This window comes from Xenopus tropicalis, chromosome 7, assembly GCF_000004195.4.
Source record: "Xenopus tropicalis strain Nigerian chromosome 7, UCB_Xtro_10.0, whole genome shotgun sequence".
NCBI classification, from domain to species: Eukaryota; Metazoa; Chordata; class Amphibia; order Anura; family Pipidae; genus Xenopus; species Xenopus tropicalis.
This window is the reverse complement of record NC_030683.2, coordinates 230,728-288,409: the sequence shown is the minus strand read 5'-3', so window position 1 is coordinate 288,409 and position 57,682 is coordinate 230,728. Positions and strand designations below refer to the sequence as shown.

The following is a 57,682-nucleotide window of genomic DNA, read 5'->3' as shown; positions in this document are numbered from 1 at the left end:
ACAGCAGCCCCCGATTGCCCCCAAGAACTGCCCTCCCCAGCCTGGCACCCCCAGCAGCCCCCGATTGCCCCCAAGAACTGCCCTCCCCCAGCCTGGCACCCACAGCAGCCCCCGATTGCCCCCAAGAACTGCCCTCCCCCAGCCTTGAACCCACAGCAGCCCCCGATTGCCCCCAAGAACTGCCCTCCCCCAGCCTGGCACCCCCAGCAGCCCCCGATTGCCCCCAAGAACTGCCCTCCCCCAGCCTGGCACCCACAGCAGCCCCCGATTGCCCCCAAGAACTGACACATTGTGTGGAACCATTCAGCCATAGTGCCAACTGCCAATCCAACCAGCCTCACTGCCAGCTGGGCATCATACTGTATCTGCCATACCCTACCCACGGGCGCCCGTGCCCCCACCAGGAGTAAATCTGCCCCTGATCCATATTTCCTTTAATCCAACCAATCATCTGCTCTGCATTATCCCATACACGGGGGAATGATGATCTGATGCTTTCTGGGGCGCCCCCTCCAGAGAGAGATCCCCCGACTTTCCTGCTCCCACTGTAATGCCCCCTACTGTATCTGCCCTAATGCCCCCCTAGGAGAGATGCTGTGCAATAGTATCCCTGGGCTGTACCTACATACCCTATACTCTCCTCTACAGGTACCTACAGCCATAGATACTCCCCTGTGCAATAGAATCCCTGGGCTGTACCTACATACCCTATACTCTCTCCTACAGGTACCTACAGTCATAGATACTCCCCTGTGCAATAGAATCCCTGGGCTGTACCTACATACCCTATACTCTCTCCTACAGGTACCTACAGCCATAGATACTCCCCTGTGCAATAGTATCCCTGGGCTGTACCTACATACCCTATACTCTCTCCTACAGGTACCTACAGCCATAGATACTCCCCTGTGCAATAGTATCCCTGGGCTGTACCTACATACCCTATACTCTCTCCTACAGGTACCTACAGCCATAGATACTCCCCTGTGCAATAGAATCCCTGGGCTGTACCTACATGCCCTATACTCTCTCCTACAGGTACCTACAGCCATAGATACTCCCCTGTGCAATAGTATCCCTGGGCTGTACCTACATACCCTATACTCTCTCCTACAGGTACCTACAGTCATAGATACTCCCCTGTGCAATAGAATCCCTGGGCTGTACCTACATACCCTATACTCTCCTCTACAGGTACCTACAGCCATAGATACTCCCCTGTGCAATAGAATCCCTGGGCTGTACCTACATACCCTATACTCTCCTCTACAGGTACCTACAGCCATAGATACTCCCCTGTGCAATAGAATCCCTGGGCTGTACCTACATACCCTATACTCTCTCCTACAGGTACCTACAGTCATAGATACTCCCCTGTGCAATAGAATCCCTGGGCTGTACCTACATACCCTATACTCTCTCCTACAGGTACCTACAGCCATAGATACTCCCCTGTGCAATAGTATCCCTGGGCTGTACCTACATACCCTATACTCTCTCCTACAGGTACCTACAGCCATAGATACTCCCCTGTGCAATAGTATCCCTGGGCTGTACCTACATACCCTATACTCTCTCCTACAGGTACCTACAGCCATAGATACTCCCCTGTGCAATAGTATCCCTGGGCTGTACCTACATTACCCTATACTCTCTCCTACAGGTACCTACAGTCATAGATACTCCCCTGTGCAATAGTATCCCTGGGCTGTACCTACATACCCTATACTCTCCTCTACAGGTACCTACAGCCATAGATACTCCCCTGTGCAATAGTATCCCTGAGCTGTACCTACATACCCTATACTCTCTCCTACAGGTACCTACAGTCATAGATACTCCCCTGTGCAATAGTATCCCTGGGCTGTACCTACATACCCTATACTCTCCTCTACAGGTACCTACAGCCATAGATACTCCCCTGTGCAATAGTATCCCTGGGCTGTACCTACATACCCTATACTCTCTCCTACAGGTACCTACAGCCATAGATACTCCCCTGTGCAATAGTATCCCTGGGCTGTACCTACATACCCTATACTCTCTCCTACAGGTACCTACAGCCATAGATACTCCCCTGTGCAATAGAAACCCACAGTACTGAGGGACCCAATCAGTATCAAATTAAGTTGCTGTGCCATATAATCCAGGGAGGAAAGACATGAGATCTGTGGGAGGAGGTTCAGTGATTTAATGGTAGTCACATCTCTAGTAGTGATGCAGGTATTTCCAGGAGAAACTGGTGGTGACCAGGAGTCAGGAGACTACAGGAGAAGTCTGTGGTGACGAGGAGTCCAGGAGACTACAGGAGTACCCATTGGAGACCAGGAGACTACAGGAGTACCCAGTGGAGACCAGGAGGAGACTACAAGAGACGTTGTGGTGACCAGGAGTCCAGAAGATTACAGGAGAATCCAGTTGTGACCAGGAGACTACAGGAGAAGCTGGTGGAGACCAGGAGTGCAAGGGACTACAGGAGAAGCTGGTGGAGACTAGGAATGCAGGAGACTACAGGAGAAGCTGGTGGAGATTGGGAGTGCAGGAGACTACAGGAGAAGTCAGTGGTGACCAGGAGTCAAGGAGACTACAGGAGAAGCCAGTGGTGACGAGGAGTCCAGGAGACTACAGGAGTACCCAGTGGAGACCAGGAGGAGACTACAAGAGACGTTGTGGTGACCAGGAGTACAGAAGATTACAGGAGAATCCAGTTGTGACCAGGAGACTACAGGAGAAGCTGGTGGAGACCAGGAGTGCAAGGGACTACAGGAGAAGCTGGTGGAGACTAGGAATGCAGGAGACTACAGGAGGAGCTGGTGGAGATTGGGAGTGCAGGAGACTACAAGAGAAGTCAGTGGTGACCAGGAGTCAAGGAGACTACAGGAGAAGCCAGTGGTGACGAGGAGTCCAGGAGACTACAGGAGTACCCATTGGAGACCAGGAGACTACAGGAGTACCCATTGGAGACCAGGAGACTACAGGAGTACCCAGTGGAGACCAGGAGGAGACTACAAGAGACGTTGTGGTGACCAGGAGTCCAGAAGATTACAAGAGAATCCAGTTGTGACCAGGAGACTACAGGAGAAGCTGGTGGAGACCAGGAGTGCAAGGGACTACAGGAGAAGCTGGTGGAGACTAGGAATGCAGGAGACTACAGGAGAAGCTGGTGGAGATTGGGAGTGCAGGAGACTACAGGAGAAGCTGGTGGAGACTGGGAGTGCAGGAGACTACAGGAGAAGTTGGTGGAGACTGGGAGTGCAGGAGACTACAGGAGAAGCTGGTGGAGACCAGGAATGCAGGAGACTACAGGAGAAGCTGGTGGAGACCAGGAGTCAGGAGACTACAGGGGAAACTGGTGGAGCCCGTGAGACAGGAGACTACAGGAGAAGCTGGTGGAGTCTGGGAGACAGGAGACTACAGGGGAAGCTGGTGGAGCCCGTGAGACAGGAGACTACAGGAGAAGCTGGTGGAGCCTGGGAGACAGGAGACTACAGGGGAAGCTGGTGGAGCCTGGGAGACAGGAGACTACAGGGGAAGCTGGTGGAGCCTGGGAGACAGGAGACTACAGGGGAAGCTGGTGGAGCCCATGAGACAGGAGACTACAGGGGAAGCTGGTGGAGCCCGTGAGACAGGAGACTACAGGAGAAGCTGGTGGAGCCCGGGAGACAGGAGACTACAGGGGAATCTGGTGGAGCCTGGGAGACAGGAGACTACAGGGGAAGCTGGTGGAGCCTGGGAGACAGGAGACTACAGGGGAAGTTGGTGGAGCCTGGGAGACAGGAGACTACAGGGGAAGCTGGTGGAGCCCAGGAGACAGGAGACTACAGGGGAAGCTGGTGGAGCCCAGGAGACAGGAGACTACAGGGGAAGCTGGTGGAGCCCAGGAGACAGGAGACTACAGGGGAAGTTGGTGGAGACAGGAGACTACAGGGGAAGCTGGTGGAGCCAGGAGACAGGAGACTACAGGGGAAGCTGGTGGAGCCCGGGAGACAGGAGACTACAGGGGAAGCTGGTGGAGCCCGGGAGACAGGAGACTACAGGGGAAGCTGGTGGAGCCCGGGAGACAGGAGAGTACAGGGGAAGCTGGTGGAGCCCATGAGACAGGAGACTACAGGGGAAGCTGGTGGAGCCCGGGAGACAGGAGACTACAGGGGAAGCTGGTGGAGCCCGGGAGACAGGAGACTACAGGGGAATCTGGTGGAGCCCGGGAGACTACAGGGGAAGCTGGTGGAGCCCATGAGACAGGAGACTACAGGGGAAGCTGGTGGAGCCCATGAGACAGGAGACTACAGGAGAAGCTGGTGGAGCCAGGAGACTACAGGGGAAGCTGGTGGAGCCCATGAGACAGGAGACTACAGGGGAAGCTGGTGGAGCCAGGAGACAGGAGACTACAGGGGAAGCTGGTGGAGCCCATGAGACAGGAGACTACAGGGGAAGCTGGTGGAGCCTGGGAGACAGGAGACTACAGGGGAAGATGGTGGAGCCCGGGAGACAGGAGACTACAGGGGAAGATGGTGGAGCCTGGGAGACAGGAGACTACAGGGGAAGCTGGTGGAGCCTGGGAGACAGGAGACTACAGGGGAATCTGGTGGAGCCTGGGAGACAGGAGACCACAGGAGAAGCTGGTGGAGCCCAGAAGACAGGAGACCTTGAGAAGCTGGTGGAGCCCAGGAGACAGGAGAGCTTGAGAAGATGGTGGATTCTCACTGAGAAGGGCACAGTCCTAGGGTGCTGCAGGATTGGCACAGGTGTGTTGGGTGGGAGGGGCGATTGGAGGGAGGAGGCTAGTCTCATTCACACGATTCCCCTACAGGACAAACGCATAATGACATGCAAGTCAATAGATTTCTCGTATAAACGAAGGCCCCAGTGAGTGCTCAGAAAAATACAAAACCAAAAGTGAAGGCACAAAAGGACCAATAGGAAAAGACACTCACCAAGTAGAGGTGCACCGGCCCAGACCCTCAGCTTGGGGCACATAGGGCAAAGGCAGCAGCCACTATGGGCAAACAGTAATGAAGGGTCTCCACGGGGGTCACAAAGTTTAAAAAGTAAAACATACTTGGCTCAAAGCGACAATAAATGGCCCATGATTAATTGCCCTTAGGGCATGAAACGCGTAGGGGTCACGGAGATGCTTCATGGTTTAAGCTTTGAATAAAGTCATTTTTTACTTTTCAACTGACCCCTGTGGAGACCCTTCCGTGCCTATTTGCCCATAGTGGCTGCTGCCACTCACTCTCCTTAGGCATTTAGCTGGTGCCCCCTGTTGGCCGTAGGATATTCCCATGTAGCCATGAGTACAACGAGTACAACCTTCTCCACCCCAAGGCGATTGTTGGGAATGAAGTCTCACCCTGCGGTTCTGGATAACGACTGTGTGATTGGACTCCATGATGGCTCTCTGGGCCTTTGCTCTGGTCTCATCGTCCCAGTCTACTGTATCCATGGAGAAAATGGCGTCCATCACACTGGGGGGAGAGCGGAGGGCAAGTTGTGACCAATTGCTGGGACCCACAGATTATTAGGGGGCTTTCGCCAATATACCAATAACTACCAATATCCTCACCTCACCCCCCCGCAGTCATTTATTTCCTATGGTCCCATTTTGCCCCTGCCCCCTATCTGCCCCTGCCCTAGTATTTCTTGGCAGGCTTCCCTACATGGGGGATCTTTCTCCCAGTGTTTGCAGCTCTTATTTAACCCCCCTTGGAACAAACCTCCTAGTGGAAAGGAAAGTGGTTCTGTTGGTTCTGTTGGACTCACCTCTCCTCTGGTTCCAACCCCAAAGCATCAGTCACATGGTTCAGGTCATAGAAGCTCCAGCAGGTGGCGATAGGAATATTGGGGTAATAAAAGAGAAAGCCCAGGCACATCTCATTCAGGGAGCTGGGACCCCCCTGTAACAAGGAAACCCCAAGTTCATACTGACCCGGAATTGTAGAATTGCCCCTCTACATTAAACAGAGACATTTGGGGGCCACTCACGTAGGTCACAGAGTCTCGGTCCATCGTGCTCCCTGTGCATTCGACCACAATCTGGTCCCCCTGGAGATGGGGCAAAATTCAGTCATTACTCCAAAGAATAATGCGGCGGGGGGTAATTACTCAACACTTTTGCAATTTTCATTCATTTTCTATTTTTAGTGGTTTCTGAGATTTCTGCATCTTTAGACTGCTAATATCAGGCTTTTAGTGCAACTGAAAGTCAGCAATCCAAGGGTTAACAAAATCCAGTCGCTAATTACAATACAGACCATTGTGATACATTCACACCCCACACTCCGCCCCCCTGCAATGGGAGGGGCTTAAACCCTTCGTATTTAATTAAAGCAGCTTTTCAGGGGGTGGGCCCTTCGTCAGGCGTCACTTTGATATCAATAACAATTAGTGTGTTTCTACCTTATGAGGTAACACATTCGTTATTAGTCGATTATCTCCCGCCCCCTATACCTGTCAGGTGATCATGGAGCCCCACCTAATGCCCCGCCCCTGACTATAAATATCAGCATCTGTATAAGGAATAGTTGCTTTGTATCTGCCCCATTATATTTCATGGCTCGTTAGATGTCACATGATCCATCAACTATGGGTAAGCCCCGCCCCCAGCACATACCATTTTTATATCAATAGGTTTAGGGAAATAGCGGATTTGTTGGAAGCCAAAATCGTAGGACTTGTCCTCGCCCAGACTGCCAATGTGGGTGCCATTCCTGCAAGAGAAAGGATCACATTCAGCGCACCCCATGCACTGTCTGTTCCGACTCATGAAACTCTGTGAGAAGATCTAGAACCTGATTCAGGCAGACTGAACCTACCCTATGGCTGGACCCACCCTACGGCTGAACATACACCAGGGCTGGACCTACCCTATGGCTGAACGTACCCTACTGCTGGACCTACCCTATGGCTGAACATACCCTACGGCTGGACCTACCCTACGGCTGGACCTACCCTATGGCTGAACATACCCTACGGCTGGACCTACCCTATGGCTGAACATACCCCAGGGCTGGACCTACCCTATGGCTGAACATACACTACTGATAGACCTACCCTATGGCTGAACATACCCTACTGCTGGACCTACCCTACGGCTGAACCTACCCTACCGCTGAACCTACACTTTGGCTGGACCTACCTTATGGCTGGACCTACTTTACAGCTGGACCTACACTTTGCCCTGGACTTACCCTACGGCTGGACCTACCCTACGGCTGGACCTACCCTACGGCTGAACATACCCTACGGCTGGACCTACCCTACGGCTGGACCTACCCTACGGCTGAACATACCCTACGGCTGGACCTACCCTACGGCTGGACCTACCCTATGGCTGAACATACCCTACGGCTGGACCTACCCTATGGCTGAACATACCCTACGGCTGGACCTACCCTATGGCTGAACCTACCCTACCGCTGGACCTACCCTTCAGCTGGACCTACCTTATGGCTGGACCTACCCTACGGCTGGACCTACCCTACGGCTGGACCTACCCTACGGCTGGACCTACCTTATGGCTGGACCTACCTTATGGATGGACCTACGCTACGGCTGGACCTACCCTACGGCTGGACCTACCCTACGGCTGTATCTACCCTACGGCTGGACCAACCCTACGGCTGGACCTACCCTACGGCTGGACCTACCCTACGGCTGGACCTACCCTAATGGCTGGACCTACCCTATCTGTGGGACCATTGCCATGGGGCAACACCAGAGAGGAGAGAGGCTATTTCAGTCCCACTGTGTCCCTTAGTTGCTCATTTGTTTCCTTTATTCGTTGCTGGAGAATAAATCAGCTGAATGACCAATGTGCCCAGAGCTTCAGGGACACACGTAGCGGCGGCCGGGGGGGGCACCCCTATATTGTCCCTCCCTAGGCCAGGACCTTTGGGCCCTTCCAAGACAAACCTAAAAGCACAATTTGCCTTTTCACTTTACAACTTTGTTTGGAGGGGCAGAGAGGGGTTCAGCTGCCCAAGCCTTACTGTAGATCTGCCCCTGTGGGGTTCATACCCCGGGGGGGCACTTACCTGTAATGCAGTAACCGGATCCCATGTGCCGTCAGGTGCGCGTGTAACAGGAAAGCGTAAGCCGTGAGATCCCCCGTGGGCTCATCCAATGACTGCAGGGGAATTGGCATTAGATACTTTGTACTTTGTATGGGGACCCCCAGCACCCCCCAGTACCCCCTATTGTATAATATAAGGATATTACAAGTCACTGAGGAGTTCCATGTCCATGTAAAGGTTATTTGTGGCTCTTGTATATTATACAGTGAATAAAGTACCCCCTATTGCATAATATAAGGATATTACAAGTCACTGAGGAGTTCCATGTCCATGTAAAGGGATGAGGCAAGTGTTTTTATTCAGGTCATGGATAAAAAAAATCCTTATATTTTGAATCAGATGAAGGTTCTAAACAATAAAACCTGCTGCCGTCACTGGCAGTAAATATATAATAAAGTAGAGAATAAAGTGCCCCCTTTTGTAAAATATAAGGATTTTATAAGAAAACAAATGCTCTGTGAGGCTATAAATTTATTGTTATTGCTACTTTTTATTACTAATCTTTCTATTCAGCCCCTCCCCTATTTGTATTCCAGCCTTTCATTCAAATCAATGCATGGTTGCTAGGTTAATTTGGGTCCCGGCAACCAGATTGCAGAGATCACAAGCTGGAAAGCTGCTAAATAAGAATCTAAATAACTCAAAAACCACAAATAATAAAAAATGAAGACCAACTGCAAACTTAAACCTTTAAATACTATTACTTAATACCCTCCATTCCTTGTACTAGGGCAATACTTTGATACATTTGACCAATGCCCTATACTGCCCCCCAGTTCCCCGGGGGTTTGAGATGTAGAATGTAAAGTAACATTGTTGGGTTGAAATCAATGAACATCAGAACAATACTCCGACTTATATACTTGCCCCAGCCCCCTCGTTGCCCCCTCGTTGCCCCCCAGCCCCCTCGTTGCCCCAGCCCCCTCGCTACCCCAGCCCCCTCGTTGACCCCCAGCCCCCTCGTTGCCCCAGTCCCCTCGTTGCCCCAGCCCCCTCATTGCCCCAGCCCCTTGTTGACCCCAGCCCCCTCGTTGCCCCAGCCCCCTCGTTGACCCCAGCCCCCTCGTTGCCCCAGCCCCCTCGTTGACCCCAGCCCCCTCGTTGCCCCAGCCCCCTCGTTGCCCAGCCCCCTCGTTGCTCCCAGCCCCTCGTTGCCCCAGCCCCCTCGTTGCCCCCCAGCCCCCTCGTTGACCCCAGCCCCCTCATTGCCCCCAGCCCCCTCGTTGCCCCCCAGCCCCTAGTTCCTACCTGCGGGATCATTCCAGTGTCGCAGAGACCGTAGCTCCTGAAGGCCTCGGCTCCGGGGGGGATGAACTGAATGGGGAAGGTTAGGACCCCCGCCATTAGGATGCCTGCATCAAGTTGCCGAAGTTCTGGGGTGTAAGAAACCCTAATTCCCGAGTTATCCCTGATACCTGGAAACACACAAACTGTGTCATTCCCAACCCTTTGTCCAAACTCCCAACTGCGAGGACCCCATGATTGCTCCCTATGTACCCCCAATGTACCCCAAGTTCGGCAATGCAGGCACCAGGTACCTGAGATTCCATCAAAGTTGCTGTAATGGATTTCAAGCCGAACGTACTGAGGGTCATACTTGGTACCAATGGACACACCAGCAATTTCTGGGTAAAAAAAGTCCTGGAGAGAAAAAAAAAAGAGAGAAAGAAGGTTTCGGGCAGATAAAGGCCCCTTTGCTGTCAGTTGGGAGTTATTGCCCCTGGACAAACTCCTCCTCCAAAAGACAAATGCCCTCATTGCTCTCCATTTCCCATTTATAACAGAAGGCTGAGACTGAGGCTATAGGGGCTCCCCTACCAGGGGTACAGGGGCAAATGCTGGCACACTAGGGCAAAGCAAAATTGCACCCCTTAGGCCTGGTCAAGTACCAAGTACCATAACCATGGGTAAGTGATGAGCTCGGAACCTTGAGTCGGATTAAAAACATAATACAAGGGGAGGAACCCAACTGTGCAGGTTCTGAATGAGGTTCCATCAGACACCCACGTGTCCATCCATCCTATTGCCCCTCCTTTATAAGGTGCCACATACAGAGTGACGTGCAACTCATAGTATGTAGAATTTATAGAGATAAAGACCAATGGGAGTCCATCAGCTTTCAGTCTCACATGGGCAGATAATGGCACCAACCTGAGAAACATCTTATCATTGGTCCAACTGACCTCAATTCTGATTGGAACCTCCTCATGGCAAAAAATGGGCTCCTGGGCATACGTAGGGCCATATTATATGTTTGAAATAAATGGTTTTTAACTGGCCTTGTGATCTTTACTGACCAATCAGAGCCTCTAGGACCCTCACTCAAGCTTATCATGGGTTTATTAGATCCCCAAGAGGGGCTTCACTCACCTACTGAATCACTCAGGGTCTCTAATGGCCCAAATATCTGCTGTGTGGTCACAGTGAAGTTTGTATTATTTATTTACCCACCCTTCAATCCTGAAAAGGACCCCTCAATACCCCCCAATACCCAAAATGTTCTTCACTTGCCTAAGGCCACATCTCACCTCTCCCCCCACAGCCCAGCCAAACATGACATTCAGGCACTGGGAATAGCGGATGTCACTCCCGTAGCAGTCGCCAACCTCAGGCACAATCTCTGCGTTGGCGTCGCAGGCGTAAATCAGAATGTGGTGGACGATGCCGTCGCTTTGGGGGTCAATATTCACCTCATACTGTGGGACAATAATGAATATCATTGAAATGAAGTGACCTTGGCTTAGTGAAGAGGAAGGGATGATCCAAACCCACTAAGGGTACCACTGGCACTGGTTCCTTGTCCAAAGGGAAGTCTTATGAAGACAACTGCTCATTGGCTTCCAGAAAAGCCCTGGGATGATCAGACCAAGGGGGTAAAACAAACAGCACCCACATAAAACCCACGGAAACACAAGGAGAAGGTACAAACTCCTCGCAAACCAGTTGTCACTCAAATGGCCATACTGGTACCAAAGTGTGGGCCCAGAGCATGGGTTGGGTGGAGCATTGAAGACCACATTTAGATAATATCCTAGAAACTAAAGAGAGGGATTGAGAGGGTGATAATGTTCACTGGAAGAGTCAGGACTAGGGGGGGCTACTTACCTTTACAATGTGGTGTTTTGTTGCAACTTGAGGCAATGGAATGAAGGAACATGCGTAGGTGGTGTCTTCTTCTGGTATCAGAAACTGGCGGATCAAGCACAGAATTACTACAGCCCGGTGTTCACTATGGATTAAGGGACCTGATGGTGCAGTCACTGATAGACATTAGGGTAGGTGGGGTCAGGGGCAAATTTAAAGCTATACATTAGCACTTGGCGTGTTCCAAGGGGATCCATTTGCCCACCCTTCCCCACAGCAGCCAATACTTACATCATCCCTCTTTATATCATAGTAAAGGAGCTCGCTGGGCAGTTGCACCTCAGACTTAATCTCCATGAAATATATGGACTTGGAGAAAGCGTTTTCTGCCCCATCCCGCAGATCCGGACTTTCTCCAAAATACGCAGTCACGTAGGTGGTACAATCCTGGTGAGAAGCACAAGGGAGGTCTCTGGTACCCCGACGGGGCTCTGCAACTCAACATTTCTGTGTACAAAGCTGCTTCAGATCTGCACATAGGAGGGTGGCACATAGGCAGCATATGGGTGGCACAGGATTATGCCAAGCGGTATGTAGGGGATACACTTAGATGGCCAACCAGAAGGCCTACAGACTAGATGAATCACAGTATTTAGGGTAACAGTCTCTAAAGCAGCTCTGGGTGGGCAAGTTAAAGTTCAATCTTTGACACCAAGTCCCTTCCCAAGGGCCACAATGTCTGCATGGAGCAAGTCAACTAAACACACAGTGAAAGTGAAGTCCTTTCCCACAGGGGCCTCATACTGCCAATACCCTTCCAATGGTCAACTCATAGAAGATGCCAAGCAAATCTTTGGTACTGGTGCCCCCACAGCAGCACTGATCATCTCCTGGGCTTCTTACCCCTTGGCATTTAGCAGCCTGTCCCTCCTGCTTCCCTGGGTGAAGCTTCTGGTGGTGCCTACCTCCTGCTGGCAGCCATTTCCAGGCTTCTCCTGGGTTTGACGCCCATTGGGAGTCTGGCTGAGCAATCACTAGAGGGTTATGTGAATGGGGGTGGGGGTATGAAGGAAAGTGATCGCCAAGAGGCCCAAATGTTCTATTGATTGCTGCTGCCACATCACCCATGGTTTTCAAGTTTACCATAAGTGGGAGGGTCATGGTATCAGCATATTACATATTCATTGGATAAAAACCTTATCCTGGAATCTAACTGCCCATTTTAGTAACTCCCATAGACTCAGAGAGACTGCCCTGTCTGGAGCTCAGATGAAGAAGAACATTCAGTTTGGGCAAGAGAGGCCTCATCTGGGGTTTTTTTCCTTCCTCTGGATCAACTAGTAGTTAGGCAGGTTATATTTAGGCATTATGGTTGAACGTGATGGACGTATGTCTTTTTTCAACCCAACTTACTATGTTACTATGTTACTATATCCGAAGCAATTTAGCAAAATGATCAAATAGATACTAAATGTGAGAGCAAACAGGTTCTTGGTACCAACCTCAAAGTCATAGTCCTGTGGGTCACAGGTAAACCACTTGCGCCACACCCTGAGGGTACTGTGGGTCTCGTTCCTCCTCAGCTCCAGTAACTCATAGTCCTGGGAGTTGTCCCTTACTGGGGGCCATTGGGAGTCAATATGAGCATCCTGAATAGCAACAAAACATTCATTAAACTCTTCATTTCCCCTAAAGGCTAAGAGGGAGGAGAAAGTGGCCCCTAAAGGAGAAGGTGTTCCTTAACGGGTGAAAGGAGGACTTTATAGTTGTTGGACTTGGGCTTCTGGGAATCCCTCAGACATTTACAAGAAGAGACTCCCATGAACCCTCGTACATAAAGTAAAGAATAAAAAATGAAGCGACTCTCACACTCACATAGAATATCTCTGTGTCTCCATTCCAGCCGCCAATAACAACATCGGAGCCGGTCAGGTTCCTCTCAAGATTCAGAGCCAGAGCCACCCATGAAGCCCTTGGGACCTGAACCTCCAAGGCAATCTGCTCCCTGTGTCTATCGACCCCCCAACGTAAAAGGGCAGAATCTTTCCGACCTCGAACTTTCATCACCCGTGAAAACTGTAAGTGGACCCCCCAGCAGCCTCCCATGGAGATGGAGCCAAAGAGTAACAGCCCAAGGCGCCACATTGTCCGTCCAACTGGTGGCAGCTCACAGCATTGGGGCCAAGGGATCCGGCAGAGTTGGTGATGACAAATTGGCCCAAATCCCTCTGATAACATTTATGCAGAGAGTTATATAAGCCCAGCCGACACCTGAGAGCAATAATCTGGGAAGAGGAAATCCATGGAATGATAAGGCCATGAAACCCTTCTCTTGTTTGATGAAACCGATTCCCCGGCTTGGGGCTCACCAGCTGGGACTTAGTCGGACCTGGGTGGGGCAGTAAGTACTTTATATCAACATCCCATAGAGATAGAGCCCTACCCCGAGGCAGCACTGGGTCCAACTGAGTGTCTCCTAATGTCTGTCCAATCCCTTAGGGTTAGACATTCACTCCCCTAAGTACTACTAGGCACAGGTGATCAGTACATTCTACCTGCTGATTGGTTGCTATGAGTTTCAGCTCCTTCAGCAAACATGGATGTGGATAAATCCCCCTTCTCGGTCCTCCATCTTCCAGACGGTGAGGCCAACGGTGCCCCATGCGCTACACACATAGCGGCCAAACCTGTTTCTTTTCACCCAACACCAAGCACCCACAACCATTGTAACATGGAGCCAGCACAGAATTTCATGCAACTGTCTATGGCTGGATTTGAACTCCTGACCAGTTGGTTTGGGTTTCTATTTCTGTAAGACTGGGTTAGGTTTTACTGTGTTTTTGGGACACTCTCTCTGTTATTGGGTCTATTGTCTCCCCATACTCTGTCTTGTAGGTTTTTCTGTCTTGTTGGCCCATGTCCTGGCTCATCTCATTGGTCCCTACACACATATGACCTGGGCTTGGGCACCGGCCGCTTTCTTGTCCACCCTTGTTTCTAATATCTGGGCTGGTCCGGTTGAGATTCCCCTGGTAGATCTAGTCCAGTTCTTACTTTGTAGGCACCTTGGAACCCAATTCTGTTGGGTCGCACAGCAGAAACACATTGCCCAATGGCCCTTTCTAAGGGGAAAGTTGGGGTTTTGGAAGGTGGATCAGATCAATGTAGGATTGGGGGTCAGTCAGATATTGATCGAGTCATGTGGGCATTGCGTGTAGCCAATGCCGTTAGTTTATTGGGGCCCAATGAGCAAATCAGCCCATTCTGCTTACGGTAAGAAGCAATTGGTGTATTTCAGGGGTGTCCCGCCCCTCTGCTCCCCACAAAACAAGGCACTGAATGGAACATATAGGGGCACATTTACTATAGTGTGTAAGCCGACATCACCGGTAATGTTGCCCATAGCAACCAATCAGCAATTAGATTTCACAACCAATAGATTTTTTGTAAAACGACATCACTACATATATTGGGGTACACGGTGCCCCCAGTTCGGCTGCACCCCGCTTCATATATATCAACAGACAGAAGAAGCCCAAATCTTGATGTATTTGATGGGAGTTTAATTCCCTCCATGGGGCATTAGTGTCAGTATCCCAGGATTCCATGCAACACCATGGCCGTTGCTAGGCAGCAAATGCAGAGGAGGGGGCGCAGACTGTGCCGCCGAGTCACATGACCAGATATCTGGGGGACAATCATATCCAGGGGCTCCGTATCGTCACTGCTGCTTCCAACAAAAAAGATTTCCCTCATTCTCTGCACCCCTGAAATGAGACGCACAAAGGGCTATTAGACATGGTGCAGTCTGGCTCTGGCTCCTCCCATCCTGACTAGCCCCTCCCACACTCACAAAGTGGATATTACAAAATTCTTACCCCTCTGATACTGGCTAGGAGCCCCTCCTACATTGGTACAGTGGGTGTGACACAGACCTAGCCCCTCCTACATTGGTACAGTGGGTGTGACACAGACCTAGCTCCTCCTACATTGGTACAGTGGGTGTGACACAGACCTAGCTCCTACACATTGGTACAGTGGGTGTGACACAGACCTAGCCCCTCCTACATTGGTACAGTGGGTGTGACACAGACCTAGCCCCTCCTACATTGGTACAGTGGGTGTGACACAGACCTAGCCCCTCCTACATTGGTACAGTGGGTGTGACACAGACCTAGCCCCTCCTACATTGGTACAGTGGGTGTGACACAGACCTAGCTCCTCCTACATTGGTACAGTGGGTGTGACACAGACCTAGCACATTGGTACAGGGGTGTGACACAGACCTAGCCCCTCCTACATTGGTACAGTGGGTGTGACACAGACCTAGCCCCTCCTACATTGGTACAGTGGGTGTGACACAGACCTAGCTCCTCCTACATTGGTACAGTGGGTGTGACACAGACCTAGCTCATCCTACAGACCTAGCCCTCCTACATTGGTACAGTGGTGTGATACAGACCTAGCCCCTCCTACATTGGTACAGTGGGTGTGACACAGACCTAGCCCCTCCTACATTGGTACAGTGGGTGTGATACAGACCTAGCCACCTCCTACATTGGTACAGTGGGTGTGACACAGACCTAGCCCCTCCTACATTGGTACAGTGGGTGTGACACAGACCTAGCCATCCTAACATTGGTACAGTGGGTGTGACACAGACCTAGCTCCTCCTACATTGGTACAGTGGGTGTGACACAGACCTAGCCCCTCCTACATTGGTACAGTGGGTGTGATACAGACCTAGCCCCTCCTACATTGTAACAGTGGGTGTGATACAGACCTAGCCCCTCCTACATTGTACAGTGGTGTGATACAGACCTAGCCCCTCCTACATTGGTACAGTGGGTGTGATACAGACCTAGCCCCTCCTACATTGGTACAGTGGGTGTGATACAGACCTAGCCCCTCCTACATTGGTACAGTGGGTGTGAACAGACCTAGCCCCTCCTAATTGGTTACCCCAGTAGGGGTGTGACACAGACTAGCCCCTCCTACATTGGTACAGTGGGTGTGACACAGACCTAGCTCCTCCTACATTGGTACAGTGGGTGTGACACAGACCTAGCCCCTCCTACATTGGTACAGTGGGTGTGACACAGACCTAGCCCCTCCTACATTGGTACAGTGGGTGTGACACAGACCTAGCTCCTCCTACATTGGTACAGTGGGTGTGACACAGACCTAGCCCCTCCTACATTGGTACAGTGGGTGTGACACAGACCTAGCCCCTCCTACATTGGTACAGTGGGTGTGATACAGACCTAGCCCCTCCTACATTGGTACAGTGGGTGTGATACAGACCTAGCCCCTCCTACATTGGTACAGTGGGTGTGATACAGACCTAGCTCCTCCTACATTGGTACAGTGGGTGTGACACAGACCTAGCCCCTCCTACATTGGTACAGTGGGTGTGACACAGACCTAGCCCCTCCTACATTGTATATATATAGCATATGTTATTGTGCCTGGGTGACACTTCCCATGTAAATGCCAGTCAGTCCCCCCCCCGGCTGAATGACCCCCACTGATGACAGAGCTTCTCTGGTTGGATAATGAGTGAATATATGAGCATGGGGGGGGGGGAGCGCTAAACGCACGGCCCCCATAGGCCATATACTCTATACTTGATTGCCTTATGGAACTGCCCCCCCTCTCAATTTAACCCCTTAGTGCTCCTAGAGAAATGCTCCTGATATCACAGGTTCTGATGGGGGGGCAGAAACGACCCGGTTGCTATGGTTTCTCCCTTTCCCATCAGTTATATCTCCGGTCCGTACAGAGAATATTCTCACCCTCGGGCCTGTAGTCGCCATCATAGTCGTATTCTCGGATATTTACTGTGGCCCTGCCGCCCCGGGGCCCCTGGGGGAGGGAAGTGGGGAGGAGGAGGAGGAGGAGAATGCAGGGAAGGAGCCAGGCGCCGGGAGGTCTCATTCCTTCTATCGGCCGATTCTGTCGGTGCTGGGAGTTACAGTTACACATTCCCTGTATATTAACCAGAAAATAACCTTTCATTTACATTTCCTTTGTAATAGGGAGAAGCTGTGATATTTATCCCTAACACCGGGGGTCCCTAACCCTAACCTGGGGGTCCCTAACCCTAACACCGGGGGTCCCTAACCCTAACACCGGGGGTCCCTAACCCTAACACCGGGGGGTCCCTAACCCTAACACCGGGGGTCCCTAACCCTAACACCGGGGGTCCCTAACCCTAACACCGGGGGGTCCCTAACCCTAACACCGGGGGTCCCTAACCCTAACCCGGGGTCCTAACCCTAACCGGGGGTCCCTAACCCTAACACCGGGGGTCCTAAACCCTAACACCGGGGGTCCCTAACCCTAACACCGGGGGGTCCCTAACCCTAACACCGGGGTCTGTGAGGTCCCTAACCAACCCCGAGGTCTTGCCAACCCGTAACACCGGGGCGTCCCTAACCCTAACACCGGGGGGCGTCCCTAACCCTAACACCGGGGCGTCCCTAACCGAACACCGTGGGGGTCCGCCTAACCCTAACACCGGGGGTCCCTAACCCTAACACCGGGGGTCCCTAACCCTAACACCGGGGGGTCCCTAACATACACCGGGGTCCCGCCAACCCTAACACCGGGGGTCCCTAACCCTAACACCGGGGGTCCCTACCCTAACACGGGGACCCTAACACACCGGCGGGTCCCTAACCCTAACACCGGGGGTCCCTAACCCTAACACCAGGGGTCCCTAACCCTAATACCGGGGGTCCCTAACCCTAACCCTACACCGGGGGTCCCTAACCCTAACACCGGGGGTCCCTAACCCTAACACCGGGGGTCCCTAACCCTAACACCGGGGGTGGTCCCTAACCCTAACACCGGGGGCGCTCCCTAACCCTAAACATCGGGGGTCCCTAACCCTAACCCTAACCCTAATACGGGGTCCCTAACCCTCCCTAACCCTACACGGGGTCCCTAACCCTAACACCTGGGGGCCATAACCCTAACACCGGGGGTCCCTAACCCTAACCACCGGGGCCGTCCCTAACCCTAATACACTGTCTGGGCCGGGGGCTCCCTAACCCTAACACCGGGAGACCCTAACCCTAACACCGGGGTCGCCTAACCCTAACACCGGGGGTCCCTAACCCTAACACCGGGGGTCCCTAACCCTAATACACCGGGCCGGGGGTCCCTAACCCTAACACCGGGGTCCCTAACCCTAATACCAGGGGTCCCTAACCCTAATACACTGTCTGGGCCGGGGGTCCCTAACCTTAATACACTGTCTGGCCGGGGGTCCCTAACCCTAATACACTGTCTGGGCCGGGGGTCCCTAACCCTAATACACTGTCTGGGCCGGGGGTCCCTAACCAATACACTGTCTGGGCCAGGGGTCCCTAACCCTAATACACTGTCTGGGGCCGGGGTGCCCTAACCCTAATACACTGTCTGGGGCCGGGGGTCCCTAACCCTAATACACTGTCTGGGCCGGGGGTCCCTAACCCTAACACACCGGGCCGGGGGTCCCTAACCCTAATACACTGTCTGGGCCGGGGGTCCCTAACCCTAACACACCGGGCCGGGGTGGTACCGGGTCCCTAACCCTAATACACTGTCTGGGCCGGGGGTCCCCTAACCCTAACACACCGGGCCGGCAGGGTCCCTAACCCTAAACCCTGTCTGGGCCGGGGGTCCCTAACCCTAATACACTGTCTGGGCCGGGGGTCCCTAACCCTAACACACCGGGCCAGGGGTCCCTAACCCTAATACACTGTCTGGGACGGGGGTCCCTAACCCTAATACACTGTCTGGGCCGGGGGTCCCTAACCCTAACACACCGGGCCGGGGGTCCCTAACCCTAATACACTGTCGTGGACGGGGGGTCCCTAACCCTAATACACTGTCTGGGCCGGGCTGGTCCCTAACCCTAACAACCGGGGGTCCCTAACCCTAATACACTGTCTGGGCCGGGGGTCCCTAACCCTAACGCACCGGGGGTCCCTAACCCTAACACACCGGGCCAGGGGTCCCTAACCCTAATACACTGTCTGGGCCGGGGGTCCCTAACCCTAACACACTGTCTGGGCCAGGGTCCCTAACCCTAACGCACCGGGCCAGGGGTCCCTAACCTAATACACTGTCTGGGCGGGCGGTCCCTAACCCTAACACACTGTCTGGGCCAGGGGTCCCTAACCCTAACACACTGTCTGGGCCAGGGTCCCTAAACCCTAACGCACCGGGCCAGGGGTCCCTAACCCTAACACACTGTCTGGGCCAGGGGTCCCTAACCCTAACGCCCCGGGCCAGGGGCCCCTAACCCTAATACACTGTCTGGGCCGGGGGTCCCTAACCCTAACACACTGTCTGGGCCAGGGGTCCCTAACCCTAACACACCGGGCCAGGGGTCCCTAACCCTAATACACTGTCTGGGCCGGGGGTCCCTAACCCTAATACACTGTCTGGGCCGGGGGTCCCTAACCCTAATACACTGTCTGGGCCGGGGGTCCCTAACCCTAACACACCGGGCCGGGGTCCCTAACCCTAATACACTGTCTGGGCCAGGGGTCCCTAACCCTAATACACTGTCTGGCCGGGGTCCCTAACCCTAATACACTGTCTGGGGCCGGGGTCCCTAACTCTAACACCGGGGTCCCTAACCCTAATACACTGTCTGGGCCGGGGTCCCTAACCCTAACGCACCGGGGGTCCCTAACCCTAACACCACCGGGCCGGGGTCCCTAACCCTAATACACTGTCTGGGCCGGGGGTCCCTAACCCTAACACACTGTCTGGGCCAGGGGTCCCTAACCCTAACACACCGGGCCAGGGGTCCCTAACCCTAACACACTGTCTGGGCCGGGGGTCCCTAACCCTAACACACCGGGCCAGGGGTCCCTAACCCTAATACACTGTCTGGGCCGGGGGTCCCTAACCCTAATACACTGTCTGGGCCTGGGGGTCCCCTAACACACCGGGCCAGGGGTCCCTAACCCTAATACACTGTCTGGGCCGGGGGTCCCTAACCCTAATACACTGTCTGGGGCCGGGGGTCCCTAACCCTAACACACCGGGCCAGGGGTCCCTAACCCTAATACACTGTCTGGGCCGGGGCGTCCCTAACCCTAATACACCGTCTGGGCCGGGTGGTCCCTAACCCTAACACACCGGCCGGGGTCCCCTAACCTAATACACTGTCTGGGCCGGGGGTCCCTAACCCTAATACACTGTCTGGGCCAGGGGTCCCTAACCCTAATACACTGTCTGGGCTGGGGGTCCCTAACCCTAATACACTGTCTGGGCCGGGGGTCCCTGAACCCTAACGCACCGGGGGTCCTAACCCTAACACCTGGGGTCCCTAACCCTAATACACTGTCTGGGCGGGGGTCCCTAACCCTAACACACCGGGCGGGGTCCCTAACCCTAATACACTGTCTGGGCCGGGTCCCTAACCCTAACACACCGGGCCAGGGGTCCCTAACCCTAATACACTGTCTGGGCCAAGGGGTCCCTAACCCTAATACACTGCTGGGCCGGGGGTCCCTAACCTCCTAACGCACCGGGGGTCCCTAACCCTAACACACCGGGCCGGGGTCCCTTAACCCTAACGCACCGGGGGTCCCTAACCCTAACACACTGGCCGGGGGTCCCTAACCCTAATGCTCCGTCGCTGGGGGTCCCTAACCCTAACACACCGGGCCGGGGGTCTTTAACCCTAACACACCGGGCTGGGGGTCCCTAACCCTAACACACCGGGGCCGGGGGTCCCTAACCCTAACACACCGGGCGGTCCCCTACACACCGGGCCGGGGGTCCCCAACCCTAACACACCGGGCCGGGCGGTCCCTAACCCTAACACACCGGGGCCGGGGTCCCTAACCCTAACACACCGGGGCCGGGGGTCCCTGACCCTAACACACCGGGGCGGGGGTCCCTAACCCTAACACACCGGGGCCGGGCGGTCCCTAACCCTAACACACCCGGGCCGGGGGTCCCTACCCTAACACACCGGGGCCGGGGGTCCCTAACCCTAACACACCAGGGGCCGGGGTCCCTGGGGGCCGGGGGTCCCTTACCTACACACCGGGGCCGGGGGCCTATAACCCTACACACCGCCCTAAACACCTATGCCCTGGGGGTCCCATTAACCCTGTCCGGTCCCTAACCCTAACACACCGCCGGGGCGTCCCTAACCCTAAACACACCGGGCCAGGGGTCCCTAACCCTAACACACCGGGCCGGGGGTCCCTAACCCTAACACACCGGGCCGGGGGTCCCTAACACACCGGGGGTCCCTAACCCTAACACACCGGTGGGCCGGGGTCCTTAACCCTATCACACGGGCCGGGTGTTCCCTACACACCGGGTCCCTAACACACGGGGCGCGGGGATCCCTAACCCTAACACACCGGGCCGGGGGTCCCTAACCCTAACACACCGGGGGCGGGGGTCCCTAACCCTAACACACCGGGGCCGGGGGTCCCTAACCCTAACACACCGGAAGCGGGGTCCCTAACCCTAACACACTGGGCCGGGGGTCCCTAACCCTAACACACTGGGCCGGGGGTCCCTAACACACCGGGGGTCCCTAACCCACAGCCCCCCAGTCTCCTATTAAATGTCTCACCTCAGTAATCGCTCTCACAGTGACTGTGTCTGTCTCTCAGGGCACCAACTGTCACTTCTAACTGCACAGACACCACTTCCTGCCTGGCAGAGAGCAGGGGATTATGGGAGAGCAGACCTGCATTAGCCACTAGCCCTGTTCCCCTACTCACCCCATTATGTTATTGTTGTGTGTAGCTTTGGGTTTAGGGGACATACACACGGCTATTGAGCCCCCCATGTCATGCACTTAGGGGGGTCTGTACCCCCAGGGATAAGGGTTAACATTAACAACAGCCCCAGTTCTGTTACCTGGTTGGTACAGACCCAATTGTAGCACCGCCCCTGGCCCTGTAGCATAACCCCTGGCCCTGTAGTACCGCCCCCAGTCCTTTAGCACCGCCCTCTGCCCTGTAGCACCGCCCTTGGCCCTGTAGCACCGCCCCCGGCCCTGTAGCATAAACCCTGGCCCTGTAGTACCGCCCCCAAGCCCTTTAGCACCGCCCTCTTTCCTGTAGCACCGCCCTCTGCCCTGTAGCACCGCCCTCTGCCCTGTAGCACCGAATACGACTCTGTGTTCCCTTAAGAGTTAATCAGCCCCAGTAAGTGCTGTTGGGTCAGGCTGGTTCTGCTGGTTCTGCCCTATGCAGGTCACTGAGTCCTTTGTCTCTCTCAGAACTTTCCAGTCTTGGGAGTTGGGCCCCTTCCAAGATCCTTGTGATACAGCAGCTGCCCGGGGGCCTCTCTCCTTACTGCCACTGCCCGGGGGCATCATTAGGGAAAGGAAACGGGGCGATAAGGGAATTATTCACTTCCGAATCAGAGACCCAGCTGGAGATAAGAGCTGGGATTGGCCAGAACCTCTGGGCCCGTACAGGGACATTAACTCTGTATTGTACCCCCTACTGTAAATGATAAGGATATTAGCAGTCACTGAGGGGTTCTGTGCCCCCCATATAAAGGCACAAGGCTGCAGGCTGAGTTATACAGGGAACTCTGAGTATCACTCATGTATTATAAGGGATAATGTACCCCCTACTGTAAATGATAAGGATATTAGCAGTCACTGAGGGGTTCTGTGCCCCCCATATAAAGGCACAAGGCTGCAGGCTGTGTTATACAGGGAACTCTGAGTATCACTCATGTATTATAAGGGATAATGTACCCCCTACTGTAAATGATAAGGATATTAGCAGTCACTGAGGGGTTCTGTGCCCCCCATATAAAGGCACAAGGCTGCAGGCTGAGTTATACAGGGAACTCTGAGTATCACTCATGTATTATAAGGGGTAATGTACCCCCTACTGTAAATGATAAGGATATTAGCAGTCACTGAGGGGTTTCTGTGCCCATATAAAGGCACAAGGCTGCAGGCTGAGTTATACAGGGAAACTCTGAGTATCACTCATGTATTATAAGGGGTAATGTACCCCCTACTGTAAATGATAAGGATATTAGCAGTCACTGAGGGGCTCTGTGCCCCCCATATAAAGGCACAAGGCTGCAGGCTGAGTTATACAGGGAACTCTGAGTATCACTCATGTATTATAAGGGATAATGTACCCCCTACTGTAAATGATAAGGATATTAGCAGTCACTGAGGGGTTCTGTGACCCTGTAGCTTCCCCGATATTGTCCCAGCACATTTCCTACACTCACCACCAGAGGGCACCAGATGCAATGAAACAAACCAGAAGTTCTGAGTAGGAAAGTCAGTTCCAGAAACAAAACATTTTTTGAATTCACAACATTTTTCTCTTTTCCTCCCATTTAATGAGAATCCCGGAGAGAATCGTTAGGTTTGTGGAGCAGAAATCACAGAAATAAATCATTATATTAATAAATTGATGGGTTTCAGGCAGAATTACAGCACAGCGCCACCTGTTGGCTAATGGGGCAAATACAGAGATTTGAAGGAGGGTAAAGGGACTTGTTTCCCGGCACAGGGAGCAGAGCAACAACCGCCCCCCCAAACTGATCCACCAATCAGGAACCAGATTTCACTGTGTCGTTTCTCCAAATGATCGTGTGGAGCCAACGTTTCCGATCCACGGACCGAGGGGGGGGCCCCAAACCCTAATGCCCCCCAAACCCTAATGCCCCCCCCAACCCTAATGCCCCCCAAACCCTAATGCCCCCCCAAACCCTAATGCCCCCCCAAACCTCAAAAATCATGGAGAAAAAAAATCACAGAAAGGGCGCCCTGATTTGGTGGGGGGATGTTGGGGATGGGGGCCCCTGTGGGAGGTGGGGGGGATGTTGGGGGTGGGGCCCCTGTGGGAGGTGGGGGGGATGTTGGGGGTGGGGCCCCTGTGGAAGAGTGGGGGGGATGTTGGGGGTGGGGGCCCCTGTGGGAGGTGGGGGGATGTTGGCGGTGGGGGCCCCTGTGGGAGGTGGGGGGGATGTTGGGGATGGGGCTCCCTGTGGGAGGTGGGGGGGATGTTGGGGGTGGGGGCCCCTGTGGGAGGTGGGGGGATGTTGGGGTGGGCCTCCCTGTGGGAGGTGGGGGGATGTTGGGGTGGGGGGCCCCTGTGGGAGGTGGGAGAGATGTTGGGGTGGGGGCCCCTGTGGGAGGTGGGAGAGATGTTGGGGGTGGGGGGCCCTGTGGGAGGTGGGGGAGATTTGGGGTGGGGCCCCCTGTGGGAGGTGGGGGGATGTTGGGGGTGGGGCTCCCTGTGGGAGGTGGGAGAGATGTTGGGGCGCGGTGGGGCTCCCTGTGGGAGGTGGGGGAGATGTTGGGGGTGGGCTCCCTGTGGGAAGTGGGGGAGATGTTGGGGTGGGGCTCCCTGTGGGAGGTGGGAGAGATGTTGGGGGTGGGCTCCCTGTGTGAGGTGGGGGAGATGTTGGGGGTGCGGGCCGCCCTGTGCGGAAGGTGGGGATGTGTGGGCGTGGGCTTTCCCTGTGGAGGTAGGGAGGATGTTTGGGTGGGGCCCCTGTGTCCGAGGGGGCGAGATGTTGGGGTGACGGCTCCCTAGTGAGGGGATGTGTGGGTGGGGCTCCCTGTGGGCAGGTGGGGGAGATGTTGGCGGCGTGGGGCCCCGCGTGGGAGGGTGGAGGGAGATGTTGGCTCGGTGGGGCTCCCTGTGTGAGGTGGGGGAGATTTGGGGGTGGGGAACTCCCTGTGGAGGTGGGGGGGCATGTTGAGGGTGGGCTCCCTGCTGGGAGGTTGGGAGAGATGTTGGGGGGTGGGCCCCTGTGGAGTTGGGGGGAGATGTTGGGGTGCGCTCCCTGTGGAGGTGGGCAGGAGATGTTGGGTGGGGGCCCCTGTGGCTGAGGTGGGGGGATGTTGGGGCTGGGGCCCCTGTGGGAGTGGGGGAGATGTTGGGGTGGGCTCCCTGTGTGACGCGTGGGGGGATGTGGGCGTGGGGCTCCCTGTGGGGAGGTGGGAGAGATGTTTGGGAGGTGGGCCCCTTGTGAGGTGCGGGGGATGTTGGGTAGGCTGGCGGCCCCTAGTGTGAGGGGGGAGATGTTGGGGGGGCGCTCCCTGTGGGAGGTGGGGGGTGATGTTGGGGGTGGGGCTCCCTGTGGGAAGGTGGGGGCAGATGTTGGGGGTGGGCTCCCTGTGGGAGGGTGGGAGAGTATGTTGGGGGTGGTGCGGCCCCTGTGGTGAGTGGGGGATGTTTGGGGTGGGGCTCCCTGTGAGGGAGGTTGGGGGGATGTGGGGCGTGGGGCTCCCTGTGGGAGGTGAATGGTGGGGAGATTGTTGAGCGGTGCGGGCCCCCTGTGGGAGGGTGGGGAGATTGCTTGGGGTGGGGCTCCCTGGTGTTGAGGTGGGGGAGATGTTTGGGGGTGGGGCTTCCCTGTGGGAGGTGGGGGAGATGTTGGGGTTGCGGGGCGTGTGTGAGGTGGGGTGGGATGTTGGGAGGTGTGGGCTCCCTGTGGTGAGGTGGGGGGTGTGTTGGGGTGGCTCCTGTGGGAGGTGGGGGAGATGTTGGGTGGTTGAGCGGGCCCCCTGTGGGCAGGGGGAGATGTGGGGGTGGGGCCTCCCTGTTGGCAAGGTGCGGGAAGATGTCCTGGGGTCGCTCTGATGTGGGGCCCCTGTGGGAGGTGGGGGATGTTGCGGGGTTGGGCGCTCCCTGTGGGACGGTGGGCAGAGATGTTTTGGGTGGTGGGCCCCCCTGTGGGAAGGTGAGAGATGTTGGGTGCGGCGCGCCCCTGTTGAGGTGGGGGGGGATGCTCTCGGGGGTGGCGGCCCCCTGTGGGACGTGGGGCGGAGCATGCTTGGGGTGGGGCTCCCTGTGTGGCAGTGGGGGGATGTTGGGGGTGGGGCTCCCTGTGGAGGTGGGAGAGATTGTGGGTGGCGGCCCTTGTGTGAGGTGGGGGATGTCTAGGTGGCGGGCGTCCCCCTGTGGGAGGTGGGGGATGTTGGGGGTGGGGCTCCCATGTGTGAGCGTGGGGCGGATGTTGGGCTAGGTGGGGCTCCCTGTGGGACGGTGGGGGGGACTGTTGGGGGTGGGGCCCCTGGTGTGAGGTGGGTGGAGATGTTGGGGGCGGGGCTCCCAGGTGGAAGTGGCGGGATGTTGGGGGTGCCGGCCTCCCTGTGTGAGTTTGGGGGGATGTTGCGGTGGGGCCCCTGTTGGGAGGTGGGGGCGGATGTTAGGGGCTGGCTCCCTGTGAGGTGCGGAGGCGGATGTTGGGGGTGGTCGGCTCCCCTGTGTTGAGGTGGGGATGTTGGGGGTGGGCTCCCTGTGGGAGTGGGAGAAGATTGTTGGGTGGGGGCCCCTGTGTGAGTCGGGGGATGATTGGGTGGGCCCCTGTGTGACGGTGGGGGAGATTGTTGGGGGTGGGGCTCCTGTGTGGCAGGTGGGGGGATGTTGGGGGTGGGCTGCCCTGCTGGCGAGGTGGGGGAGATGTTGGGGGTGGCGGCCCCCTGTGGCGAGATGCGGGAGATGTTTGGGGGTGGGGCTCCCTGTGTGAGGTGGGGAGATGTTGAGTGGGGTTCCCTGTGGGTAGGTGGGGGGTAGTTGGGGGTTGGGGCTCCCTGTGGGAGGTGGGAGCAGATGTTGGGGGATGGCGGCCCCCTGTGGGAGGTGGGGAGATGTTGGGAGGGTGGGCTCCCTGGTGGAGTGTTGGAGAGATTGTTGGGAGTGGTGGCGCCCTGTGTTGAGGTGCGGGCCCGACTGTGGGAGTTTTAGGATGTTGGGGGTGGCTCCCTGTGGCGAGGTGGGGGGGATGTTGGGGGTGGGCGCTCCCTGTGGGAGGTGCGGAGAGGTTGGCGGGTGGGGCCCCCTGTGGGAGGGTGGGGGACGATGTTGGGGTGTGGGCTCCCTTGTGGCGGCAGGTGGGCGGGATGTTGGGGGTGCGGGCCCCTGTGGAGGTGGGAGAGATGGTCGGGCGGCTGGGGCCCTTTGTGTGCAGGTCGGGGGATGTTGGTGCGCTGGGGCCCCCTGTGGGAGCGTGGGAGGGGATGTGGGGGTGGGCGCGCCCTGTGTGAGTGGGGGGGATGTTGGGTGGGGCTCCCTGGTGGAGTGCGCCGGGGGGATGTTTGGGGTGGGGCTCCCTGATTGTGAGGGGGGGAGATGTTGGGGGCGGGGCCTCCCTGTGGGAGGTGGGGGGATGTGTGGGGGATGCGGCGCTCCCTGTGCTGAGTCGGGGCGGATGTTGGGGTGGCCCCCTGTGGCGAGGTGGGGGATGTGGGGGTGGGGGCTCCCTGTGTGACGTGGGGGGGATGTTGGGGGGGCTCCCTGTGTGCAGGTGGGGGGATGATTGGGGGTGGGGCCTCCCTGTGGCGAGGTGGGAGAGATGTTGGAGGTGGCGGCCCCTGTGTGAGGTGGGGGATGTTGGGAGGCTGGGGGCCCCTGTGTGAGGTGGGCGAGATGTTGGGGCTGGGGCTCCCTGTGGGAGGGGGCGGGTATGTTGGGGGTGGCTGGCTCCCTGTGGGAGGTGGGGGAGATGTTGCGGGGTGGGCCCCCTGTGGGAGATGGTGGAGATGGTGGGGCGTGGGGCTCCTGGTATGAGGTGGGGGAGGAGTGGCGGTGGGGCTCCCTGGGAGGTGGGGGATGTTGGGGTGGGGCTCCCTGTGGGAGGTGCGACGAGAGATGTTGGCGGTGGCCCCCTGTGGACGGTGCGGGGAGATGTTGGGGGTGGGGCTCCCTGTGGGAGGTGCGGAGAGATGTTGTGGTGTGGGTGGGGGCCCCTGTGTGATGCGGTGGGGGGATGTTCGGGGGTGGGCTCCCTGTGGCGAGGTGGGGGGATGTTGGGGTGCCCCTATGGAGAGTTGGGCGGGGGGCCCCCTGTGGAGGTGGGGGAGATGTCTGGGGTGGGGCTTCCCCTGTGTGAGGTGGGGAGGGATGTTGGCCGGTGGGGCCTCCCTGTGGAGGTGGGGGGAGTGTGGGTGGGGGCTTCCCTGTGGGGACGGTGGGAGAGATGTGGGGTGGCTGGCCCCCTGTGGAGGTGGGGGAGATGTTGGGGCGTGGGCCTTCCCTGTGGGGAGGTGGCAGAGATGTTGCGGGGTGGGGCCCCTTGTGAGTGGGGGGGATGTTGGGGCTGGGCCCCCTGTGGGAGAGGTGGGCGAGATGTTGGGGGGCTGCGGCATCCCTTGTGTGAGGTGGGGGAGGGGATGTTGGAGGCGGGGCTCCCTGTGGGAGGTTGGGAGAGATGTGGGGGTGGGGGCCCCTGTGTGAGAAGTGTGGGGGGATGGTCGGTGGCGGGCGCCCCCCTGTGGGAGGCCTGGGGGATGTTGGGGTGGCGGCCTCCCTGTTGTGAGGTGGGGGGATGTTGGGGGCGTGGGGCTCCCTGTGGCGAGGTGGGGGGGATTTGGGGTGGGGCTCCCTGTGTTGATGGTGGGGAGATGTTGGGGGCGCGGGCTCCCTGTGGGAGGTGGGGGGATGTTGCGGGTGGGGCTGCCCTGTGTGAGTGGGGGGGATGTTCGGGGTGGGGCCCCCCTGTGGGAGTGGGGGGCGATGTTGGGGGTGGGGCTGCCCTTGTGAGGTGGGATGTTGGGGGTGGGCTCCCTGGGGAAGGTGGGGGGATGTTGGGGGTGGGCAGCCCCTTGTGCGGAGGTGGGGGGATGTTGGCGGGTGGGGCTCCCTGTGGGAGGTGGGGGAGATGTTCCTGCTGCTGCCATGGGGGGGGGGTAATTACCCCCAATCTGTATGTACAACAATTAACTCTGCGTCACCCAAACCCCCCATTATCCTACTGACCCCACAGCCCACGTTTGGCTCAGCATTAACCCTTCTCTTGCCCCAACCAGTCGGGATATTTCAATATATTTTTACACCAGTGCCCATGTCTGATATTTACCATAAGTCTAACTTTAGCCCCCAAAAATTGCCCTCCCCCTGTAAGGGCATGTAATGCCATGGGCACTGCCCCTTGGGCAAAACGTTGCACTGAGGGGCTCATTTACTCCCTATAGTTATGCTGCCTTAGCCCCGCCTCCTGAGTGCAGGAATTGTGGGAAAAACATAACGTCCAAAATTGCACTTTGCTCCTATGGTAAATTAGTCGCTGCGCCGGGGCCACAGCCTGGCGTATTGTATCCAAGGAATGTCGGTTGCTACGTGTAATGGCCCGGGGCATCGGCCTGGCATTTTAATTACAGGTTCTGTCGCTATGAACCCAACGGCTCAGGGAAGAGACAGGTGTCTGAGGGCAAATGTGTCTCCAAGGCTCCGCCTCCTGCCCCGCCTACTGGGAAACTGGCGCCCAAAATAGTCTCTGTCCCTGTAACACAGAATCCCCCCGATACCCCCACATCTCTCCCCTCAGCCCCCCCACATTCCTGTGATTGTTCGCCTGGGTGGGCAAACGCATGGGGTCTATGAGTTGTAGGGCTGGAGTGGGCTTGAGTGAGGACTGAGTGTAAGGACTGAGTGTAGGCTGAGTGTAGGACCTGAGTGCTAGGACTGAGTTGTAGACTGATGTAGGGGCTGAGTGTGGACTGCAGTGTAGACTGAGTGTAGAGCTGAGTGTAGGCGCTGAGTGTAGGGCTGCAGTGTTAGGACATGAGTGTAGGACTGAGTGTAGAGCCTGAGTGTATAGGGGCTGAAGTGTAGCGCTGAGTGTAGGGCTGAGTGTAGGCCTGAGTGTAGGGCTGAGTGTAGAGCTGAGTGTAGGGCTGAGTGTAGGGCTGAGTGTAGGGCCTTGAGTTGTGAGGACTGAGTGGTAGACCTCAGTGTAAGCGACTGAGTGTAGGACTGAAGTGTTAGGACTGAGTGTAGGCTGGAGTTGTAGGACTGAGTGTAGAGGCTGAGTGTAGGCTGAGTGTTAGCCGGCTGAGTGTAGGACTCAGTGTAGGACTGAGTGTAGGACTGAGTGTAGCGACTGGAGTGTAGCGGCTGAGTGTAGGACTGAAAAGTGTAGGGCTGAGTGCTAGCGGCTGAGGTGTAAGGCTAGTGTAGCGGCTGAGTGTAGGCTGAGTGCTGAAGGACTCAGTGTAGGACGAGTGTAGGACTGAGTGTAGGACTGAGTTAGGGCTGAGTGTAGGGGAGTGTAGGCTGAGTAGTGTAGGACTGAAGTGTCAGGCTGAGTAAGGGCTGAGTGTAGGACTGAGTGTAGACTGAGTGTAGGACTGAGTGTAGAACGCTGGAGTGTAGGACTTGAGTGTAGGACTGAGTGTAGAGCTGAGTGTAGGGCTGAGTGTAGGGCTGCAGGTGTAGGGACTCAGTGTAGGACTGAGTGCTAGGAGACTAGTGTAGGCTGAGTGTAGGACTGCAGTGTAGGGTGGTGTAGGACTCAGTGTTAGGACTGAGTGTAGGGCTGAGTGTAGGACTGAGTGTAGGACTGAGTGTAGGGCTGAGTGTAGGGCTGAGTGTAGGGCTGAGTGTAGGGCTGAGTGTAGGACTGAGTGTAGGGCTGAGTGTAGCGGCTGAGTGTGAGGACTGAGTGTAGCGGGCCTGAGTGTAGGCGCTGAGTGTAGGGCTGAGTGTAGGGCTGAGTGTAGGACTGAGTGTAGGGCTGAGTGTAGGGCTGAGTGTAGGACTGAATGTAGGCTGAGTGTAGGGGCTGAGTGTAGGGCTGAGTGTAGGGCTGAGGTGTTAGGCGCGAGTGTAGGGCTGAGTGTAGGACTGAGTGTAGACTGAGGTAGGCTGAGTGTAGGACTGAGTGTAGGGCTGAGTGTAGGCTGAGCTGTACGGGGCTGCTGAGTGTAGGGCTGAGTGTAGGCTGAGTGTAGGACTGAGTGTAGGGCGAGTGTAGGACTGAGTGTAGGGCTGAGTGTAGGGCTGAGTGTAGGCTGAGTGTAGGACTGAGTGTAGGGCTGAGTGTAGTTCACTGAGGTAGGCTGAGTGTAGGACTGAGTGTAGGACTGAGTGTAGGGCTGAGTGTAGGGCTGAGTGTAGGGCTGAGTGTAGGACTGAGTGTAGGACTGAGTGTAGGACTGAGTGTAGGGCTGAGTGTAGGACTGAGTGTAGGACTGAGTGTAGGGCTGAGTGTAGGGCTGAGTGTAGGGCTGAGTGTAGGACTGAGTGTAGGGCTGAGTGTAGGACTGAGTGTAGGGCTGAGTGTAGGACTGAGTGTAGGGCTGAGTGTAGGGCTGAGTGTAGGGCTGAGTGTAGGGCTGAGTGTAGGGCTGAGTGTAGGGCTGAGTGTAGGACGAGTGTAGGGCTGAGTGTAGGACTGAGTGTAGGGCTGAGTGTAGGGCTGAGTGTAGGACTGAGTGTAGGGCTGAGTGTAGGGCTGAGTGCTAGGGAGTGTAGGACTTGAGTGTAGGGCTGAGTGTAGGGCTGAGTGTAGGGCTGAGTGTAGGGCTGAGTGTAGGACTGAGTGTAGGGCTGAGTGTAGGACTGAGTGAGTGGAGAGAACCTTGTACCTGACACAGAGAATGACTTATATACAGGGAACCCAAACTCACACAGTAATATCATACGATCAGTCCATGGAATTATATCCTTTGTGTTATAGGCACCTGCTTTTCAGCAATGTTGCAAAGGATTAAGGGGGGGGGTCACTATATATAAATATATAAGGGCGGGGCAGTAATGACAAACAGAGAACAGTACAGGGAAGAGCGGACTAAGCTGATAAAGGGAATGGGCTCAGTTATGGGGAAGGCTGGCCCAGTTGGGATTGGTTACACTGGGGGGGGGGCAGTTAAGGGGGGGTCACTATATATAATTAATAAGGGGGGGGCAGTAATGAAATAGAGAAAGTACAGGGAAGAGCGACTAAGCTGATAAAGGGAATGGGCTCAGTTATGGGGAAAGGGCTGGCCCAGTTGGGATTGGTTACACTGGGGGGGGGGGCAGTTAAGGGGGGGGTCACTATATTAAATATATAAGGGGGGGCAGTAATGAAATAGAGAAAGTACAGGGAAGAGCGGACTAAGCTGATACAGGGGAATGGGCTCAGTTATGGGGAAAGGCTGGCCCAGTTGGGATTGGTTACACTGGAGGGGGGGGCAGTTAAGGGGGGGGTCACTATATATAAATATATAAGGGGGGCAGTAATGAAATAGAGAAAGTACAGGGAAGAGCGACTAAGCTGATAAAGGGAATGGGCTCAGTTATGGGGAAAGGCTGGCCCAGTTGGGATTGGTTACACTGGGGGGGGGGGGGGCAGTTAAGGGGGAGGGTCACCTATATATAAATATATAAGGGGGGGCAGTAATGAAATAGAGAAAGTACAGGGAAGAGCGACTAAGCTGATAAAGGGAATGGGCTCAGTTATGGGGAAAGGCTGGCCCAGTTGGGATTGGTTACACTGGGGGGAAGGGGGGGCAGTTAAGGGGGGGTCACTATATATAAATATATAAGGGGGGGCAGTAATGAAATAGAGAAAGTACAGGGAAGAGCGACTAAGCTGATAAAGGGAAGGGCTCAGTTATGGGGAAAGGCTGGCCCAGTTGGGATTGGTTACACTGGGGGGGGGGGCAGTTAAGGGGAGGGTCACTATATATAAATATATAAGGGGGGGGGCAGTAATGAAATAGAGAAAGTACAGGGAAGAGCGACTTAGCTGATAAAGGGAATGGGCTCAGTTATGGGGAAAGGCTGGCCCAGTTGGGATTGGTTACACTGGGGAAGGGGCAGTTAAGGGGGGGGTCACTATATATAAATATATAAGGGGGGGGGCAGTAATGAAATAGAGAAAGTACAGGGAAGAGCGACTTAGGCTGATAAAGGGAATGGGCTCAGTTATGGGGAAAGGCTGGCCAGTTGGGATGGTTACACTGGGGGGGGGGCAGTTAAGGGGGAGGGTCACTATATATAAATATATAAGGGGGGGGGCAGTAATGAAATAGAGAAAGTACAGGGAAGAGCGACTAAGCTGATAAAGGAATGGGCTCAGTTATGGGGAAAGGCTGGCCCAGTTGGGATTGGTTACACTGGGGAAGGGCAGTTAAGGGGGGGTCACTATATATAAATATATAAGGGGGGGCAGTAATGAAATCAGAGAAAGTACAGGGAAGAGCGACTAAGCTGAATAAAGGGAATGGGCTCAGTTATGGGGAAAGGCTGGCCCAGTTGGGATTGGTTACACTGGGGGGGGGGGCAGTTAAGGGGGGGTCACTATATATAAATATATAAGGGGGGGCAGTAATGAAATAGAGAAAGTACAGGGAAGAGCGACTAAGCTGATAAAGGGAATGGGCTCAGTTATGGGGAAAGGGTTGGTATCTGGTAAAGAATAGGAGCAAATTGCTTTTAAATCCCCCCCCAAAATAGAACTTACCCAAAGACTGAAGGCAAAACACTCGCAGCCAATGAGGTGAGAGGTTAAGTAACACAAAGGGGGGCAATGGGGCAGAATGTAATTATCTAAACCAATCACTGTGCTGTTATTTCCATTCAATTAAATATTCCAGGATTTCTCTTATTTTCCTGTAAAGCAACAAACACAGGAATTACCGGCAGAACTGACACTCACAGAGCAACGAGGCAGTAAAAATAACCAGCGAATGTGCCCTTTATTCCTCTATTGCAAACCGATATTATCTCTGCACTGCTGCCTCTGACTCCGGAAACTATCCAGCAGCAATTCATTAATTAGCTCCGGCGTCTGCTACATTGTTTTGTGAGTCAGAACCAGCAGTGCAGGGAAGGGAAAGGGACAGACACAGTGACAGTTACACATAACTATAAACCCAGTGAGAATGAGGGATGAATGGATATTGGGGAGTTGTATCAGGAGTCAGAACCAGCAGTGCAGGGAAGGGAAAGGGACAGACACAGTGACAGTTACACATAACTATAAACCCAGTGAGAATGAGGAATGAATGGATATTGGGGAGTTGTATCAGGAGTCAGAACCGAGCAGTGCAGGGAAGGGAAAAGGGACAGACACAGTGACAGTTACACATAACTATAAACCCAGTGAGAAATGAGGAATGAATGGATATTGGGGAGTTGTATCAGGAGTCAGAACCAGCAGTGCAGGGAAGGGAAAGGGACAGATACAGTGACAGTTACACATAACTATAAACCCAGTGAGAATGAGGGATGAATGGATATTGGGGAGTTGTATCAGGAGTCAGAACCAGCAGTGCAGGGAAGGGAAAGGGACAGACACAGTGACAGTTACACATAACTATAAACCCAGTGAGAATGAGGGATGAATGGGTATTGGGGAGTTGTATCAGGAGTCAGAACCAGCAGTGCAGGGAAGGGAAAGGGACAGACACAGTGACAGTTACACATAACTATAACCCAGTGAGAATGAGGGATGAATGGATATTGGGGAGTTGTATCAGGAGTCAGAACCAGCAGTGCAGGGAAGGGAAAGGGACAGACACAGTGACAGTTACACATAACTATAAACCCAGTGAGAATGAGGGATGAATGGATATTGGGGAGTTGTATCAGGAGTCAGAACCAGCAGTGCAGGGAAGGGAAAGGGACAGACACAGTGACAGTTACACATAACTATAAACCCAGTGAGAATGAGGGATGAATGGATATTGGGGAGTTGTATCAGGAGTCAGAACCAGCAGTGGCAGGGAAGGGAAAGGGACAGACACAGTGACAGTTACACATAACTATAAACCCAGTGAGAATGAGGGATGAATGGATATTGGGGAGTTGTATCAGGAGTCAGAACCAGCAGTGCAGGGAAGGGAAAGGGACAGACACAGTGACAGTTACACATAACTATAAACCCAGTGAGAATGAGGGATGAATGGATATTGGGGAGTTGTATCAGGAGTTCAGAACCAGCAGTGCAGGGAAGGGAAAGGGACAGACACAGTGACAGTTACACATAACTATAAACCCAGTGAGAATGAGGAATGAATGGGTATTGGGGAGTTGTATCAGGAGTCAGAACCAGCAGTGCAGGGAAGGGAAAGGGACAGTGACAGTTACACATAACTATAAACCCAGTGAGAATGAGGGATGAATGGATATTGGGGAGTTGTATCAGGAGTCAGAACCAGCAGTGCAGGGAAGGGAAAGGGACAGACACAGTGACAGTTACACATAACTATAAACCCAGAAAGAGTTAACACAGTAAGGGGGCGGATCCCGGGGGCAGGTAACCCTGTCAGTGCCAGGCTGGGAAGGGGGCAGATCATTATATATAAGTGAGGATAAAGGGTAAGTAAGACGCAGATTTCTCTCCCAGCTGCGAGTATTTTCACCATGAAGTTTCCCTAAACTGACACTGTGAGTGAATGAAGTTAGTGGTTGGGGAGGGGGGGGGGGCGTGGGTAGCACCTATAGCCCCCCCCCCCCCCGGAGCTTACACCACACCCCCTACACCCCAAGAGACTTAACCCTTTTGTATCTGGGTCAGGACACAAATGATCCAATTTCATTATTAATCCCAAACGCAGATGATTTCAGCCTCGGGCGGAATATCTAGATGATTCCGTGAGTCTCCCTGGCACCTTACAGCCCTCAGGCCCTGGGCACGGCGCCCTCTGTACCTGGCAGGCCCATTGCGGAACATTCCATTACTTTCTACTACAACTTCCGACACCAGTTCTACCAGGATCTGCACATAAAACTCCCAGGCACCCACCTTACTGGGCTCGGTCACTTTTGGGTTAACTTAGTATGATGTAGAGAGCGATATTCTGAGACAAATTGCAATTGGTCTTCATTATTAGTAGTTTTTGAATTATTTTACTTTTTGTCCCACAGCTCTCGAGCTTGGAATTTCAGCAGTTACCTGGTTGCTAGGGTCCACTTTACCTTAGTAACGAGAATGGGGTTTGAATGAGAGACAGGTATATGAATAGGGGAGGGGCTGAATAGAAAGATAAGGAGTAAAAAGTAACAATAACAATAAAACTGGAGCCTCACAGAGCAATAGGGTTTGGTTGCTAGGGTCCATGTTACCTTAGTAACCAAGAAGTGGTTTGAACGAGAGACTGATATATCAATAGGGGAGGGGCTGAATAGAAAGACAAGGAATAAAAAGTAACAATAACAATAAAACTGGAGCCTCACAGAGCAATAGGGTTTGGCTGCCGGGGTCAGTGACCCCCATTTGAAAGCTGCAAAGAGTCAGAAGTAAAGGGCAAATAATTCAAAAACTATACAAAATAAATAATGAAGACCAATTGAAAAGTTGCTTAGAATTGGCCGTTGTATGACATATTAAAGGTTAAGTTAGTGGTGAACCTTCCCCTTTAATGGAAAAATTAAACGACACTAACCCCCCAATAAGGGGGAATTTCTCCGTGGTACAAATCCAGCCATAAGGGTCTATGAACCCAACAGCTACAGGAAAATGTCTCCCCGATTGTAACCCCTGGATATACTATTATTGTGCCCGCAGGGAGCCCCCCCATATCGGGTGGAACTGCCCCTTATGGGCAAAAGTGAACTTGGGGTCGATTCCCCCAACCATTCCCAAATCATTACTGTTATTTCTCCTTTGATTTATACTATTGGCCAATTAATTGCCCGTAGGTGGAAATTCCAACTTCCCACTGGGGGGCAAATAAAATCTAAAGCGTATCCCCCCCTTTGCCCCCCATATTTCTCTGTTGTGTTGCATTAAAATGACAAAAACATTGAATGAAAAGCCAATAAAAGCTGAAGGGAAGAAGTGGTGGGATTGTGGGACGAGGGGCTTTAATGTCGGAAGGTTCATTGCTAATAACTCAGAGATATTGATGGCCACGCCCACTGGGGGGCAAATAGTGGCCCCGCCTTGCAGGGCCCAGTAACGTTCTGATTGGCTGCTGAAGGACCTGAGATCACTTCTATTTACTGTTTCATCAAACCCTCTGGGACATGAGTTTGGGCCGGGATGGTACCGACCTGTTTATGGAACCCAAATCCTAATGCCGTTTATGTGCCGGACATCGGGCACCAAACCATTCCAACTTATTCTGAGACAGACAATTCCCTTCTATAAATGCCCCAAACCAGGGTGCAAATAGCTCAAATACTGACGTGCCGCGTTCCCTTCTAATTAGCACTGTCAGTTAATTGGATCCAATTATTTCAGCTAATGAACGCCATGACTTCTCATTACAGCGGAACCAGAACACACCGGTTCCACCCAGGTCACAGTCTCCCCTCCATTTGTACTGAGCCGTATGGAGATTCTGATACCACAAACATGCCCAGAATGCCCAGAATGCCAGGGGTAATGCCAGGGGTAATGCTGGGGCTAATACGTGGGTAATGACGTCTGTAATGCCATGGGTAATGCCGGGGCTAACACATGGGTAATGCCGGGGCTAACACATGGGTAATGCCGGGGCTAACACATGGGTAATGCTGGGGATAATGCCGGGGGTAATGCCATGGATAATGCCGGGGATAATGCCGGGGGTAATACCAGGGGTAATGCCATGGGTAATGCCGGGGATAATGCCGGGGGTAATACCAGGGGTAATGCCATGGGGTAATGCCTGGGATAATGCTGGGGGTAATGCTGGGGATAATGCCGGGGGTAATACCAGGGGTAATGCTGGGGGTAATGCTGGGGATAATGCCGGGGGTAATGCCATGGATAATGCCGGGGATAATGCCGGGGGTAATACCAGGGGTAATGCCATGGGTAATGCTGGGGATAATGCTGGGGGTAATGCTGGGGATAATGCCGGGGGTAATACCAGGGGTAATGCCGGGGTTAATGCTGAGGATAATGCCGGGGGTAATACCAGGGTTAATGCCAGGGGTAATGCAATGGCAGGATTGAGTTCCTGGGAGGGTCAGGGTTCTGGTTTACTGATAACAAGGGTCTGTCTCAACTAACTTTAGAGCGTTAGGGTCGGTATAGGCTGGATATTGTGATTAGAGCGTTAGGGTCGGTATAGGCTGGATATTGTGATTAGAGCGTTAGGGTCGGTATAGGTTGATATTGGGATTAGAGCGTTAGGGTCGGTATAGGGGATATTGCTGATTAGAGCGTTAGGGTCGGTATAGGCTGGATATTGGGATTAGAGCGTTAGGGTCGGTATAGGCTGGATATTGGTGATTAGAGCGTTAGGGTCGGTATAGGCTGGATTGTTGATTAGAGCGTTAGGGTCGGTATAGGCTGGATATTGGGATTAGAGCGTTAGGGTCGGTATAGGCTGGATATTGTGATTAGAGCGTTAGGGTCGGTATAGGCTGGATATTGGGATTAGAGCGTTAGGGTCGGTATAGGCTGGATATTGGGATTAGAGCGTTAGGGTCGGTATAGGCTGGATATATTAGAGCGTTAGGGTCGGTATAGTTGATATTGGGATGAGCGTTAGGGTCGGTATAGGCTGGATATTGTGATTAGAGCGTTAGGGTCGGTATAGGCTGGATATTGGGATTAGAGCGTTAGGGTCGGTATAGGCTGGATATTGGGATTAGAGCGTTAGGGTCGGTATAGGCTGATATTGGGATTAGAGCGTTAGGGTCGGTATAGGCTTGATATTGGGATTAGAGCGTTAGGGTCGGTATAGACTGGATATTGGGATTAGAGCGTTAGGGTCGGTATAGGCTGGATATTGGGATTAGAGCGTTAGGGTCGGTATAGGCTGGATATTGGGATTAGAGCGTTAGGGTCGGTATAGGCTGGATATTGGGATTAGAGCGTTAGGGTCGGTATAAGCTGGATATTGGGATTAGAGCGTTAGGGTCGGTATAGGCTGGATATTGGGATTAGAGCGTTAGGGTCGGTATAGACTGGATATTGGGATTAGAGCGTTAGGGTCGGTATAAACTGGATATTGGGATTAGAGCGTTAGGGTCGGTATAAACTGGATATTGGGATTAGAGCGTTAGGGTCGGTATAAACTGGATATTGGGATTAGAGCGTTAGGGTCGGTATAGACTGGATATTGGGATTAGAGCGTTAGGGTCGGTATAAACTGGATATTGGGATTAGAGCGTTTTTTTTAGGGGTGCGTCGGTATAGTAACTGGATATTGGGATGTAGATTGCGTTAGGGTCGTTATCAACTGGATATTGGGATTAGAGCGTTAGGGTCGGTTATAAAGCTGGATATTGGGGAATAGACGCGTTAGGGTCCGCGTATAAACTGCGATTATTGGGATAGAGCGTTAGGGTCGGTAATAGGCTGGATAGTTGGGGATTAGCAGGCGTTAGGGGCCGGTACAGGCTTGATATTGGGATTACGAGTGTTAGGGTCCGCGTACCCCAGACTGGATATGTGGGATTAGAGCGTTAGCGCGTCGGTTAGGCTGGATATTGGGATTAGAGCGTTAGGGTCGGTACAGACTGGATATTGGGATTAGAGCGTTAGGGTCGGTATAGGCTGGATATTGGGATTAGAGCGTTAGGGTCGGTACAGGCTTGATATTGGGATTAGAGTGTTAGAGGCATTTCCTTGGTTCAAGAATGACATTGCCAACGCTCTATGTTGGGTGCAGTTCCACTAACTCTGTATTGCAGATACCCAAGCTCCTTGCAGTGTTTGGGGGGGCTCATCTCCCCATGTCACATTATAAGGGATGCCCTGACTCTGGGCAAGATGGCCGAAATGGTCAATGCAAGAAATGTACAAGGAACCTGGGGGGATGAGGACCTGATTGTATGGCATATTCTAGAGTTTTCTCAAGCTAAATGAGTAGAACAGAATGTTTTCTTATGGGGGGGGGGTCTCACAACGTCCTTTTTACAGATAGAAATTTAAAGGCTTTCAGTCAGGAAGTTGTTTGGTACCAAAAACCCAATTGTTCTTTTACTATAAGCTCCATTCATTCAATCGGGCCTGGAATTGGCTAGTCAGCATATGAGGCCTTCCTTATAGGGGTAAGTGAGGGGGTATCAGCAAGTGATAGCCAGGCTTGGTGGGACCCATATTGTGGGGGTTCAGGGCAAATGAACATGGTGGGCAAAGCCGGGATTATTTCGATTAGGAACCTGTGCCCTTTGGGGGCCATTTCAGCATATCGAGCCATTCACCCCAATAGTCCAGTTATGATTTCCATCCATGCAGATGGTTTCATGGCCAAGTACTGAGCGGGGCCCTAGTTACAGCCAGTTTGTCCCCTGGGGACAAAACTCTATGACTTGTATATTCACTCCAGTTTAGCAGAATAGTCTATGCCCATTGTTCTTACAGAGGAACAACTCCTGGGCGGGCACGTAGGGCAAATATTTGTGTTGGGGCAGAGAGGAGGGCTGATAACCACCCTTAAAGACATTAAGCCATTTAGATCATACAGGGCCTGAATGGGAGGAAATCTACCTCTCCCCGTGCGGCTTCCAAGATGGTGGCGCCCATAGGTGCCGTGTGGTTGCTCAGCAATGGAATGCCCCAACACATGACTTTATCACATCGTGGCTTGATACCAATGTCAAAGTAACAAGATGCTGAGGACCTGGGTTCAATGCCTGATTATAGGACAGTTCCTGGGTGCACTCTTAGTTGCCTTTACTGTCTCCCGGTTCCTGACTTCTCAATTGCTGCCTTACCTTTTGCTTGGGTTTGACTAAAACCTTCCTCCTAGGTCCTGACTTCAACCCCAGTAAGGGCCGTACAGCCCTTGACAATATAATCAGATCATGGAAAGCACCCTCTGATTTGGAAAAGACTCTGCACAACATGGAGACTCACATGGAGGCTTATGAAGCTCACATAGGGCAAGTCCTGGAGGGCCTACTCTCTCCAATGCCTACTACTCCTTTGGTGTAGGGAGGTTCCCCTGCCACAACAGTTTCTCCACCTCCCACCGCAACAGCCAAGGAACCCCACCTTCTGCCCACTCCTTGCTACAACAGGGATCCTCAGGCCTGTAGGGGCTTTGTGAACCAGTGTCTTATACAATTCGCAACCCCCTCACTGGGCTTCCAAGCATGTTGGGATATATCATCTCCATGTTGGAGGGCACAGCGCTGGGATGGACATCTGCTTTCTGGGAAAATAATTTTCCCTTAATTAACAATGCCAAAGCCTTTCTTCAGACCCTGCAGTCTTTCATGGACTCGGCCTTTGCCAGACAACTGGACATACCCCTTTTTCCCATGTCTACCCCTTTATGGGTTTTGGCAATTGATGATAGACCTTTGACATTGGAAATAATCTCCTAAATGATGGGGGAAATACCTCTGACAGTGGGGGTTTCGCACATAGAGACACTGTCCTTCCTCATTTTAAATTGCCTTTAAACCCTCAGTGGTCCTCGCGTTACCTTGGCTCCTCCTGCATAATCCTACCATTGACCAGTCCACCAATCAAATTTCTCACTGGAGTTCCTATTGTCTCAAGGATTGTCTTCCACCTTTATTCACCAGTTACCAATTGCCTCTGTTGATCTTCAGGGCCTACCTTCTGCATATAAAGACTTTTCTGATGTTTTCTGTAAGAAGTCTAACAAAACTCTTCCTCCTCATCACCCTCTTGATTGTCCCATTGACCTTCCTCCAGGAACAGTGCCCCACCTTGAGGCCATACCTATCTTCTATCTCCTTCTGAAACCCCAAACAATGAAGGAGTACATAAAGGATAACCTCCACCATGGGTTCATTCAACCTTCCACTTCTCCTGCCAGGGCTGGATTCTTCTTTGTGGAGAAGAAGGATGGAGGTCTTCATCCCTGCATAGATTATAGTGGTCTGAACAACATAACTCTAAAACATCATTACCCCTAACCCCACTTCTCCAAATTATCTGAGCAAAAGGAGCTAAAGACTTTAGTAAACTAGATCCCTTGTGGTACAGTTCTACTCTTCCGCAGAAATACAATATTGGCAACAGAGTTACTCGCTGTCACGTTGGCCTTAGCAGAGTGGGACATCTCCTGGAAGACACATCACAGCTGTCACTATACTGACCATAAGAACCTGGAGTAAGTTTAGGCTCCCAAGAGATTGGATCCTTGGCCGGCTCCATGGGCTCTTCTCTACATGCTTTAGTTTTATTATCACTTACTGGCCAGGTTCCAAGAATAGAAAGATGGACACTCTGTAGGAAAATGATGTTCTTTAGGCTATTTCTTCCTGAATTCCCCTTTATATAGAAGATTATGCCTTTTAAAAGAAAAGAGTATTTATTCAAAAACAAAATGCAAAGTTCCCTTTATGATAATAAAGTTAATCCTCATTATTTTTCTCTTTCTGAAGTTATGAACTTTATGCCTACGGCCATACCACCCTGAAAGCGCCCGATCTCGTCTGATCTCGGAAGCTAAGCAGGGACGGGCTTGGTTAGTACCTGGATGGGAGACCGCCTGGGAATACCAGGTGTTGTAGGCTTTTGCATTTTGTCAGGGCCCTTTTGGCTTTAGCTTGCCACCTTTTTGACTCTTTTTCACCCCCTCTCCCTGTACCCATTCCCCATCTCTGATACCCAGTTATACCCACATCTCCCTGTACCCATTCCCCATCTCTGATACCCAGTTATACCCGCCTCTCCCTGTACCCATTCCCCATCTCTGATACCCAGTTATACCCACATCTCCCTGTACCCATTCCCCATCTCTGATACCCAGTTATACCCACATCTCCCTGTACCCATTCCCCATCCTTGATACCCAGTTATACCCACATCTCCCTGTACCCATTCCCCATCCCTGATACCCAGTTATACCCACATCTCCCTGTACCCATTCCCCATCTCTGATACCTAGTTATACCCACCTCTCCCTGTACCCATTCCCCATCCCTGATACCCAGTTATACCCCCCTCTCCCTGTACCCATTCCCCATCTCTGATACCCAGTTATACCCACATCTCCCTGTACCCATTCCCCATCTCTGATACCCAGTTATACCCACATCTCCCTGTACCCATTCCCCATCTCTGATACCCAGTTATACCCACATCTCCCTGTACCCATTCCCCATCTCTGATACCCAGTTATACCCACCTCTCCCTGTACCCATTCCCCATCTCTGATACCCAGTTATACCCGCCTCTCCCTGTACCCATTCCCCATCTCTGATACCCAGTTATACCCACATCTCCCTGTACCCATTCCCCATCTCTGATACCCAGTTATACCCACATCTCCCTGTACCCATTCCCCATCTCTGATACCCAGTTATACCCACCTCTCCCTGTACCTATTCCCCTATCTCTGATACCCAGTTATACCCACCTCTCCCTGTACCCATTTCCCATCTCTGATACCCAGTTATACCCGCCTCTCCCTGTACCCATTCCCCATCTCTGATACCCAGTTATACCCACATCTCCCTGTACCCATTCCCCATCTCTGATACCCAGTTAAACCCGCCTCTCCCTGTACCCATTCCCCATCTCTGATACCCAGTTATACCCGCCTCTCCCTGTACCCACCCCCCCATCACTGATACCCAGTTATACCACATCTCCCTGTACCCATTTCCCCATCTCTGATACCCAGTTATACCCACCTCTCCCTGTACCCATTCCCCATCCTTATACCCAGTTATACCCACATCTCCCTGTACCCATTCCCCATCTCTGATACCCAGTTATACCCACCTCTTCCTGTACCCATTCCCCATCTCTGATACCCAGTTATACCCATCTCCCTGTACCCATTCCCATCTCTGATACCCAGTTATACCCACCTCTCCCTGTACCCATTCCCCATCTCTGATACCCAGTTATACCCACCTCTCCCTGTACCCATTCCCATCTCTGATACCCCAGTTATAACGCCGGCCTCTCCCTGTACCCATTCCCCATCTCTGATACCCAGTTATACCCACATCTCCCTGTACCCATTCCCATGCCTGATACCCAGTTATACCCGCCTCTCCTGTACCCATTCCCCATCTCTGATACCCAGTTATACCCACATCTCCCTGTACCCATTCCCCCATCTCTGATACCCAGTTATACCCGCCTCTCCCTGTACCCATTCCCCATCTCTGATACCCAGTTATACCCGCCTCTCCCTGTACCCATTCCCCATCTCTGATACCCAGTTATACCCGCCTCTCCCTGTACCCATTCCCCATCTCTGATACCCAGTTATACCCGCCTCTCCCTGTACCCATTCCCCATCTCTGATACCCAGTTATACCCGCCTCTCCCTGTACCCATTCCCCATCTCTGATACCCAGTTATACCCACCTCTCCCTGTACCCACTCCCCATCTCTGATACCCAGTTTACCCGCCTCTCCCTGTACCCATTCCCACATCTCTGATACCCAGTTATACCCGCCTCTCCCTGTACCCATTCCCCATCTCTGATACCCAGTTATACCCACATCTCCCTGTACCCACCCCCCCATCACTGATACCCAGTTATACCCACATCTCCCTGTACCCATTCCCCATCTCTGATACCCAGTTATACCCACATCTCCCTGTACCCATTCCCCATCTCTGATACCCAGTTATACCCACATCTCCCTGTACCCATTCCCCATCTCTGATACCCAGTTATACCCCACATCTCCCTGTACCCATTCCCCATCCCTGATACCCAGTTATACCCGCCTCTCCCTGTACCCATTCCCCATCCTTTGATACCCCAGTTATACCCCACATCTCCCTGTACCCATTCCCCATCCCTGATACTCAGTTATACCCACATCTCCCTGTACACATTCCCCATCTCTGATACCCAGTTATACCCACCTCTCCCTGTACCCATTCCCCATCTCTGATACCCAGTTATACCCACATCTCCCTGTACCCATTCCCCATCTCTGATACCCAGTTATACCCACCTCTCCCTGTACCCATTCCCCATCCCTGATACCCAGTTATACCCACATCTCCCTGTACCCATTCCCCATCTCTGATACCCAGTTATACCCACCTCTCCCTGTACCCATTCCCCATCCCTTATACCCAGTTATACCCACATCTCCCTGTACCCATTCCCCATCTCTGATACCCAGTTATACCCACATCTCCCTGTACCCATTCCCCATCTCTGATACCCAGTTATACCCACCTCTTCCTGTACCCATTCCCCATCTCTGATACCCAGTTATACCCACATCTCCCTTACCCATTCCCCATCTCTGATACCCAGTTATACCACCTCTGCCTGTACCCATCCCCATCCCTGATACCCAGTTATACCCACCTCTCCCTGTACCCATTCCCCATCTCTGATACCCAGTTATACCCACCTCTCCCTGTACCCATTCCCCATCTCTGATACCCAGTTATACCCGCCTCTCCCTGTACCCATTCCCCATCTCTGATACCCAGTTATACCCACATCTCCCTGTACCCATTCCCCATCCCTGATACCCAGTTATACCCGCCTCTCCCTGTACCCATTCCCCATCTCTGATACCCAGTTATACCCGCCTCTCCCTGTACCCATTCCCATCCCTGATACCCAGTTATACCCGCCTCTCCTGTACCCATTCCCCATCCCTGATACCCAGTTATACCCGCCTCTCCCTGTACCCATTCCCCATCTCTGATACCCAGTTATACCCGCCTCTCGCTGTACCCATTCCCCATCTCTGATACCCAGTTATACCCGCCTCTCCCTGTACCCATTCCCCATCTCTGATACCCAGTTATACCCGCCTCTCGCTGTACCCATTCCCCATCTCTGATACCGCAGTTTATACCCGCCTCTCCCTGTACCCATTCCCCATCTCTGATACCCAGTTATACCCGCCTCTCGCTGTACCCATTCCCCATCTCTGATACCCAGTTATACCCGCCTCTCGCTGTACCCATTCCCCATCTCTGATACCCAGTTATACCCGCCTCTCCCTGTACCCATTCCCCATCTCTGATACCCAGTTATACCCGCCTCTCGCTGTACCCATTCCCCATCTCTGATACCCAGTTATACCCGCCTCTCGCTGTACCCAAGAGAGAAGGAAATGGAAACTGCCCCAATTAATGCCGAACACAACAGTAGGCTCCTTCGCAATCTAATCCTGATGATATAACAATTTATTTTTGTATCTAATTATCGGCTGCTTTGGAGTGAAATTGTTATTTATGGGGAGAATTTATCCAGTGAAATTTGACGGCAGAAGGAAGAATAATAATTACACAATGCTCTGCCTCGTTATATAAGGGGAAGGTATTTGAATTGATTGGCATTAGGTATTGACCAATGCTGTGGGTGTGTTCCATTATATTAACTGCGGTTATAAATAACATTGTTGACTTCTCTGCAGACTTGATACTCATTGGATCCTCCCCTTGCTCCATTCTATTGGACTGGGTGGAACCATTGAGGTAAATACGGTTCTGACTCCTTCATAGTGTTACCTAAAGGTTCTGATTCTTTATCCCTCTGGTTTCTGCAGATGTCACTTTTATTATCAGTCAGGGTAAGGAAAACTGTATGTGAGCATGAGTGTGAGCATGAGTGTGAGCATGAGTGTGAGTGTCAGATTGTTGGAGTAAGTCAGTGGTAACTGGGGGTCACACAGTAGAACAGAGCCCCCACAAATCCAATACTGGAAGTTTCCATGTACCCGAGAGATGACCTGGGAATATATAGTAAGAAATAAACTATTCCCACGTTCCTGTTGCCTCCGGCCATTACTCACGTTGTGTCCACGTTGAGAAGTAAAAGAGTGAGAAAGAAAGAGAGAGAGAATGGAACGAGTCCCCAGTGACCCCCTCAATTGCCTCTCAAACCCCCAATGAGCAGAGGGAGCTGAATGGCCGCCCCTGTCCCTGACCCAATTGGAACCCTTCAAACCTCTCCCCCATTCTCTGCCTGAAGACATGTCGGCCTCTAATTAAGTTCCACTACAATCTGCCCCTTTGTCTCCTGGTTCTCACCCCTGTGCTCCATAGAGCCCTGTAATTGGTGATTATCCTGATACACTGGCAATGCCCAACCTGCCCCCTCTGCCCAGCGTTTCTCTTTCCACATTTCTCAGACTCCCTCTTATTTACCATATAAACACTGAATAATTCTCAGCAATTAGGGTTTATATAAATATGTGGCCATTTATACTATTGAAAGGATAGAGAAGTTCTCCTGTACTGAGAGTTGTAGGGAGTCACAGAAGCACAGGGGCTATTCTTCCACTACTGAGCCCTGGTATTGCCCCATGTAGAATATACTGGGCAGCTTTGGTCTCCAGTTATCAAATGGGGTATTATTGTATTAGAGAGGGTCAAGAGAAGGGCAACTAAGCTGGTAAAGGGAATGGGCTCAGTTATGGGGAAAGGCTGGCCCAGTTGGGATTGGTTACACTGGGGGGGGGGGTCACTATATATAAATATATAAGGGGGGGCAGTAATGAAATAGAGAAAGTACAGGGAAGAGCGACTAAGCTGGTAAAGGGAATGGGCTCAGTTATGGGGAAAGGCTGGCCCAGTTGGGATTGGTTACACTGGGGAAGGGGCAGTTAAGGGGGGGGGGTCACTATATATAAATATATAAGGGGGGGCAGTAATGAAATAGAGAAAGTACAGGGAAGAGCGACTAAGCTGATAAAGGGAATGGGCTCAGTTATGGGAAAGGCTGGCCCAGTTGGGATTGGTTACACTGGGGGGGGGGGGGCAGTTAAGGTGGGGGTCACTATATATAAATATATAAGGGGGGGCAGTAATGAAATAGAGAAAGTACAGGGAAGGGCGACTAAGCTGATAAAGGGAATGGGCTCAGTTATGGGGAAAGGCTGGCCCAGTTGGGATTGGTTACACTGGGGGGGGGCAGTTAAGGGGGGGTCACTATATATAAATATATAAGGGGGGGCAGTAATGAAATAGAGAAAGTACAGGGAAGAGCGACTAAGCTGATAAAGGGAATGGGCTCAGTTATGGGGAAAGGCTGGCCCAGTTGGGAATTGGTTACACTGGGGGGGGGCAGTTAAGGGGGGGTCACTATATATAAATATATATGGGGGGGGGCAGTAATGAAATAGAGAAAGTACAGGGAAGAGCGACTAAGCTGATAAAGGGAATGGGCTCAGTTATGGGGAAAGGCTGGGCCCAGTTGGGATTGGTTACACTGGGGGGGGGGGGCAGTTAAGGGGGGGGTCACTATATATAAATTATATAAGGGGGGGGCAGTAATGAAATAGAGAAAAGTACAGGGAAGAGCGACTAAAGCTGATAAAGGGAATGGGCTCAGTTATGGGGAAAGGCTGGCCCAGTTGGGATTGGTTACACTGGGGGGGGGGGGGCAGTTAAGGGGGGGGGTCACTATATATAAATATATAAGGGGGGGGCAGTAATGAAATAGAGAAAGTACAGGGAAGAGCGACTAAGCTGATAAAGGGAATGGGCTCAGTTATGGGGAAAGGCTGGCCCAGTTGGGATTGGTTACACTGGGGGGGGGGGGGCAGTTAAGGGGGGGGTCACTATATATAAATATATAAGGGGGGGCAGTAATGAAATAGAGAAAGTACAGGGAAGAGCGACTAAGCTGATAAAGGGAATGGGCTCAGTTATGGGGAAAGGCTGGCCCAGTTTGGGATTGGTTACACTGGGGGGGGGGGCAGTTAAGGGGGGGGTCACTATATATAAATATATAAGGGGGGGCAGTAATGAAATAGAGAAAGTACAGGGAAGAGCGACTAAGCTGATAAAGGGAATGGGCTCAGTTATGGGGAAAGGCTGGCCCAGTTGGGATTGGTTACACTGGGGGGGGCAGTTAAGGGGGGGTCACTATATATAAATATATAAGGGGGGGGTAGTTACTTCTGTATTAAGGCCACAAATTGCTCAGCAGCCTGTCAGTGAGGGCAATGAGTTTGCCCAGAGAGCTGCCAAGCCAGTACCAATCTGAATAAACATCACCCACTCCCTTCCCTGGATGGTGTTCAAGAGCCATTAATCTTCCTTAGCTGGGGAAGAGTTGGCAGCTGCCTGCTGTGGGGCATTCTGGTTCTGGTTTCATGGAGAACAGCCCCACTGGGGTAGAAAGAAAGGAATATAGAAGAAGGATTTGCCCCAGAGTGTGAGGGTAGGGCAGTATGGCCGGGGTCTCCCAATAAACAAACTCTTCCCCCTGGAGCTCAACGCATTTCCGGTTTCCAATTGTCCATCAGGATCATCTCCAGCTTGTGGTGGGACTTCCACTGGAATTATGGGGAAAATCCTGCAATGTGGGTCAAAAACCTTGTGTCCAGAACTGCAGTCATGAATGACCCCTGCAATGCCCTCCCGGGGCTGATCCCCAGTTGGTACTGGGTGCCAAATGTTCTCTCTATCTGGTTCTTCTCCAGTTCTGTGGGATCTGCACAGAAAATGCCTCAAAAAAGGTTCTGATGGGACACCGGTTGCTTAATTACGATCCCCTGTTGCACCAGTACCCATCAGCCTTATTGCCCTCTGCTGGGGTCAGTACAATTACTGCCATATTGCTCCATGTTGTTCCAGGTATACAACCAATATCTGCTCCAAGGTCTGCTTAATGCAGGTATTAGGTAAGGGGGGCAAATGGGGGCATCTAGTGATGCATGGGGCACAGTATATAAATGGCACGATGCCAGTCCTGTCCTTAATGTCTTCCTTGAGGCAAATGTTAAGGACTGGGCCCATTATGGGCAGCTCCATAATGATGTGTGGGTTGGGATGAGGGACACATTGCCACCTCTTGAATTGGCTGGGGGCAGGCTGGGTGACGTCGGGGGTGGGGCTGGTTATGTTATGGTTGGCACCGCACTATTCATTTTGTAAATCTGGACAGTTTTCAGCCAAACAGACCATACACAAACTGTGCTGTTCGGGTGAAAACCAAAAAGCCTGTTTTTTTTAGGTGGCAACCCTAGTGGTAGGGGGTTGTTTATTCCCACAAAATGGCGTCATGCCCTGTATATGGGTTCCAGCCCCCTGGTACAGGTGTTCTGGGAACCTCCCCTAGATAGTGTCAAAGGCTGGAATGGGGTCATGAACTTACTGTTCAACCCCCTTTGTAGCGCAGGGTGGGTGTGTGCCCAGAGCCTGGGTCAGAGTAGGCCCCAGTAAGGAGTGGCCCCTGGGGTACATGAATGAGGATTGCCATGGTTTGTGAATGGTTTTTTAACATTTGTATGTGGAATATATACTTTTTTCATTTGTATGTATTATTTGCCCCAGGGGGCTGCCCCCTATTGGTGGGTTTGAGATTGCGTTGGGTGAATGATGGTTGTTGTTCAGCATTTTGGTGTTGGTGATAATCAGGTTCCTTCCCAAGTACAAACCCATTGCCCATCCTGAGTGTGGTAGGTGTATACCCCAGCCTGGGGTAATAGCCAAGTCCAATTCTGCCCCATAACCATTTTCCTACACGAGGGATCCCAATATTCCATGTTGTCTCTCAGTGATGAGTTTGTTTATAATGGATTCCCCTTGGGAGGGCATCTTTATCCCATAACGGTGTTTCATGTTCCATACATGATCCCTAATGCCCCATGTCTGCCCCGTGCCACTGACCCTGAAGAACAGGAATCCATAAATGTACGAAATGGGGGTGTCTCTTTGCCCATTAGGTGGGCTTTTCCCATAGCCTTAATGATTAGTTGTAACTTACCCCAACTTACCCTCATAGGAAGAATCCCATTACCTATAAGATTGCCTTTCCCTAGAGGGTCTCCCTGACTATGTGGTGGTCCATAGCTGTGAGGATTCCACTTTAGGGGGGAATAGGGGCAGGTAGTGCTCAGTTAGGGTGAGATTTGGAGAAGATGCTGACTTGTTGCCCTAGGTGTTCTTAGCACTATGGCTGTATGACTGATATACATGCGGGGGGTGGGGGCACCTTGGGGGCTGCACTCCCCCCAGTCTGACCCTGAACATTGTCATCAGATAAGGGGGCTTTGAGCCAGGGCTGGACCACTATGGACAGGATGGAACTGACAAAGTCTCCCCAGCACTGACCTACAGCAATAGGCAACGTCAGTAGATCTCCTCCAGTGGCCCTAGCATTTGGAAATGGAAGAGACCTTCTAAATACTCCCCCCCCCAGGCTTTATGTTACCCCCAGAATCAAGACTGGGCCTTTGCAGACCCCCTGCCCCAGAATGACAGAGACCCCAGAGGCCGTATATCTCTGTAGGAATTACTGAGGCCCATTTAGGGTGGGGGGACCCCCTCCTCATCCAGCTTCCCGTGGCCTATTGGGGATCCCATGAAGATAGGGATTTCTGAATGAGACTTGGATCCCTCCCCGGCATTCTCTCTGTTTGGGGAATTTGGCCGACCTGGAATATCCTTCCTTACTGACAGGCCAAACTCCTGATAACTGGGATCTTAGGGATATTGGGCCCCACTAGAACTTTATTTTGGGAAGGTTCCAGAGGGAAGAGAAACCCAGATAGATATTGCTGGTTCTGCTGTGTCGTTGGGTGTAACAATAAGGAATGAGGAGACTCCGACACAGCCGGCAGGGGCTCCTCTAGTGGTGAAACACGGGAAAGCCAAGGTCAATGCGTTCACTGATTGGCCAAGTGCCCGGCCTTAATTACCCAGAGGATTTTCTCATATTTACAGTATTGTGATGAGCGAAGGCTCCTTAGGTGCCAACTGGGCCCGGAGCCAAATGCTGGGAGGAGGGAGAGAAAGTGTGGAACTGGGGAGGCACCGACAAGGAAAGGAGAAAGGGGTAATGGGCGAAGGAAAGGAAAAGACCTGGGAAAGAAGGGAGAAGAGCAGGAAAAAGTAAGTGTCACCATTTTAATTTGGGGTTTCCTTGGAAAGAGAAGATAAGTCCCAATGGGTGGGGGGGGATTAATAGAGGGATACTGGGATGTATCATGGGAAATGACTGGAGCACTGACAGTAACTGGGAACATTGACTTCTTACAGATTGAGTTGAACTGGGGAGCTGTGACCCTGCCCATTGGCTGCTTCTGAAAATACCCCATTACCTGCTCTGAATCCCCCCCTGACACCCAATAACTGGGGCTCTGAAACCCCAGTGGCTGCGGCTGGTGTGACATCATCAAACCCTCTGAGATCCCATCATGAACTGCAGCTATGACATCATTAAATCCAATAGTATGACATCATTAAACCCAGTGATGTAACTATGGAGAAAGGAGACCCCACAGTCGTGGGAGGCCTGGGGGACAGGGGGGCTCGGACAGTAGGGTCTTCTTCCTCTATATCATAGAAATCCCCCCTATCCCAGGGCATGAGTGGGCAGGGTGGGAGGGGGGGAGTGGGGCGCACTGGGTTGGCCCTTAGAATATGTTTGTGTGTGTTGGGGTGCGGCCGGCTCGTTATGCTTCTGACTAAACCCTTTGAGATCCATTATGTACTGATGGTTTGACTTACGTAGAAAAGAGCTGTGATTGGCTAAACCTGTACACACCCACATGTTAATATGCAATGAATTACGTCCTGCGTCCGATTCCCAGACAGGAAGGGGCAACACAGGAAGTTCATTGATTGGTTAGAGGGGTGTTCCCCTTTGTATGATGTGCTGTATACTAGGGTGCAGTTTGCAATTAGTCTTCATTTTTTATTATTTGTTTAATCCGTTTTTTAGTTATTTCACTTTTTGTTCAGCAGCTCTGCAGTTTGGAGTTTCAGCAGTTCCCTGGTTGCTAGGGTCCAAGTTATCTTAGCAACCAGAGAGTGAAAATGAAAGACTGGAATATGAATAGGAGAGGGGCTGAGTAGAGAGATAAAGAATAAATATAATTAACAATAAAATTATAGTTTTTGGCAGCCGGGATCAATGACCCCCCCATGTTGGAAAGTGTTAGTAGAGGAAGGCAAAAAACTACATGAAATACATAATAAAGAGCAATTGATAGGCCATTCTATACCATTAACAGAGAGGTCAATTTCCCCTTTAAAAAGAAAAGAGATGTCATTCCAAGCGACAGTTTTTATTGGAGTTTATATCGAACCCCAACCGTTTCCTATAAACGTTACAAACAGTGTAAAAATTGAGTAAAGTGGGACGTAAGTAACGGAACCGTGGGTATCGGTGTTCCGCGACTGCGCTGCGGAGCCGGGAATGTGTTCTGCTCCTGTCGGAAATTACTGTATATTGTAAGTAACGGAACCGTGGGTATCGGTGTTCCGCGACTGCGCTGCGGAGCCGGGAATGTGTTCTGCTCCTGTCGGAAATTACTGTATATTGTAAGTAACGGAACCGTGGGTATCGATGTTCCGCGACTGCGCTGCGGAGCTGGGAATGTGTTCTGCTCCTGTCGGAAATTACTGTATATTGTAAGTAACGGAACCGTGGGTATCGATGTTCCGCGACTGCGCTGCGGAGCTGGGAATGTGTTCTGCTCCTGTCGGAAATTACTGTATATTGTAAGTAACGGAACCGTGGGTATCGATGTTCCGCGACTGCGCTGCGGAGCCGGGAATGTGTTCTGCTCCTGTCTCAAATTACTGTATATTGTAAGTAACGGAACCGTGGGTATCGATGTTCCGCGACTGCGCTGCGGAGCCGGGAATGTGTTCTGCTCCTGTCTCAAATTACTGTATATTGTAAGTAACGGAACCGTGGGTATCGGTGTTCCGCGACTGCGCTGCGGAGCTGGGAATGTGTTCTGCTCCTGTCGGAAATTACTGTATATTGTAAGTAACGGAACCGTGGGTATCGGTGTTCCGCGACTGCGCTGCGGAGCCGGGAACGTCTTCTGCTCCTGTCGGAAATTACTGTATATTGTAAGTAACGGAACCGTGGGTATCGGTGTTCCGCGACTGCGCTGCGGAGCCGGGAATGTGTTCTGCTCCTGTCGGAAATTACTGTATATTGTAAGTAACGGAACCGTGGGTATCGATGTTCCGCGACTGCGCTGCGGAGCTGGGAATGTGTTCTGCTCCTGTCGGAAATTACTGTATATTGTAAGTAACGGAACCGTGGGTATCGATGTTCCGCGACTGCGCTGCGGAGCTGGGAATGTGTTCTGCTCCTGTCGGAAATTACTGTATATTGTAAGTAACGGAACCGTGGGTATCGGTGTTCCGCGACTGCGCTGCGGAGCCGGGAACGTCTTCTGCTCCTGTCGGAAATTACTGTATATTGTAAGTAACGGAACCGTGGGTATCGGTGTTCCGCGACTGCGCTGCGGAGCCGGGAACGTCTTCTGCTCCTGTCGGAAATTACTGTATATTATAAGTAACGGAACCGTGGGTATTGGTGTTCCGCGACTGCGCTGCGGAGCCGGGAACGTCTTCTGCTCCTGTCGGAAATTACTGTATATTGTAAGTAACGGAACCGCGGGTATCGGTGTTCCGCGACTGCGCTGCGGAGCCGGGAAAGTCTTCTGCTCCTGTCGGAAATTACTGTATATTGTAAGTAACGGAACCGTGGGTATCGGTGTTCCGCGACTGCGCTGCGGAGCCGGGAAAGTCTTCTGCTCCTGTCGGAAATTACTGTATATTATAAGTAACGGAACCGTGGGTATCGGTGTTCCGCGACTGCGCTGCGGAGCCGGGAACGTCTTCTGCTCCTGTCGGAAATTACTGTATATTGTAAGTAACGGAACCGCGGGTATCGGTGTTCCGCGACTGCGCTGCGGAGCCGGGAAAGTCTTCTGCTCCTGTCGGAAATTACTGTATATTGTAAGTAACGGAACCGTGGGTATCGGTGTTCCGCGACTGCGCTGCGGAGCCGGGAAAGTCTTCTGCTCCTGTCGGAAATTACTGTATATTGTAAGTAACGGAACCGTGGGTATCGGTGTTCCGCGACTGCGCTGCGGAGCCGGGAACGTCTTCTGCTCCTGTCGGAAATTACTGTATATTATAAGTAACGGAACCGTGGGTATCGGTGTTCCGCGACTGCGGAGCCGGGAACGTCTTCTGCTCCTGTCGGAAATTACTGTATATTGTAAGTAACGGAACCGTGGGTATCGGTGTTCCGCGACTGCGCTGCGGAGTCCGGAACGTCTTCTGCTCCTGTCGGAAATTACTGTATATTGTAAGTAACGGAACCGTGGGTATCGGTGTTCCGCGACTGCGCTGCGGAGCCGGGAACGTCTTCTGCTCCTGTCGGAAATTACTGTATATTGTAAGTAACGGAACCGTGGGTATCGGTGTTCCGCGACTGCGCTGCGGAGCCGGGAACGTCTTCTGCTCCTGTCGGAAATACAAACAGAATAAGGAAGGAAATTCCCCAAGGGAATCAAAGTACAAATACGATTCCCTGACCTTTTGCTCAAATCTGTCATTTCCACCAATGATGAGCCAAATGGCGACGGCACAACTTTCTGTCAGTTTTTGACACATTCCTGACATTTTCGATTGTGACTTTTTCCTCACTCGCCTCATTTTTGGCGCAGTGAATTCCCCAATGGCAAAATGCGCAATTTTGCAGCAAATCAACGTCTTTGTTTCCAAGAAACAGAAAATAAAGCGCAGAATTTATTGCCACTTTGGCAATTAATTAATATTTTTAATTTTTGGACATTCCCTCATGAAATACATCAGGACTAGGGCTGCACTGAATCCCAGATTTGGGCCAAATCCAGCCTTTTTTTGAAGAGAATATTCTCGAAACGGCAGAAAATCAGCGAAACGCATTTGTCGCGCCACTTTTTTTGTCGGCTGCAGGTGTCTTTTTTGTCTTTTTTTTACGTGACCACGCCCATTGTGACGAGACCACGCCCAATTTGAAGCAACCATTCCTATTTTGACGTGACTGCAACTTTTTTTGACGAACGACGAATCTTTTCCTCTACAAATTTTCAGTATTTTAGTTTTGCAAAACAATTTGCCGGTGGCGAAATGCGGAAATGCGCTGGGAATCCATACCTGGCGAAAAAATTTGCTCATCGCTAATATTGATTTTATTAACGATATAGAACTGCGCCACTTTCCCAGGCGGATCAGGGAATTCCTGCTTAATGGGATAATTGAGTGAATAACAACAAATATTAGTGAATAGTGGTTCTTAATTAAGGGTCTGTCTCTTATACAGAAGCTCGGCTCATTATACCCCAGAGAATACGCTCGTTAATTGGTTTATTGAGTGAAGATGCCTTTTCCCATCCCTACTGCCCCGATATAGCCATTTTATAAATACAACAATGATCGAGTTTAATTGGAATTTATACCCTTATTGGGGGCAGAACAGCCCTATTGGGTTTAATTACTGTTTAAATATTTTTTTTAGCAGACTTAAGGTAGGAGATCCGAATTACAGAAAGACCCCTTATCTGGAAAACCCCAGGTCCCACGCATTCTGGATAACGGGTCCCATACCTGTATCTGAATATTGTAATAAATAAGCCAGCATTCAAGTTTAGTCAAATTTCTCGTTTATTAGAAACCTCTAAAAATCAAAAATCTGAGAGCTGATAAATAGCCTTTCCACGTTCTATGGGCCGGGGGGTTTGTGGGACATGTTGCCCCCCCCCCCCCCCCATGTTAATTCAATTGTAAGAAGCTTTCATGGAAAAAAAGCTATTTCAGATAAAAGAACAAACTATTAAATCTCAATAGAGGAAGAAATAGATTTATCCGCTCATTTGTACAATATAATAATATGGGAAGGATCAACTCATTCAGCTGTTCAAGCAAACCCTCATACCGCCATTCCGATTTCATTGTTTCTAATCGTCTCGTTAGCAAAGCGGGTGGATATTTTCATTTGCCGAGATGCAAGGAGGGAGAGCGTCCCATAATGATGCAGAGTGTGCGAGACGGGCAGGGAACAAAGAGACATCTCAGGAGTAAAATAGAAAGTATCAGCTAAAACATAGACCTGAACCCTGTATCATATGAAGGGTTAATAGTGTATATACAGTATATATATATATCTCTATGGGATTATCTGTGGGTCGGGGAGTGACCCCCAAAGGGTCCGAACTCTAAGGAACTTGGTGTTTTGGAAATAACTTATTCTATATTCAATACGTATTAATAGCGACGAGCAAATTGTTTTGCCCGGCACAGATACGCAGCAAATTTCCGCATTGCGCCATAGGCGAATTGTTCCGCAAAACTTCCGAGAAAATTCGCCACCAAAAACATTTGTTGCCCGTCAAAAAGCTGCATTGCGTCAAAATAGGTGCGGCCGTTAGGGTTGAGCGAATCTGTCTGTTTCACTTCGCCATGAAATCCGCGAAAACGGCAAGAAAATTCAGCAAAAAATCTGGGAAACGCATTTGTCGCACAATTTTTTTGTCGCCAACGTCTATTTTTGGCACCCAATTTCTCCACGACCGCGCCCAATTTAATGCAACCACACCCAATTTGACGTGACCATGGGCCTTCTTTTTACACGACCACACCCAATTTGATGCAACCACACCCAATTTGATGTGACCATGGGCCTTCTTTTTACACGGCCGCGCCCAATTGGACGCGCAACAAAAAACTTTTGTGCAACAAATTTTTCAGCAGAGAATTTTCATGGAACAATTCGACAATGCAGAAATTCGCTGCGAATCCATGCCTGGTAAAAAAAATTCGCTCACCACCGGCGGCCGTGTCAAAATGGGCTTGGGCGACAAAAAAAGACACAGGCGACAAAAAAATTGCGACAAACATGTTTCACAAATTTTTCAACAAAATGGGACAGATTCGCTCATCACTGTGTGTTAATTGTTTTGTTCCAAAAGTGATTGGGTTCAGTCGCAGCTTCCGGGTTACGTTCCTTATGAAATTATTATTATTATTATTATTACTTTGCTATGTCCCACTCACAGCCCGTTAGTATTAGAGAATAGCGATGAGCGGATCTGTCCCATTTTGCTTCACCATAAAATCCGCGAAACAACAAGAAAATTTGCAAAACGCATTTGTTGCGCGACTTTTTTTTCTTTTACGCCAGCATTTTATGACTCAACCACGCCCTTTTTCGACTGAACCACGCCCCCTTTTTACT

General features: G+C 52.3%; 1 protein-coding gene, 1 long non-coding RNA gene and 1 other non-coding gene across 3 annotated transcripts; 1 reads left to right on the top strand and 2 right to left on the bottom strand.

Annotated features, from left to right (window-relative positions):
- Positions 1-4,930: 4,930 nt before the first annotated feature.
- Positions 4,931-13,304, bottom strand: LOC105945848 (putative DBH-like monooxygenase protein 2). The gene is made up of 13 exons (XM_012954742.2): positions 13,035-13,304; positions 12,662-12,808; positions 11,451-11,606; positions 11,181-11,264; positions 10,604-10,771; positions 9,614-9,716; positions 9,324-9,490; positions 8,037-8,128; positions 6,614-6,710; positions 5,986-6,045; positions 5,764-5,897; positions 5,354-5,468; positions 4,931-4,996 (listed from the first exon to the last, which is right to left on the bottom strand). The coding sequence occupies exons 1-13, from the start codon at positions 13,302-13,304 to the stop codon at positions 4,931-4,933; spliced, it is 1,659 nt and encodes a 552-aa protein (XP_012810196.2).
- Positions 13,305-14,701: 1,397 nt separating this feature from the next.
- Positions 14,702-21,841, bottom strand: LOC116412019. The gene is made up of 3 exons (XR_004223476.1): positions 21,760-21,841; positions 16,955-17,147; positions 14,702-14,926 (listed from the first exon to the last, which is right to left on the bottom strand). It is a non-coding gene; the product is annotated as an uncharacterized LOC116412019 (long non-coding RNA).
- Positions 21,842-42,152: 20,311 nt separating this feature from the next.
- On the top strand, positions 42,153-42,271 carry LOC116412477. The gene has a single exon (XR_004223725.1). It is a non-coding gene; the product is annotated as a 5S ribosomal RNA (ribosomal RNA).
- Positions 42,272-57,682: the final 15,411 nt, after the last annotated feature.

Coding starts and splice junctions, on each gene's coding strand:
- LOC105945848 (XM_012954742.2), bottom strand. CDS start 13,304: ATGTGGCGCCTTGGGCTGTTACTCTTTGGCTCCATCTCCATGGGAGGC. Junction 12,809..13,034: donor GAGACACAGAGATATTCTAT/GTGAGTGTGAGA, acceptor GTTGCTATTCAG/GATGCTCATATTGACTCCCA. Junction 5,898..5,985: donor ACCGAGACTCTGTGACCTAC/GTGAGTGGCCCC, acceptor TCCTTGTTACAG/GGGGGTCCCAGCTCCCTGAA.